Consider the following 60,948-nt stretch of genomic DNA (forward strand, 5'->3'; position numbering starts at 1 on the left):
TGCAAATACGAACAAAAATCAAATTGAACAAAAATATAGAATAGTTGTTGGTTGTTGTTCTTTGTAATTCAAGTTTCTGTATCAATTCCTTTAACTAATTTTAATCCAAATAATTTAAGCACCCAAAATCGAAATATCCAGTAGCAAAAATAATTCCCCAGCAACTCAAATATTGAATAAATAAGCAAAAAATCAGCAGCTTCAACAAATTTCCAGCAAACAAATCAAACTCCACCAAACCGAAATATTTTTTTTTTTATATTCGGCTTTACCTCTTCTTTTTTTTTTTTTTTTTTGTTTCACTCACAGAACATAAACAACTGCAGTAGCAAGAATAATTACCAAAATTGCAATTCCAACTCCAAACAAACACCAAACCCGTGACCTCCAAATAAACATAAATGTGCAGTTTTTTTTTTTTTTTAACGTTGCCGCAAACTCTTTTTTTTTTTTTTTTTTTTTGAATGTATGATTGCAAATATCTAAGACTAAAACAGCAAAGAAAAATCAACAAAAACCAAATTAACAAGAACAATGATAAAAGACAACCAACAAACTAGGAAACAAAAATATGACAAAACTAGGAAATCCTAATTCAACTAGGAATGATTTTTTTTTTTTTTTTAAGATGCAGAACGTGTAGGGGATGGATGAAACCTTAACCTAATGCTAAAATTGCATAAGAACACAAAAACAAATAAAGCAAATAAAGATAGATCAAACCTGAACAAAACCAGGCTCTGATACCAAATGATACGAACCTAGGACGACCTGCTCCTAAACCCGTATTATATTAGCCCGGATCTTAATTAAGTTCAAGTTCTAATGGATTGGACCTCAACCCCTAACCAACCTATGGTTAGAAACCTTGGTATAATGTAGATACCACAATAGGGGATGGAAAACCTATTGATAAGTCAAGCTAAAATAACCAATTCTCTAATGGTGTTTTAGGTGTTCTCAAAGAACAAAGAGATAATTAATCTCACAAATATTTTCTTAATCAAATCAAAGTTGTATTATTATTGATAACTAAGCCTTTAAATAGGCTTTGAAAGAAACAAAATAAACCCTAAAAACCCTAGGAAAAACCGGCCACACACATAAAGAAGTCCTTTCCTAATCTAAGTTTGATTAATTAATTCCTTTATATTAAATTAGGAATTAATTAATTTACAATAAAATAAAAACCTTCCTAAAGTTATTTGTCCAGAAAACAAATAAATAAAAACCTAAAAAGAAATAAAGTCAATCGCAAATTAGATAACGAGTTGACTTTGACATCTAGGCTGAATTATGTCTTCAACCGAGCTAACTTATATCTGCCTGATGTCCGAGCTAACTTATGGCCTATCCGAGCTAACTGATGTCTGTCCGAGCTTACTTGTATCTAGCCGAGCTAACTGATGTCTATCCGAGCTAAGTTGTATCTGGTCGAGCTAAGTTACATCCGATGTCCGAAGTCCGAGGTGGAATGTTGTCCGAGGTATAAATGTGCTGTTGATGTCCCAAGGAATTGGTGTTGTCCGAGACATGGATGGATTGATGTTGTCCGAGGTAAAAATGCTCCCCGAGGTGTGGATGTGCTCCGACGTATGGATGCCCTCCGAGGTATCCGAGGTATGGTTGCCCTCCGAGGTATGGATATCCTCCGAGACATGGATGGATGTGTGGGCGCGGGCAGAATCACATCATGGCTCCTTTCATTTGTCAGCAAGTAGTAATCAATTCATCACTAACTGTCCTTCGGGTATTTTGTTCATTTGTCCACCATTGAAGTGCATAATTTTGAAACTCCAAAGCTGCCAATTTAACTTTCTTAGCCTTCGAATAGCTATGACAATCAAAAATCATCTCCATTCGCTTCTCCCATTCTAAATAGGCTTCCGGGTCACTTTTTCCCATGAACGGTGGTATGTTGACCTTAATATTTCCAAGGTCATCATCATCCTCTCTTCCTTACCTCCCATGGGTGGGCATTCCTTGGAGTCCAAAAATATCTTCAATCTCCTTTTCAAGGTTATTGCCAAAATTATCATCTTTGAATTCTTCTCTATGTCTTCCACGACCTCCTCGACCTCGACATCGGCCTCCATGAAATTCTTGCCTTGGATTCAGCCCACCTTGTAGTGTTTTTAACCTATCCATCCTTTGATTTAGATGATCAAAGCAAGCATTCATCCGCTGTAATTGTTCTAAGACCGCCATGATGTCAGTAAGGTCACCTCTACTTCCCATTGCCTTTGAATCCCATGGATTCCTCTTCAAGATTCCTTAATGAATCACCTTCTCTTATCATCCTTGAATATGTCGTGTTAGTATAAATAATGCAAAAATCCTCACCAAAACTACTCGCTCACGTGTTTCACTCCAACAAGATCTTGACATTCGTGTTTGCACACTAGTTTCGATTTTTAACCCTCTTTTAAGCTCACACGCTCTTGTCTTTTTCACTCAAAGAATTAACTCAAAGTTCTAATTAAGACACACTTAAACACCAACTAGATCACAAGTGTACCTTAATTCAAACTTATCAATAAAATAGCAAGCAAAAATAAGCAAATACCGAACAGATTGATAAAACCTAGTCTCGGCCTTTCTAAGCGAAAACAAGGTAAATTAACAAGAAAATTTTCAAAAAGAATTAAAATCTGACCAAAGTGTTAATAAACCAATAATTCAAGGATAAAATTTAGAAAAGAGATTCAAACAATGAAAAAAGAAAAAAAACAATTCAAACAAATATGGAATAGTTGTTGGTTGTTGTTCTTGTAATTTAAGTCTTTGTATCAAATATTTTAGCAAATTTTAGCACTCAAAATTCAGCAACCAAAATTGAATTTCCAGCAACTCCAAATACTACAAATTCAATTTTTTCAACTCAAACAAATTCAAATGCCAAACTTTCAACCAAAACCGGCATTTTTCATTTTTTTTTTTATATTCAACTTCTAGCTTTTTTTTTTTTTTTAATCACAAATAGAATAATCTAAAGATAAATCCCAACAGTACCATAAACAACACAAACCACAATTTAAAATTCAACAAAGATCAAACCCATGACTACAAATTACAAATTTGTAAATTTGTTGCATGCTGCCACAAATCCTTTTTTCCTCTTTTTTTTTTTTTTTTTTTTGAATGTATGAATGCAAATAATTACGATCAAATAGCAAAGAAAAATCAACAATAAACTAAATTACTAAGAACAAATATGAAAACAACCAACAAACCAGGAAGCAAATATTTGGCTAAAACAAAGAACCTAATTCAGTTATGAATGATATATATATATATATATATATATATATATATATATATATATTTTATATGCTGAACGTGTAGGATAGATGCAACCTTAACCTAATGTCAAAATTGTAGAATAGCACTAAAACAAATAGCACAAATAAAGATAGATAAAACCTAAACAAAAATCTTAGCTATGATACCAAATGATACGAACCTAGGTCGACTTGCTCCTATACCCGTATTATATTAGCCCGAATCACGATTAAGTTCAGATTCTTATGGAAACCTCAACCCCTAATGAACTTGTGACTAAAAAAATCTTGGTATAGAATGAAGACGCCACAATAGGTTATTGATGTCCTATTGATAAGTCAAAACTAAAACACTCACTCTCTAATGGTGTTTTATGTGTTCAAAGATAACAAAGAGAATTTTTTCTCATAAGTTATTTTCTAGTTAATATCAAAGGTGTATTCTCCTTGAAAAATAAGCTCCTAAATAGGCTAAAGTCAAAAAACAACAAACCCTAACTTGCTAGGTAAAATTCGGGCCAAAGGAATTAGGAAACAAGCTTGGTCGAATTTATAATGCTTTCCTAAACTAATTTAGATCAATTAATTCCCTTATTTTGATTTAGAAATTAATTAATTTACAATTGAAATAATAAAATAATAACTTTCGTAAGTTGATTTTTCTAACAAATAAATAAATAGAAACCAAATAAAAGACTAATTTCCTAAAACAAAAGTCAAATTACAAATTAGAAAACTAGTTGACAATCTTTCAAACTAAGCTGTTTTTGACCAATCAATGACTAATTTAAGTTTCAAATCAACTCTCATATGCCATGTGGGATGCCAAATAGGATTTATATTTATTCCTATATGTTTTCCTTGATTGGATTAAGTCATACTTGCTTGATCATCAAAGGTAGTCAAAGCCAGTGGCAATACATAGCATTTTCGGCCAAATATTGGTGTTGTGCACACAAGCTGGTTTTAGGTGCTTTTGCTCCTGCCTTAACATGATTCCATGGCCATTTGGTGATATCAATGAGTTCAAAAGTTTTGAACCCATTCCTTACTACTCGGAGTCCACAAATGCATTAAAACAGCTATCCAGGTCCAACTCTAACTCCAATACTTGGATGTATAAAACGGGTCTTAGATCTTCGGGTATGGATAAACCCTTTTAAGAATTGATAACTCTCTGTATGAATCCAAGCAGGTTGTTTTTAAATCTCTTGGCTTGTGTTCTTGTAATTGGCCTGGTCTTCATCTGTATTGGATCAGCACCTCAGCGGGTAATCGATTGTATGGGCACGGGTGGATTCTCATCAAGTTTTTTTAAGCATGTTTATAGTTTTGGTTCATTTTGTAAAGTTCTTATTGTTGTATTTGGATTTAGTAATCTTTTATGAGTTCTCCTAAGGTTAAGTGATTTGATTAAGCTTAATTTTAATATGTACTGTTAAGGTCGAGATTTTCTATATTTAAAATTACATGTTTTTTGAAATTATTAAGGTAATTGATTTCTTGGTGGTTTGGCAAAGTCCTCCTTAAGATGAAGGCTATGAATAATACTAAGTAAAAAAGGAGTTTTGGAGGGGTGCTAACTGCTTAACTGTATTAGGGTAGCTAATGTCATTGAGGCAAGACTTTAGGAAGAGTTAGGCCCTTATTGTAAGACCTTTGCATCTTAAAAGATGCAAGGCAAGAAAGAACAAGATTAGTGAATAATATACAAGGCCCCAACAGATGGATTGTGACAACCAAGGTGGGCGGGTGCAAGAGGCACTCACAAGCTATCTGATATCCAATTCCATATTATTCGGATATAGAACGATGATTGTTTAAATATAACAATAGTCACTCTCTTAACACCGAGGCCTTTTTAGAGTGACTAACTTAAATATTTGAAAGAACTCTGAAATTAAACATGCTCTAGTGGAAGCAATACCAGGATGAGTGATCTCCTCTGAAGATTGAACAAAAACCCTATACTATCTAGAGTGCAGTGGCTAAATTGGGGATGAAATTGAAATACATCCTAAAATATGCATTGGAAAAGAGTCTTGCTATTTGTATTGGCAAGCTACCTAGTGTTTAATCCTACAATGCCTGGGTGTGGAACAGTGATAATTCAAATATAAAAATAATCACTATTTTAACACCAAAGCCTTTTCAAAATGGTTGGCTTAAGCAAAAGAACTATGGGATTAAGCATGTGCTCTAGTAGAAGCAATTACTAGGATGAATGACCTCTTGAAAAGTTTGAATAAAAATTTCATATAGTCTGTAGTGCAGTGGCAAAATTGGGGATGAAATTGAAAGACATTCACAAATATGCATTAGAAAAGAATCTTGTTATTTGTATGGGCAAGCTACTTGATATCCAATCCCACATCATTTGGGTGTGGAACGGTGACGGTTCAAATAAAATAATAACTCTCTTAACTCTTTGGCCTTTTAAAAGTGGTTGGTTTAAAAGTTCGAAAGAACTTTTGGATTAAGTGTGTGCTCTACTGGAAGCTGAATCCGGATAGGCATCCTCTTAGGAACTTTAAACAAGAACTCCATACTGTCTGGAGTGCAATGATTAAAATAAGGACGGTATCGACACACATCCGAAAAGATGTTTTTGAAAGGAATCTTACTATTTATCATTATTAGTGACAAATCACCATCTTATATAGCAAATTTTAATTGGAGCATTTAATTCTATTAGTTCTTATACCAAAACCCTTAAAAAAATATTTTAATAGTAACCATTCAAATTGCCATATGGTATATAGGTCTCATAGTTATCATTTACCAGTAATGACAAAATAGCATTTTTCATTAGAAAATATACTTGATATATAAATATAGAGAGTAATAAACTATTGAAAACATGTACTCAACATTATGTACGAACATACTGATGTTTAATTGCCACATTAGTGGATACCTTACATAAAAAGGAACTATGTTTCTAACTTATCAAACCTGTATATATACATAAGTTTTAATATAACAAAAACTTTATAAGAAACTTATGAAGAAGAACATGTCATGTAGATGTCATGAAGGCAAAGAATTTTCAGTCAACTATAAAAAAAGTTGTATTAGTCACTAATAATAAGCAATATTAATCCTACAAATATTTTATCAGTTTTTTTTTTTATTTAGATTTCAGTTATATATATATATATATATAAACAAATAAATGTGGCATTATTTCCATGATGTACATCGATTCTACATATAGGAATCCCTATTTATAAATTCTTCATAAAATACTTATCATATTAAATCCCTATATATATAACTGAGGCAAGAAAACAATGCCCAAAAAAAAAAAAAACAAAAAAAAACAAAAGGGTGTGGTTGTTGTTTTCCCTGCTCTTAGCTTGGTCTTCTTCTCTCCGACAAAACTTAGTGGCAGTCCCTTATATTCAAAAACCTCTCACATTTTCTGCCACGCTTTTTGAGTTGGTCAAACCAGGCTACCGCAAAAGAAAGAAAATTTCAATCCCGTTTCTCTCTTTCTACAGTATATCACTTTAATTTGTGTGGTTCCTTTGAAAAAAATCGTTATGCAAATTTTCATTTTCCCACTTACAGTCAGCGTTATATATTGTCGTTTTTGAGGGTTTACATTAGTTCTTATTTTATATACATGGATGCCTTCAATGTAAGATTAAAAGCATGTTCCATTCTGATTTAGGTTGGTTAATACCCAATCATTGCTACAGCTAGCTATTTAGTGGTATAAATGCTATATGTATAGATAGATATATACGTAAGAGCGTCTCCAATAATTGTCATTAAACATGTTATTACTAAAATATTTTAGCAATGTTCATCAATTTATCTCTTTTAATGAAGAATCGTAAATTTAATGGTTCTGCTCATACTACAAATTAAAGTTATTAAACGCATTACATTTTAAACACATATATATATATATATATATATATATTAAATTTTATTTTTTTGCTTCCTTTACTAATAAAATATGATTTATTTTTAGAAGCAAGATATACATAAATTCTGTGATATCCGTTCATCCAACACGTGTAAACTTGATTGTATACTACATTTCTCTGTTTTATACTTATTCAGGATTATGGTTCCATCTATCATTGAGAGAGCGGCAAATATATCCGCAACGATATTGGCCACCCAATTTATGTATATTAAAAAGCATACATTCTTCCCATTTTTATAATCGGAGCTTGTATTTACATCTGTAATTAAAAGTGCAAAATATATAATTTAGACGATATGGGTCTACCCTGTCTATGCAACCTAAACTATATTTGTTAAAGTGTTTAAGAATATTTTTGATTTTTTAATGGTATTTTTGAAATATAAAATTAAAAAAATAACAAAAAAACAAAAAAACGAACAAATTATTAAAAATGTGACATGCTTGGTAATTTTTATAATATGAATAGAACCACTCTTGTAAAATTCTGCCAATGTCAATTGGTTACTGGCAAAATTCGATAATGGATTCCACTATCATAAAGTTTGTGACCCCTTGCCTTTTTTCAATTGATTATTGTTTTCGCTTGGTAAAAAGCAATTCAAAAGTGGATCGTATTACTATTTCTTTAGCATTTATCATTAGAGTATCATTATTAAAATTTAATATTTACATTGATATTTGCTATACTCATTCTAAATTTTAGAAATAGCAATGTCAAAATAGCATCTAATATTAGAGATGCTTTAAACAGATGATGATTCATGATTTCAAGATTTGGTGTGGCCTCCAGGTTGGATCCTTTCACTGCCATCGATCTTTACGTACGTTTCCTTTTGAGATCGACGAAATGCCACAATGTTGTGTATACAAAAAATATAAGTTTATTTTCTTAATTATATAAATGAATCACATCCCCGGCCAATCGTGTGAAATTATATAATTTTTATTTTTTTCAGTAGTGAAACAATATATACATATGAATATTTGTTTTTAGTAAATATTAATGCATATTAATATATACATTCACAAATATATATAATATATATAAAGTTTTAATATATTTAAGAATTTGTAAAAAGGGATTGTGAGGAACAATATCCATAACTGTTAAATTTGTCTAATCTAACGCCAATGAATGGCTGTCCCTCAAAGTCTCTCTACATAAGTACCTCACTATATCAAACTCATATAGTGCAGATGTCTACGCGGCTTTGATGTGCCAACACATATAAAAACGACAAATTATGATATTCAAAAATCATCTCCTTTACATGTGTTCGCATCTTAATATTGTGTTAACATACGCACCATAATTATATATATATATATATATATATATATATATATATAATAATGATTTAGTAGGCTACCTTACTCATTTTAATCATTGGCTACTTAAAATAAGATTGACAAATTATATATAGCAATATTAATTTAAAGTATTTTTTATTTTTGTTTTTCAATACTAAAAAACTAATAAGAAAAAGTAAATTTTTTAATGGAAATCAATTAAATTCATACATGGTGTTTAAATATTATTGGATATTTTTTTTAAAAAAATTGAATATTTTATGCATTACCTTTTTTACCCCTATTTAATTTTATATTATATCAATATATAACATGATAAGATAAACTAGATAGCTTACTATATCAAAAATATTTATATATATATATATATATATATATATTTGTTTCCCCTTATTATTATTACTAATTTTTTTACATTTGTATTTTGAATATTCTAGTTTTGGTTTGCCACAAGTCATCATTAATATTATATCAATATATAACATGATAAGATAAACTAGATAGCTTACTATGTCAAAAATATTTATATATATATATATATATATATATATATATTTCCCCTTATTATTATTACTAATTTTTTTACATTTGTATTTTGAATATTCTAGTTTTGGTTTGCCACAAGTCATCATTAATTTTTGAAACTTTTTAAAGGTGTACAACCAAATATGCTGGCCTTTAATTTTTTTAATCATAGCATGCACAAAACTATCAATTCGCTCCGCAAGAGTTGTCAATAATTGAGATCTCAACTTTAGCCAAAAACTAAAAGCTACTGATATCTAAATGTCATATCTATTAATCTATATATGTATACGGATCTGGAGAGAATCATAAAAGGTATAACAAGAAGATTTAATACATATATATATATATATATATATAATATCCTCATCATCAGTACTTAGGGATTACCTGCATCTTGCATTTGGCAATGAAGCAGACAAATTTTCACCTCTGCAGCAATATTAATTGCTAACTATAGAAGAAGAAAATTAATGAGCTTCATCGCCTTTGGGTAATCATGAGCTTATTATTATCTAGGAAACATACACCATTACACAGACTGGGGGATAGCCTAGCTAGAATACGCAAAAAGTTGATCTAATAAATAATTAATTCTTCCAATTTTGGCAGCAAAGTGCTCCGAAGCAAACCGCTCCCTCTGTGCGCATGTTGAGAATTGTTTGTTGCCGAGCACAAGCTTAATTAATTGGAATAATTGGATAATAGATGTATATATATATATATGATGAAGATGATCATCATGATCATCATCATCATCATTATCATCTTAATCAATATATAAAGCTATGGGCGAGCAAATTCATCCTCATCTGAAGTACCGGTGGTTACGCATTCCTTTTCATCTTCAAAGCCATCAAGAGAAGGGTGCGGAGAATGGCCCTTTCCAAAGGACCTAATATGGTCCTTGAGAGATCTCTTGTGTTTGAAATCCGATCCACAAGTACAATACCAGAGCTTCCCACAATTCTTTTCATGTGTTCTCCAGTCTCCTTTCACCGCGAACGTCTTCCCACATTTTCTACACATAAAAGGCTTTACTCCATGCTTTCTTTTGTAGTGGGTTTGGAGAGTTCTGAAGTCTTTCAGTGGCTTGGCACGTGGATGATTTATGTTGTTCTTGCATCCTTGTGCACAGCAATAGCATGGTAGCCTCAGCATTGCTGCTGGTTGTGTTCCTCTCAGTGAATCTGGTCCCTTTCTATATTCAGATCCATGGCCCCACATATGCATCTGTATTTTTAGTCATTCATTCATTCATGGATTTTGAGTTCTCATATTTAACAAACTTATGTTCTATCTCTATATGCTCATATGGGCTATGTATCTATGTATCTCAAGCTCTATGCAATATTAGCTATACAATATTATTAATTAATAAAGCACAAAGATCAGGCAAATATATATAGTGGCCACTTCTAAATCTTAAAGACAGCTTCCTCATCTAATACATACATATTTATATCATAATGTGAAGGAAAGAATTTCTGTAAGGTAGATTTCAAGTTAATTAGACCTAGAAGAAATGATTTTTTTTTTTTTTTTTTAAACCAAAAAGCGCGCACACGTCCACAGCTATTTTGTTGGAACATATTCTTCATATAACATCAACACCTAGTGATTTAGTAAATATGGAAAATGTTACCTCAATTAATACAGGTGGGATAGATGAAAGCTATATATATATATATATATTTGCTAAAAAGCTATATATATATATATATATATATATATATATATATATTTAATCTGGTAATAATTGATCTCCTAAGACAGCTATCTAACTTATCTTTAGAGACATAATGATGTTTACATTAAATATGGGACCAACATTATATGTTAATAAAAGAATGATAAATATTTTCATTTTTCATCAACAAAGAGTGATCATTATTGAAACATTATTTTGATTACACACATGATGGAATTAAAATTAGGAAGAATATATACGAATCCACCTTCTTTCTTTTTTTTTTTTTGGCTACCTATCTCATCTTAACAATTAAAAAATTTAACAACAAAGGGATAAATAAATAAATAAATAAAAGAAGAAAAAAAAGGATAATGAGAAACCTTTTTTTTTTTTTTTTAATCAGATTATGTAGGATTCTATAAGTAGTCAGCAGAAATGAAGACAAGACAAGATCCCATTCAATGTACACGACATATTCTATATCATATATAATTTGGTAGCTAGGCAAGTTTTCTGCACCACATAAGAGAAAGGGAGAAAAAAGCATATATCTTCGAAATCATAATTCGCGGTAGCTCGGTGGTAGTAAAAATATATATCTTTTTGAAATCATAATGGCTTAATCACCAAAGAAAACGGGGAAACAGAAAAGCGAAAAAAAAAGATAAAAATTCTTAAATTAATTGGACTCTACTTTCAGAGCAATTCACATATGTATATATAATTTTTATATGATAATGGAATTATAAAAAAAAAAAAAAATTATGAAGAACAGCCATTCACAATAATCAGATTACAGAAATTATGCAAATCTGATAACTATAAATACTATTTTTTCCATAAATTCCATACCAATTATATATATATCAATTTTAATATGATAAAGAATTTATATAAAATAATTGTAAAAGACAGCAATTATATACATATACAGAAACTTTATTATAAAATTTAAAAAATTTATATATATATATATATAAATTATCTACCATTTGGTGGGCGACAACTCGTTGATCACCATATAATGAATACGACCATGTGCATATCAAAAGGTAGTCAATATGTTGTTGCCCATCAAACAGTGAGCAACATCAAACAGTGAGCAACTTCGCCACACACACACACACACATACATATATATATATATATATATATATATATATATATATATATATATATATATATATATATATATATATATATATATATATATAGTTATATGTTGTAGGGATCATCATATATATATATATATATAATTGCGGAAATTGTAGGTACGTTTAATGACAAAAAAATGTATCAAGTCTAAATACCAATTCCTTGTACCAAGCAAATTCTCCCGACCAAAAATTCTCACCTATATTCTATAAATATTATATTATATTATATATATATATATATATATATATATATATTACCTTCATTATTATTCGATCTTATTCGGGTCAACTTTTCTTTTCTCTTGCATAGCTACTAGTACTGTTCAACCTGGCCCTTAGAAAGAGTTAGTGGACATTGTTTTCCTAAAATCCATTTTTGTCTCTTTTATGAAAATTGGTGTTCTGAAAGCGTACGTGCTGAGTAAAATAGAGAATTTGAGTTTATCAAGCAATCTGAGTGACACTTTTCATTTTTTTTTTTTCCCTATTTCAATTAGTATATGTGTATATTTGACCGCTTTAGAGTTCTACTATACAGTACAAACTACGCGAGAAAAAGGAAAATTAATGGAGTCTTGGGGATTATATATGAAATAAATTAGGGGAAATATAGGTATATATCGAATTTAACTTCTGCCATAAAACGAAAACTTATCACAAACATCAGTTATTCAACAAAAAGTGCAAAAGTGAGCAAAGAACTTGCAGATAATTAAGAGATTAATTGGGCATATATATATATGTATGTATATTAATGATAGAGTAGGTAATATACATACATGTAATAAGTTATTTATTTGTATATATATAAATCTGAGAAGTAATAATAAATGAAATACTAACCTGCATGTTATTGTACCTATTGAATGTCTTACTGCATATGGAGCAAGCAAACTGCATTGGTCCAACAAGAATCTGTGCGGGCGTGGGGATCCAAAACCTGCTATCCATGTTAAAAGTAGAGGAAGAACCATATAATTGAAAGCTTTTCTTAGCGGCTTGTTGTTGTTGTTGTTCCTTGAGATCATCATGATCATCAACTTTCTTCTCATATTCCTGATCCACAGAACCACTTGTATTTGGCAATCCAATGTGCAAGGCCACTGTAACTTTCTCAGCTATGTGCTCTTCTTTTTTTATTCCAAAACCGCCCTCCTCCTCCCTTTGCGCTCCAGTATCTTCCACTTTCAAAGGCTTTGTCTCAGCACTAAACCTGCTTAAAAGAGGCAAGCATTGCATAGTCTCCCCAGCCAGATCTTCATCAGGAGTCAGATCAGACCACGACGAATACGAAGATGAAGAAAGCGATGACGAGGAAGGCGAAGATGATGGTTTCAGCCATTCAATAAAAGTAGGAGATTGGAAGCACAAATTCTTGTCTTCTACAAGCTGCTTCCATAAACCCATCTTCCTTGAATAGTTCAATTCTCTCTTCACACTTCAGAGGCCTTCCTTTTGTGAGAAAGCCTTGCACTTATATGGTTGATGTATGAACGCTGGTTTGGTTTGTCTTTGATTTGGAACTTTTTTTCTCCTTTTCCTTTTCTAATCTTTTATTTTCCCCTCTCTCTCTCTCTCTCTCTCTCTCTCTCTCTCTCTCTCTCTCTCTCTCTCTCTCTCTCTCTCTCTCTCTCTCTCTCTCTCTCTCTCTTTTTCCCTTGTGTCTTTTTTGGAATGGGACAGAGAGAGAGTAATGGTGGGGTTAAGGAAAACGAGAATCCTAGAATAGTCTAAAGTCTAAACTACTATCCATTTCTTGAGCTTCTATTTCAAATTCATTTTTCTTTTCTACAATATCATGGATCTTGACCCTTATGCACTCAGATTAACTAAAATATATAGGGTAAAGAAAAAGAGAGAGAGAGAGAGAGAGAGAGAGAGAGAGAGAGAGAGTGTTTGGTCAATACCTAAAAGAAGAGGATTACCATATAATATAAGAAAAAGAAATTTTTAATCATGCATATGGACCTGGACGGGATTAATGTCAATTAAAAAATAAATAAACTATGCCTCATGGAGTTCATCATTTACATAACCTTGATTATACGGCCAGATCATAGAGCTGGCCTATACTCATATCAAGTTAGAAAGGATTTACTGATTAAATTTCAATATAAACTGCGGAGCAACCCGCTTTTTCTTTTAGTTTGATGATATAAATACGAGACCAAAAGTAGTTCCTCATCCAAAATTTCAAACTTGACCAATATACATTTGCCATTTACAATATAAAGCACGGGATGGAAATCTTCTCTTCATTTTTTACTATCTCCATTTTTATTCAACCAGTGATAAAAGTTCACATCTTCTTAAAAAGAATTTATTATTTTTGTTTATTTTTATTTATTAACGTTTTTATATGAGATAATATCATATCAATAATAGACAAATTATCAAAAAAATGATGGGCATTATTAAGGATAGGACAAAAAAAAAAAATGGAAGATGAAACCAATGAGTAGAGATCTGAAATTAAGTAATATCGATTGATTTTTTTGTTATTATTTTTATTCACTTGGATGGAATATGGCGCATCTATAAAATTCAAATTATATAAAGGTTGTTTATATACTTAATCTTTTGTAATACTTTTATTATTAATTATTATTTGTTTTTGTTCATTATGGACATCTAGAATGTATCGATTTAGAAAGATTAATTTTTTATCTTTTTACTAACATGGTAAAATTGAAGCTCCATAATAAGTACATCCAAAACACTTATAAAAAAATATATTATGTATATATGTACTTATTAGCTAGTCTTTAATCAAGACATCCTAATGGAAAATTTATCAGAATTTTTTTTTATTAATTTTTAAATATCTTCAATAACTGAGATTTAAAAATAAATTTGGAGTTTTCAACCCTTGATAGACAGTGGAAACTACCAAGCTGGAGTACGATAGGAACAGAGAAAACTTTAGGTGAAGTGGTGAAATGCATAGAGAACGACAAGAACACCAACGCCAAAATTACTTTGCTAAGCCAACACTAACACTAAGAGACGAAAGCTATGAAAGCAAATGTAATTACATTACCCAATAGTTTTAGTCGTAAACGATGAACACTAAGCACTGTGCATATCAACCGAGTTCTAACAAGGTTCACTTTGTTCTTTTAGAATTTTAGTATTTCATTAAATTTGTATTAAATTCTAATACATTTTAAATCTTAACACTTAAACAAATTTAAGAGTTGACAAATGAGATCAATGATATCCATTAGTATATTCTGATAAGTAATTGACTATATAAACTTATTATGATAACTGTTTACTTTCACATTGGGAGCTTTTAGTGGCATCCAAGTGCATAAATAAACTTAGGAGTGTTTGGATGGAATAGCCAACTCTAACATGGATGTGCAAGCCCATAAAATTTGATACACTAATGATATTGTAAACATTTTATATTAAAATATTCTATTTGATACAGTAATGACATTGTAAACATTTTATATTAAAATATTCTATGTGTCAAATTCATATCTAAATATTAATGATAAATATCATTTTAATATCTATTCATTTTTTAAAATAAAACCTATATGTGAAAGTGGTTAGTTCAATTGATATACATTTAAACTGACACTCATGTTGCCATAAGCTCAAGACATGCTCCATTTTTCTTTAGATTATAAATTATTGTAATGGTAAAAAATAAAAATGTAAAAGTAAAATTCCATAAATTTTGTTTGGGACCATCCATAATTGTTATAAAGATTGGGAAATGTTTTTTTAAACGTAATTGACAATCAAAAATTATTATATAGATTGATTTGAATATATTTTTTAAAACTTTAACTTATAATTTTATTTTTCTTATATAGATGGAATGTGATAACATATATATAATCAGATTCCTATTAAGTTTACCTAATAGTTTTACTATCAAATTTTTTTTTTTTTAATCTTCAAATTGTTTGAAGATTGAAATATAAACTTTTTTCATTTAAATTTTAATTTTTAAAAATCAAAAAACTATTAAAATAATAAGTCATCATTTAGATAATTAATATGGATTGACAAATAGAAACCACATAAATATCTTTCTCCATAAATTTTTCACGAGATCCTTTTCAAGTCCATATACATACATACATACATATATATATATATATATATATATATATATATATATATATATATTTATATATGCATATAACATCTCAACTCAAAAATAATAATAATAATAATAAATCATAATAATAATAATAAATCACCAAGCGGAGTGGCCTACCAAGCAAAGCGAGTTAGAAAGAAAATGCAAAGTGTTTTTGGGGAAGTTGGAGCTGAGCTTAACTTATCTCTCACAAAGTTTAAGAGCTTGCCGACAATAAGATATTTCAAGCGGATTTTCAGGAGAGGAAGCAAAATCAGCTCCTTTCTCTATTTTCTTTTTAACTCTTTCCTCTTGTATTTTTATGTTAAGACCACTTGATTTCTTTGATTCTCTACCAACACACCTCCTTTTATTTTGATTATTTCCCTTTCTCCTTTTACTTTTCTTTTTTTAATATTGCAATTTTTGGATTATCCTGTCAAATACCTATTTCATTCTTTTACCTATCAAATACCTTTACTTTTTTTGGTTTTATCCATTGTGAACTACTTTACATACTAATTAAGAAGCAATTAATGTAAATGTGCAACATGCTGATCACCGATATCTCTTTTTTGAGAAGTAATCGATGGATAACGCCAACTAGCTAGTACTACTATGAACAGCATTAGCCTTGAGATATTTAATCTTCGGATCAATTAACGTAACACCTGTCAGCACTTTATATGACTTGAATGCTTCCAGATCTGTGTAATTTGAAAGGAATCTTATTTACAATAGCTAAATTAATACATCAATTTTGCTATACTACCAAATTCTTTACCAAATTCAATTTTGGATTAATTACATTTTACTACCCTTTAATTTCAAAATTCTATAATTTAGATTTTTTTTGTTTTAAAATCCAGCAATTTCGACTGTCTTGCTCATTGGTCTAATTTTGAAAACATCCATAATTGAGGGCTTAATGTGATAGATTTTAAAATTGACTTTGAAATTGTAAAACCTGAAACTAGAAGATAATAAATAAATTAATACTTTATTTTACCAAATGATATACATTGTATTAATATATGATTGGTTGAAAAATTAATATAATCTAAATATTAATAAGTGAATAGTTAAATGAATAAATAAATCTTAATATACAATTCAATAAAATATTATTATATAACTTGGTAACTAATTTTATTATTCTAATATTATTATTAATGTGTAAATGTATATGTACACCAATTTCATGTTGGCATAATTGCCCAACAATATAATCCGTAAAATATTTAACTTGACTTTATGAAATCAAGCATCCGCATCCAGTGAAATAAAAAATAATATTAAAAATATCAACTAATTTACTAACATGTTTACTAAATGAATATTATTATATTATTAGCTTATATTTAAAGCCGTTTGGAATTGCTTTTCAAGCTCCAAGATGGAATCTCAAAAAATCAAAATTTAGTTTAGGTATTTGATAAAATTTAAAAGTTCTAATTATACAAAAATCTATTTCCTCGAAAGGGGAGTCCTTATGATGCTACAAACAGTTGTCTAAAGTGTAAGGGGTAAATTTGAACACGGATAGGATAGGATTGTGCGCACCATGCCTTTTGCGTGTCATGTCATATCCTGGCCAAGTTTACCGTACCTCTGACCCTATGTTACGCGACTGTAGTATTTTGTTACATTTCAACACTGTTATGCCATATTTAAAAGGTTTCACATGAGCTCCTGTTCTACGGCATGGCGGCAAAAACAATGTGGGAAGCTTTTTTTTTTTTTTTTTTTTTTTTTTTCCTTGAATGTGGGAAGCTAATTTTGGGAAGTAGCAAACGATTTTTTAGATTCTAATTTTAGCTTTTTTACTTATAGTTAAAATATTAATTTTAACTTTTATTAATAAAGTTAACGTCATTTTTGCCCTAATTCTATTTGTGTTCTATATGTTAATTTCATTTTCACCCTATTTGTGTTCTATATACACATATGTATTTTGCACGGACCATTTTTTTAAAATTTGCAATTTTATAAATATTGAATTTGCAAACATTAAATACCTTTCTCCTTTTTCTATAGTTTTGATAAATAAAATAATATTGCATTAAATATTTACTAATATATAGTCAGAAAAACAATAATACTACTACTAAATAAGTGATAATAATAAATATCCTTTTTGGTCATTGTATACACTTACAGCATTTAAATTTTATTATTACCAAATACTCATTTTAAAATTAGAGTAATTATAAAATAATAATTTACCAAATATTAAATTGATTTTTTATGGAATTGATTCTTTAAAAGTTTTAGTTACACTTATCCTTTAAAGAATTTACTTATCCATATCTAGGGTATATTAAAATGTCCACCAATAAAATAAAGACATGCAACTTTGTTACATCATCTTGGTAGATTAATTTATATCTCTAGTATTACTCTAAAATAATATTATATCTATATATATATATAGATATGTATATATGTATAATTTTTCTAAAGTGAGGACATTTAACTTGCAAACATCTACATAAAGATGAAAATGTTTAAAAAAACCCACCACCTATGAGGAATATCAAAATCTAATATCTAAAAATGCATTTGTCTATTAAAAACGTATGGATATTCGCACCATAAAAAGATTTTAGATATATATATATACACACACAAATAAGTCACTAATCACTATTCCTTAAATTAATGTTAAAATCCTTTGTTCTCTCTTTTGCATAGCTTATATTTTTTCCATACAAAATTAATCGACCATAAAAATTACAAAAAAGAAAAGAATAGTTTTTCTTTTTTAATCTTACACGTATATATTTATATATTCAAGTTTTTAATATTAAAGATAAAAAGACTTCTAGAGAGTTTATTTTTTCTAAATACGATTTTTCGTATGTTACTAAAATCATATTTTACTATTTTTAAAATTTTAAATAATAACCCTTCATGTAAACTAATAGCCAATAAAAGACAATTTAATATTAACACCATCATATCACCTTAATATGAGCATATAATCATATCATCCTGACGTGAGCATATATACACTCACATTAAGGTGATATGATGGGTTTAATATTGTCTTTTCTTTTTTTCCCCTTGAAGATGAATATTTTTAATTATTATCATCTATTAAAAGTGTTTGAAATATTAGAAACAATAAATACTTTGAAAATAAATATATTTTTTATAAACATTTTTTTGAAAATATATTATTATAAACATTTTTTTGACAATTTTTATTATTATTATTACTAATAAAAATAAAATAAATAAATAAAAATAAAAACCTTGAACAATAGATCATTAAGGATCCAAGCCCACTTAACGCCTAAAGGTTTCTTTGAGATATGGTACATAGGTTTAGGTTTATGAACCAAATTAAAACTAAAAAATATTCTTCTAAGTTATTTTTCTAAATTAATATCATTTATATACTTACACATTTTTAAACATATTTTAGTTTTTGAAAAAAACAATTAGGTTCTTTTAGCACTTGTATAGATTTTTAAATATTTTTATTTGTTTTCAATTTTTTTTCAGATTTTTAATGTTTATATTATTTTTTAATTTTTAATTCCTTTGTAAAAAAAAATCCCAAAATCTTTTACTAATTGTACAGTTTTTAAAATTAAATTTTTATTTTTAATAATTGGAAGAATTTTTTTTTTCAATTTTTTTCTAAGTTTTAAATATTTGAAAAAAAAAATATCCTTCCAATTATTTATTCATACTTTAAAGTTCTTCTTCTTATGGGTTCTAAAGTTCTTTTGAAATTATATTTTTAAATTCCAACATAGAAGAGGAAAGGATTCATACCTTAAATTATGGATGTGAATCTTATTACTTAAATACAAATTTCTTATATATATATATATATATATATATATATGGTCTTGGTTTTTCTTTTGCAATCTAAAAAATTATAAACGTCATAAACTTCGAAGATTTTATTCAAACTATAAACTAATGAATTTTTAAAATATTCATTTATTTCAAGGTTAACTTCATCCATCTCTCTTTAGGTTTGAGTTAACATATATTTAATTATTTTAGTTTTAAAAATATCATCGACCTCCCATTAGGTTTCAAAATATTTTCATCTATTTCCTTTTATTGTTTTATTTACACCATTGTTTATAATATCCAAAATTTCTTTGAAATTTCCTCAAAATTCTTATTTTTTTAAGGGGTTGAAATAAAATTTAAGTTCTAAATGAAAATGAATAAAATTTCCATAATATTCATTGAAATTTTTGAAAATTTTCGTAAAAATATCCACATCAAATCCTTAACAATTTGGTTAAAAAATCTTTAATTTCCATGGAAATTTATGAAATTTATATAAAATGTCCACTGAAATTTCAAAAATATTTATGAAATTTTTTAATTTTTTTGAATTTTTAAAAAAATTCATAAATATTATTAATATTTAGTGAAAAAATTTATCAAATTAACTTCATTGATAGGTTTTTTTACCATTTAATTGTCTTTTAAACATTTAGTAATATAAGAAAAATTGAATAAATTGAATTGAATAACATTAATAAGTTCTATTTACTGAATTTTGATAAAGCACAAAATACAAAAATTGTGGTCAAAGAGAACTTCAATAAATTTTTTGAATTAAAAGTTAGAAGATGTAGTAGCCAAAGGGAATTACCAAGTCAAGAAGTCGGATTAAGCTCATTTACTAGTAAACAATATTACACACATGCAATACAAGATGAAGATCATGGAAGCAAAGATGCAGGTCAAGGAATCGGTGCTGTTGGGAAAAATTATATACATAAAGAAAAATCTATAATGGAGATGTCACAATAAGAAAATGATTCGATTTCTATGAATTTTGGATTAATGAGGGTTGGAAGTTATTTTCATAATCCTTATTTATTGGATATTTATGGAATATCATCAAATAGCAACTCATGGGTACCATCTCAAACTCAACCATCAGAGAGTAGTAGTTATACACATAGTTAACCAATAATACAAGATCCATATAGTTAGCATATTAATAATTATATGCAAAATTATCAGGAAATACATCTTTCATAACTATTTTTCACATTTTATATCTTAAAATCAAAATGTGGAAGAGACCGATGATTTTCAACTATCCAGAAGTTTTATGTGGTGTTAAAATGATATTTATGAAATACAACGTAATTGTAATAATCTTTTTATATATTTTAGTTAATAAACAATTTTATCACATATATATTTTTGACATATTTTTATTAATAATAATTTATCTATAGTTATTAATGCTTATTATAAATCAATTAACTAAGAAAAATATAACATCCATTTAATATTTTGGCAAGTTTTATAGTCAATTTGATAATTGATGGATTAAATAAGCTAATTTTAAAATTTCAATAAAAAATTTTATTTTTAAAAATAAATTTTCATCATTTTTTATAATTTTTTATTGGTATTCGATACTTTCCGATATTTTCATAGAAATTTTCATATTTTAAACTTTTAATATTTCCATCGATAGCGATTTTTTGAACTTTGATTTACACCTCTTAAATTAAGATAATTCATAACCCCAATAAAAATACTAACTGTAATTTTTAAAATATAAGGTATTACATTATAATTAATACATATTTCAGGGTTAAGATGAAATATACCCTATGATTTACTTTACTTTTTTGACTAAATCATCGAAGGTGGAAGAGCATTGTAAAGTTAATAAACTTATATTAATATAATGTAGATGTGAGTGGAGAGCACTGCATTGGAATTGAGTTAAATATTATGTGTATTATATATCATTTAATGTTTTTTGTTCAGATTAGAAAAGAGAAGTGATATGAGTGCTGACTGCTGATATCAGTGATAATGCAAAAGAGCGTGACGATCAACATACGTCAGCAGAACTTAAAACTCCATTTGGTGATAATGATATAATTGAATATATTTATATGTATACATACATTGGTAAAAGAATTATACATATGGTCAGGTCAAGCACTGGAGCTCCTAGAAATTCCTTTTGAATATTGACATATTGGCTGCACAACAGATCACCTTGACCTCTTGAAATACATATTGGGAGAATACCAAACAGGGAGTATAATTTTCAAAGTAAGGGGCTTTGAAAGTTTATGAAAGTGTGGCACATGTCTTGGCCCTTTTGCTATTGGTTGTTTGAAATTCGTACCTAATAAATTAAATTAATTCAATACCCCCATCATTGCCTTATGGATTTTAATCCTTATTAACTACCATGTTGAAAAACTAGTTCTATATGACTGAAAATAATAAGACCTTGATGGAGGCTCAGTTCTGCAGGAATATTGACTTCAATTAATTTGCCAAATTTATTTGTTTATTATTATTATTATTTTTTTTCTTTTTTGTCCCTGTGGAAGTGTCTGCAGGAGTAGGGTCTAAATTTTGCATCTTGTGGAAATTAATGGAATATCAGGAAACTACGCAACAAAATGCTTCAACTTAAACACCAAGTCCAAGTCAACTTCATCATACATATATTAAATTCCACCCGCTTCAAAGATATTGCTTCTCCAAGAACCAACTTAACTATTCATTTAAACATAAGAATTAAATGATTAATACCATTCTTGCAAGATTAAGACTTATATTCAACAATGGGTACGAAATAGAAATTATATTGAATATTAGTGTAACTCTAGAACCAAAGAGAATTATTGAGAAGCAAACAAACCCATGTTTCTTAATTATTAATTTATTTAGGCGTACATATAACAGATATATATATATATATATACACACACACTTCATTTTCCATATAAGTATCTGCATAAATCATGCATATATAACGATTGTAAATGCTGTCCTTACAGTCTACATCCATGGACAGCATTTACAATCGTTATATATACATGATTTACGCAGATACTTATATGGAAAATGGAGTGTGTATATATATATATATATATATATATGTATGTATGTATGTATGTTTGCATGTATGTATTTCCTGCTCCCTTAATTTCGTGCAAATCTTTGAGCATGATTCTAACATACTCTTTTGAATGTCTACCGGTCAGATGGTTTTATCAATTTGATCTCTCTTAAGAATACATGAATCTAAAGAAACCAATTGAATGTTCAAATATATATATATATATAATGAATATTTATACATAATCTTTTATTTCTTTCACATATACGTACATCATATAGTAGAAAGTCGAATACTCCACAGGCTTATTACAAGCACCAACAAAAGGGTTCAAATGATCCTGATGCATGGCATGGTTGGATAAACAACAAATGCATTAATATATATGCATCAGACCCCAAGTGTTTACAAAAACAAGCTGCATCTTATCCAACCAAAAGTGCCCTTAAGAATGCTTCACAGTGATTGCTGTCAAAGAAAATAAAATGCCCACCATTAGGAACCTCATGATAATGAATCCACGGAAGCTTCTCCGAAATATAGCAGTTCAGCTTTCTAGGAACAATCTTATCGTCATAGCCTTGCCAAATGTGTACAGAGCCACCATTTTCAGGGAATGGATTGACTATGTCCAGCGGATCAAATTCCCATTTTCCATAACCGACTATCAAGTCTCGGTGCAAAGATTCATGAACGCCTTGCTGTGCTATCTTCTCCTGATCAAATTAGCAATTACAAGAAACAGAAAGAAGCAACATCTTCAAATGGTATATGAATAAATATATATATATATAATATACAATGAATCAGCTAAATTAAGTTTACGCCGAACAGCTAAAAAATTAAACAGAAGATTTTTGTGAAAGAGATTTTATAATTTTGTATGTGACCAAACCCAATAATATGTAATATGTGCCTCCAAAATTACAGAATATATCTTAATAAAATCATCCTTTTGATTTTGCTGGATGCATCTTAATGTGATAAGCATAAGCTGTTGCTACCTCACCAATAGTCGGTGTTTCTGATAACGTCTTCAAGATCTCTATATCTTTATCAGTGAAAATCGCCATACTTCCCGCTGTAATACTTAACGATGGGAACCATTTCTGAGTCATCCACCAATAAACCAACCAAGGGGTGCAATGTGAAACCCAGAATGTCCATTGATCTGGTTTGGGCAATCTCCCAAGGGCCTCCCTGGCTAGAGGAACAGGAAAACAAGACCACCAGTAATTCACAAAAGGAGCTACCAGGGCAGCTCCTGACAATCTGCAGAGTCCAAAACAATGGAATTCAATAGAGAAGAAAAGCAATAGTAATAGCTAAGATAGCACAAAAATAAAAAATAAAAAATGAATTTGGACCAAATATCATACCTGTGGGGTATGTATTTTAGACAACTCCAAACAGGATAAGCTCCCATTGACAATCCAATTAAGTAAAACTTAGATCCAATTTGCAACTTATCAGCTAGCTCTTGAATATCAAATGCTTCACTCTTCACTGACCGTGATGGGTATGGATCACTTTCTCCATAACCAGCTCTATCGAAAAACAATAAGTATATCCTTAGCTCATCTATTAGTTCCTGACAATCAAATCATACCAGTAAATTTTACAAATATTTAGCACCTTATGATAGAGAATTGTATAAACATTATTCAAATTCTATAAACAAGGTTGTAAGTAATCGAGACATTTACTAGATTATATTTAGGACCAAACAAAAACTAATTAGGACGATGATTGTATTTAGGACCAAACATATACTAAATTTTGAATTGCAAAATCTTAACCAACCAAACATATACTAAATTTTGAATTGCAACACCTTAACCTCTCTGTATCTCTCTCTAAACTGATGTTTATATATAGTTCTGTCAGTTTTTAAACTCTACTCAAAGAAATCAAATCAAAGACGTCAATTCTTCTTAAAATTTCCCTGGCCTGCTGAAATCTTACTTCTCTTACTATAAGGCAGTGTTGCAGACCATTGGTAAAGTATAATTACAGCAACAAATTAAAACACCAAAATTTAAAAAGAAATTAATTAGTAAAACCATCCATGAAATTTTAAAAGGCAGTGTGAGTTAGTTTTATACCTGCAGAATAGGTAAACTCAGATCTTTGGAGCTGTTAAAGCCATGAATAACAATGATCTTGTATTTAGCCTCATCTTTTGGAACTCCAGACTCCCTGTAGGCCAAATGCCTCCCATCACTGAGCTTTACTCTAGGAGAAGTTACAGGAGGTCCATTTGGTGACCCACATGTTTTTAGAGGGGGAGGCTTTAATAATGCCTGGTAAGCCCACCCAATGAAACCCACTGCAGAGGCCACTGCTATCGATACTAATATCATTGCTGCAAGATAACTAATAACATGATAGGACCAAGTCAGCTAGCAACATGATTATGTTATAAATTTAGAACAGAGTATACCATACAACGTCTCTATCTGAAGTTTAACCAAAAGTTAACTTTAGGTTTTTCATATGGTATCGGTGCTCCCCCTGATAACTTTAAAGTTAACTTTAAATTATGTTATAAATTTAGAACAGAGAATACCATACAACAGATGTTGTTTATGTTATTTAAAAATAAATAGATAAAGAACAATCGATATGTACTAATTCATAAGATTATCCTTCCATAGGATTTATGCTTTAGATCTTGGTTACAACAAACAATTTAAAATAGGTGCATTTTCTTCTATATTGATTATTAGTAGCTCTTAGCAGGAAACCTCAACACAAAAGTAGAAGAAAACTTAGCAAGATCTTAATCACACGATACTAGTTAAACTAATGCATTCACATTGTATTAGCAGAGTCAATATGAAACATAATTGAAAATGTAGCGAAACATAAAGCATCAGATCAGCACTAATTCCAAACAATTACCAGCTTAATTTATATTTTACAAACTCACATTTGAAAATTTGTCGACGAAACATGATGCAACAGCACTTATGAAAATAAATGAGTAAAATATATATGAGAAAATACATTTTGGTGGCAAGATTAATTTTATATAGTCAACTCTGTAAGCAAGCATTCAATGAGGAATCCAAATATCTACATTTTACCATGACACTGACACAAGAAATTGATTAAGAAAAATTTTACATTTTGAACAAATTGTGAATTTTGCTCTAGGTAGCTTCGTGGAAGTTAGTCATTTCATTACATAATGCCTCATAAACCATGAAAGAAAAATTTTGTGCTAACTTCATTTTTAGTTCTTCAATGCATGTCACAGTGTATCTTCACTATGAAAGTCATCCTTGAAAAATGATAACACTTTTAAGAACCTAAGATGATGTAAATTATAAATGGCTAAGCAAGTGCTTCAATACAAAAGCTTCCTGCTTCCCGTAGTCTAGGTCTTCCTTAATATATATATATATATATATATATAGAGAGAGAGAGAGAGAGAGAAAGCAATGTTATGTTGGGAACATGTACCCAATATATCAAAGCTGTATATGTGTATATATATATATATATATATATATATATATATATAATTTTGCATAAAGAAGAATCAGACATGATGTTTCTACAAGGTATGGATGAAATCAGATATATGCTTTTACATTATTTAATTATAATCTTGAAAAGTGGGCTCAAATAGAAAAGATATATAGCAGTAGCCTCAATTATACCTCCTTTCCAGATATCTTACTCTTGCCAATTAGTTCTTTCTTGTTTCGATGAACAGGTGCAGGATCGCAACCGAAATCGTTGCTATCGTGTATGATTTTTACCAAAGTCAGGAAATTCACTACTGATCATGTAGTAGAACACAAGTGCTGGACTTAAGATTGCTTTTGTTTGTACTTACGCTAAAACACTGGATCACGCAGACAACCACTGTTGATAATCTGTAATCAAGTCGCCGATCAAATTGTTAGGAAGAAAATATAACAATCTTAAAACAGATAACTTACTTTAACATGCATACATACATACATATATATATATAATAAAATTTCAAACCCAAATCTCCACGGATATAACAGCCCACCCGATTACCAGATTTGATCAGTAATAAATAGATAAAATATAAGATTTGCCAAGTAAGAGTTATGTATGAATGCAAACCAAAAATATCTCATTTCCTTTACAACTATATAATATTTCTACATTCACAAAATGAGAAATTCCTGCTTTTAAATCAGTACAAAAAAAAAAAAAAAAGCAAGAAGTTGGAATTGCCTGAAATATAAAATAAAGCAAACTTTCTTCAGCAAATTGAAAAAACATCATGATAAAGTAGTTTGGTAAAAGTATTATTTTGTAGCAAGAAAGAGAGAAGTAGCACCTGAATAAAGTGGGAAGTGAATTTCCTCTCGTCTGTGGTGTTAGCCTTTGCAAACAGAGCTGAAAGCTTCTTTCTCGTCTGCCCAGCAGCAGCGTTGGGTCCCATGGCTTAATTTCCACTACAAGACAAACTGTGAACAAAGACCCTCCAGGGAACAAAAACCGCAAATCTACGGGAAAGAGTAAGATGATATTTTAGTGGGGCAAAAGGAGCATGGAAGTGGGTAAAATGTAAATTATTAGAAAATAAAATAAAATAAAATAAAATAAAAAGGTGGGTGACAGGCAATATACAGTCTCGCATTCAAATTTAAAATTACATTAATGGTTTCTAAATTTTTATACGGTCACTTCACGATACGGCTAAGCATCTTAAATAGAATTGCATATTGTTAGAATAAAGGAGCATGGAAGCGGGTGAAACGTGAATATGAGTACTCATTTTCAAATTTAAAATTACATTAATGGTTTTCTTGAATTTCTGTATAATACATTTTCTCCAAATAAAATTTTAGAACGTCACAAATATGAGTAATGCCACAACATTGGTTTATATTCATCATTTCAAAAGTTCATTTATCATATCAATATGTTAACTAATTAAATAATAATATTTAAATATTTTATAGATAATTTGATAAATTATATATATGAATTAGTTAACTTTTTAAAAAGATAAATATAAATCAATTTAATAAGAACGTATATACATATGGTATACTAGATAGTGTTTATGATTCATGTCACAATACCAACAGGGCTAATAAAGGACATGTACCAAAAATAAAAAAATAAGGTTAATAAAGGATATTTAAAAATTAAAAAATATTATTTATTATTATTAATAATAGAGTACTAATGAAATGCATAGATCATTTAATAATTTAATTAGCTACTTTAAAAAAGTTTACTTATCTAAAATTTTAGTATAAAAAGTCAATGCATAATAAAGTCACCAGTTAATAACCTTTGTCATCTTAGGACGGATGACATTAGCATTAGTGCTTATCACCACTAATAATAAATAAACCAAAACTCTTAATAGAGATTTAATATCGCATAATAATAGAAGATATTTTTTGATTTTTTCAACAGTTAAAATTTAAAGATATATTTTAAATTTATATAAATCCTATAAAATTTACTTTGTCTTTATAGAAATTTAATATTTTAATAGACTTAAACAAATTATAAATATATTTTTAAAATTCAATATCTCTAGCAATTTAAGGATTGATAATAAAAGCATTAATAGGATATTGATGGTATACATATTTATAAACTAATAGCTATATGGATACCTTAATTTACATTGATTTAAATAAAACACAGAAATTTCTTATCTTATAAAATTAACACTAGTATTTTAAACAAATATTTTAAAAGAAATAGGCAATAGGGGTAAATTGAACAAAATCTTCCTAAACCATTAGATAATTAATAAAATAACATTTCTACGAGGACAATAAAATGATAATGGCTATTTTATCTTTAAGTAATATCCTATGTTCGAATATATATATATATATATATAATCTAATTAAAATAATAAATAAATCCTTGGACTATGATTATAAGTATGTATTATTAAAAAAAAAAAAAACATGATTATGTATAACATATTCCCCCATTTAAATCAAAATAAATACTTTTTTTTTTTTGGCAACACCCGTTGTATTTCAGGTAATATTATGCAAATTTTTTTATTATCTAAATATTAAAATAATATTTCCTACAAATTATTAATATTAATTAAATGAATTTACTCATTATGGGTATTTAAATAATTTTAAAATTTTATATATTTTTATAAGAACAATTCTATTCACACTACAAAACTTGCTAAATACATTACATTTTTCATGATTTTTAATATTCTAAAAATATTCATTGGAAAAAGATCAAAAATATTCTTAAACGAATATTGTTCAATCACCCCTATAGGTTAAACCAATATTATCTTAACAATATTAAAAACATAAAAAACCTTAGTTATATAACTTAAAAGAACATATACATTTCGATATTTGCATATTTAAAGAAAGAAGAAAATATAAGCTCAAATTATATAAACTGAAATAATATATACATTTCGATGTAAATATATCATACGAACCATCTCATGTTGTTCAGATATATTGCAATCTAAAGAGTAAAATTGAAATATTTTATTAGTTTAGAAAGCAAAAATGAAATTAGTGTGGTTATACTAGAATGTAATGTTTTGTACAGTGTAAATAGAATTGTCCTTTTTATAAGGGTAATTTTATATTTATATATCATTTTCTTTGACTTATAAGTTTTTAATAATTTAAAGGGGTATTCTATAATATCAATAACATTATTTGTAATTGTTAAATAGTTCACGAAGTTTTGTATAATTACCCTAAACAACGAAAATACAACAATATCTTAATTAAATAATATTGGGTTATATCATTAATATTATGTTGGGAATTATAGTTTGGGGCATTGGATCCCATTGATGATCTGTTTTTGTTGGACCTGTGGAATAAAGTGGATTCTGATGGTTGACAGCTGGCTTATATATCATTTTGGACTGGGGCCTGAGACTTGATATTTTTGGAGCTGAGCTAGCCTCATAATATGATATACTGATTTGTACAAAAACCAGCTTCCAATTCTAGAGCAGATTTTGTTTATGCTTAAAATCTGCGATTTTATTTATCAAAAAAAAAAAAAAAAAGTTGTGATTTTGGTTCTCAAATTTGATATTAAGGGAGTTGAGCTAGCCTTTTAATATGATCTATTTGATTTGTGCAAAAACCAGTTTCTAATTCTAGAGCAGATTTTTTGTATGCTCAAAAAAGCTGTGATCTAGAGCAGATTTTTTGTATGCTCAAAAGCTGTGATTTTATTTACAAAAAAAGAAAAAGCTATGTTTTGGTTCTCAAGTATTGTACTTATTATTATTTTTGTAGAAATCAAATTTGATACTTATAGAAATGAAGAAAATGAATTTCAAGATACATTAACAAGCAAGAGAATTCGGGGGTTAGAGAAGCTTCATGTAGATATGGCCGATTGGTTTGTTCAGCTTTATGGAGTAGGCATAATAAGGTTTTGCATGGTGGTTTAATGAAGGAATATCAAGCTTTAGCAGACGGAGCATATGATTTGCATGCAGAATTTATCGAGACCACTTTTTGTTCAAATTGAAGGTCAGGATTACTGTGTGAGAATTAGGTATATATCACTTCGGAATGGAGTTTAAAAGATCAAAGTTGATGGAGCAGTATCAGTGTTTGGGGCGTTGTGGGAGTGTTGTTTCTATGGACGAAGAAGATGACACTCTCTAAAATTAAGAAGTTGGACGATGTTCTCCAAATGTGGTCTAAAAGAAGGTGGACGATATATATTTAAGCTGAAAATGAATTGCTTCCTATGCCCTATACTTTTTCGTTTGCTTGGGAGAGCATTAGGAGCATGCATGTGCGTGTGGATTGATAATATCTAGCATATACATGTTCTATTAGTAATGCAGTAAAAAATGATTCAAGCTGAAATGCTTCCTATGGACTATACTTTTTACTTTGGGAAAGCATTAGGGGCCTGCATATGCATGTGGATTGATAAAATCTTGTATTTAAATGTTGTATTAGTGATGCAGTAAAAAAATGATCAATCATTTAATAATTGAACATTTGTAGTTTATTTTGTAAAATTTACATATTTCATGTGTGATAATTAGATTCCACAGTTAAAGAAGCTGTGTAATTGATAGATGTTAGAAATAAAAAATGGCTCGTCGCGTTACGTTGTATACACAACTGTTGTATATAAAGTTTTTTTTTTTTTTTTCAATGATATGACATTGCTTTTTCTATTACAGGAATTATTTATTCAGTACACAACATGTGGCATTTGAGCTGGTACACAACCAATTACATGATAATATGTGTATTATTAATTACATATCATATTAAAGGATCCAAATAGATAGTTACATAGTTTAACGCCTTTCGTTTTTTTTCTCTTTCTCTATGAAATAATTTAAATATATCTTCTCCGTTAGTAGTTTAATTCCAGATCTAATCTCTAATAAGTTTTATGGAATTTCTAATTTTTTATTCCCATTTTTCTTTGAAGAGACCAGTAAAGGAACTGAAATTTTTTTTATTTTTGTTTGGAAAATATGAGATATCTAACTTTAACAACCAAATATACACCTTCATAAACGACAGTCAAAAGCTCAACATCCCCACTGCAAATTCATAGAACACTTTCATCCTTCATTGATAGGAGTCCAAAATGTATTTTTCATGACTGCTTCCACACAAACAATTTTGTTTCCATTATTTCTCAATCAATATCATCTTGTTACCTTAATGACATAATTTATTAGATGAGTCTCACATATATTAGAGAACCATCCACAGAGTTGAGAAAAAGCTATTGGTGCTGGAGACGATGATCCATGTCCAAGAGGAAGTGCACAGCCTATTAAACAAAGAAGAAGACGCAAAACAGAAAGTGGCAACTGACGGAGTGAAAGCACAGTGAAAGATTAATGCTGATTTGGACTTTTTTTTTTTTTTTTTTCTGTGATGTACTAATAATACATGTGGCATTTTGTAAATGGTTATGTGTACCAAATCAGCAAATACACCATGTGTACTGAAAAACTCCTCTTTCTATTAGCTTCTGTTCTATTATTATCACAATGGTAGTTTAGCAATCAAAGCAAATCATCACATTTGCAAGTTTGGAATTGTTGTTCAAATTTTGATATGCCTCAAAGATTTATGATACTGTAGGAGATATAGTTGTTATTTATCCCCCAAAAAATAAAAAAAAATTATAATTACCAGTTTTGATAATTAATAAATAGTAGTAGTTTTTTTTTTTCCCCATTGTATATGTTTTTTGGCCTTTGATCTCCTCTTCATGTTCAATTGGATATGATTTAATTCTTATTCTAGAATTAGAGCATTAATAAATTTTTTATCTTCTAACAAAAAGTATTTTGATCTTTGATCAAGTAAAGTCTTTGAGATTGTAGTTTATCACCGGTTCAACATTTTTTACATTATATATTTAAATATAATTAATCACAAATCAAATAGTAAAATATCTTGTCCAGATTTATATATATATTTATATATATGTATTATTGCATATTTACATAGTCACACGGTAATGAGCAGCTTGGCATGGCTATTAATCAAAATAAAAGATTTTCATGTAAGTTCTACAGAACGTTGGATGACTCAAATTTCGGCCCCCTCTAAAGAAGGCGTAATTGCGTGAGAAGTTGTTAGGATCACATTTGGCGCAGCCTTTCCTCGGCACAAATGCATGCTCTTGTCCAAGGGAAGAAGCATTTTTTTATTTTTTTGGGTAAATTGAAGAAACTTCCCCGAGCGATATCAAATAAAACACATCATGAAGCCATTTAAAAAATTTTTTTTTTTTGGGGTTTTATTATAAAGCCAAAACTTGGCAAACGCGTCTTTAGACTAAAATATGAAAAATAGTATTAATAGACCCGGCTCTTGCTTTTGTATGTGGTCTTTCTCTTTGAACTTCCAATTTATCTCTTAACCAACCAAAACACGATTCCATAAATTTTCCCGAGAAAAATCTAAAATTTCTCCAAAGAAAAAAAAAAAAAAAAAAAAAAAAAAAAACAAAGAGAAGAATTGAAGTTGAGTCGAGCTCCGATCCCCTCGCCCCGCCTCTCTAAAGCCCTATCCCAGGTGATTTTACCACAATCCGCAACAGAATTATACAAATCCTAGGGTTTGCTACATCTCCTTGTGCGGTATTTGATCTTTTAATTGGATTGCGCAGCGCGAGTTAGGGTTTGGGATTGGAGTCGACGATGTATAGCAATTTCAGGGAGCAAGCGATTGAGTACGTGAAACAGGCCGTTCAGGAAGACAATGCTGGGAATTACGCAAAGGCCTTCCCTTTGTACATGAACGCCTTGGAGTATTTCAGAACCCACTTGAAGTACGAAAAGAATCCTAAGATCAAAGAGGCCATCACCCAGAAGTTCACCGGATATTTGCGCCGCGCCGAGGAGATCCGAGCCGTGCTCGATGATGGAGGTCCCGGAACCGGCTCCAATGGTGATGCGGCGGTGGCGACGCGGCCGAAGACCAAGCCCAAGGACGGGGATGGTGGAGATGGGGAGGATCCAGAGCAGGCCAAGTTGCGGGCGGGGCTCAATTCGGCCATTATTAGGGAAAAACCCAATGTGAAGTGGAACGATGTGGCCGGCTTGGAGAGCGCAAAGCAGGCATTACAGGAGGCTGTCATATTACCTGTGAAGTTTCCGCAATTCTTTACAGGTATTGATATTGCTTTTTGCAAGGAACTTCGGGTTTTAAAATTAATTATGGTAATGTATAGTTGTTGAAATTGGATAAAAGGGTCAAAATTTGAGTGATTGCAGAGCGTCTTAGATTATGCCGATGCTTTAATGAGAACTCAGATCAATTTATGTCTGCCTTAAGAGTAATGCAATTGGCTTTTTAAGCATATATTATTTGGAAGCAACAAGTTTTTCTTCCTTTTTTTTTTTTTTGGTTTTTTTGGTTTTATCTAAGGTTGTTGCATAAATTTGTTTTTCATTTTCGTTGTTCGTGGTACCATCTACTTGTTTCTTTGACCATGGTCGTGATGTTGCGGAAGTAATTTACGGTGTCAGAGCGAAGCTGTGTAGTAATGCTGCTTATTTCATTGGGTATAAATGATATTAAAGCCATGTATTTAAAGGAGGATATATTCAGAATATTACAATTGTTTCAAAATCCTTAGTCTTGCATTGACTCTGTATTTCAATCAAATAGTATTATTGATTACTCGTTCAATTCCATTCCATTATTTAGTTGATTTCATGCCATAGTCTATTACATTCCAAATGCACCCTTATCGATCTTAAGCTAGCTCAACTACTTACAAGTTTTTTGTGCGTTTGCTTACTTATATGCAAATGGTCATTGTCATGTGTCAACTATCTGATATGCAGTGAGTATATGTAATGAAGGGATATTTGCATCATGAAATGAAATTTAATTCTCGATGGGAATGGAGTGCTACTTTTTTATCTTCAACAGCATTTTTCTAAGTAACGGATTTTATGGGTGTGGACACTAATTAATTAATACCACTGTTAATTTTCTTTTAATAGTAATTGGCAGCTAAAATTCCTGCTACATTTAAGAATAACTACTTTGGCATAGCCTAAAAACATCTGGTTGCTACCACTTGCGTTTACTTACTTATATGCAAATAGTCATTGTCATTTGTTAACTATCAGATATGCAGTGAGTAAATGTAATGAAGGGATATTTGCATCATGAAATGAAATTCAACTCTTGATGGGAATGGAGTGCTAGTTTTTTAGCTTTAACAACATTTTTCTAAGTAACGGAATCTTGGATTTTCATGGGTGTGGATACTAATTAATTGATACCACTGTTCATTTCTTTTAATAGTAATTGGCGGCTGGAATTCCTGCTACATTTAAGAATAACTACTTTGCCCTAGCCTAAAACATCTTGTTGCTACCACTTGCGTTTGCTTACTTATATGCAAATAGTCATTGCCATGTGTCGACTATCTGATAGGCAGTGAGTAAATGTAATGAAGGGATATTTGCATCATGAAATGAAATTCAATTCTCGATGGGAATGGAGTGCTAGTTTTTTTAGCTTTAACAATGTTTTTCTAAGTAATGGAATCTTGGATTGGGTTTCATGGGCTTGTACACTAATTGATTAATACCATTGTTGATTTTCTTTCGATAGTAATTGGCAGCCGGCATTCCTGCTTCATTTAAGAGTAACTACTTTGGCGTAGCCTAAAAACATTTGGTCACTTGCATTTGCTTACTTATATGCAAATAGTCATTGTCATGTGTCAACTATCTGATATGCAGTGAGTAATTGTAATGGAGGGATATTTGCATCATGAAATGAAATTCAATTCTTGATGGGAATGGAGTGCTACTCTTTTAGCTTTAACAACATTTTTCTAATTAACAGTCTTGGATTGGGTTTCATGGGTGTGGATGCTAATTAATTGATTAGAGAAGAATCGTGAAGCAGCAGTCCATTCAAGGAATATGGAGACTAGTTTAAGTGGTAGTAACCAGATGTTTTTAGGCTAGGTCGAAGTAGCTATTCTTAAATGTAGCTGGAATTCCAGGTCCCAATTACTAGTAAAAGTAAAAGAAAATGAACAGTGGTATTTTTAGAATTTTAGAATTTTATTTGTTCATTATTATTATTATTATTTTGACTTTGAATGAATTCCATTTTCATTGCGATATATATTGGTTGCCTACAGGAAAAGAAACTCAATGATCTTTGTCTATCTATGTCACTGTCATATATGCTACTTCATTTTGCTTTATGTTAATGTAGCATCATATTTTAACCAATCCCATCAAGATAACTGGCCAATGAACTTGATTTGATTTACCCTGCCAAACTTGCTTTCTGTTTTAGGGAAAAGACGACCATGGAGAGCTTTTCTTTTGTATGGGCCACCTGGAACTGGGAAGTCATACTTGGCCAAAGCCGTTGCAACTGAAGCAGATTCCACATTTTTCAGGTAATATACCCAACAATTGTATCTATTTTGTATGTTGATAATATTAATATTACATTGCATGGATATCTTTTAAACTGCCATCTTAGCTACCCACTTGTCACAATATATATCCTGATGCTGGTGCTAGACTGAATATTTTTTTTATTATTCAATGTATTGTCAGTGTACACACATGCATGCTAATGTTTGTTTGAGAAACACTAGTTACCGCTACTAATTAAATATTGAACCTATTGATAACTAAAAGTAAACAGCGTTTTTCCCTTTTGTTATGTTTGTGTGTGGTTAGATCAGATAACAATGCTTATCTATGGTTTTATCTTTAAGTACCCTGCATTTCCTATCTTGATTTCAATGTAAAATTCAGCCAGTCTTGTAAACGACATGTAGCACATGCTACATGAGGCTTGCTCTGGCAAAAGGTGGGGAGTGAAGAGTAAAAGACAGTAGGCACTTGTATTTTGCTTCTTATACGTATCAATCAGTATTTTAAAATATTGATGAATGCTTGATAAAATAATTTATGAAATAGACATCTATTATAATATTTATATAAATATTACAAATATTTTTAATACTCTTTTTTTAAAATGCATTGAATAAAATTTTACAATGCAAAAGAAAATGTCTAAAATGCTTTCTTTCATTCATTCTTCCTTTTTCCCCCCCCTACTTTTTTAACACCTTTTTCATTATTTTTGCTAGTTAAAGAGTATGTTAAAACTAATTATTTTTGGTTCTAATAATTGAAACTTTTTGAGTGATCTTCTTTAAGTAATCTTGCACTAATAAGAGATTAGGGTTAATCTAAGGTTCGTTGTTGTCATGTAAATTTTGATTTAATAGTAGTTAAATTAATTTAATCCTGTTGAAAAACTTTGTGCTTCATTTTGTTTTATTGGGTGTAATTTGTTTCTTTAACCCCAAACAAACGAGGAAAAAAAGGAAAAAACGAAGGAAGAAGGGCTGTTGATTTTTGTTGGCATTTCGATTCTCTGGATATTTCATCTTTATCACATATAAATGAAGCAAATTTTATTATGTATATAAATGCCAATAAATTTGCATATGCTTCATTACGTTCTGGATAATGTATTCTTTTCTTCTGGTAGTGTTTCATCTTCAGACCTGGTTTCGAAGTGGATGGGTGAAAGTGAAAAGCTAGTTTCTAATCTTTTTCAAATGGCACGCGAAAGTGCTCCATCCATAATCTTTGTTGATGAAATAGATTCCTTATGTGGTCATCGTGGAGAGGGCAATGAGAGTGAAGCTTCTAGACGTATTAAGACTGAACTGCTTGTGCAGATGCAGGTATACCCTTCACATGGAGTGAATGGAGTATATTCATAAAATAACATTTTCTAACTTTTAGCATGATTAATTCACCTTTCAGTATATTTATTTTAATCTCAATGTACTTGCATTTCATAATATATTTAAGGAGCTTTTGTGTATGCACATTAAACTGTGGAGAAATGAACATGATGGATATGTCTTATCAAAAGAAGAAAAATAGAAATAGGTTCTGGAGTCCAATGGAGGCTAGGTAGTGGTGTAGTTTGGTTTTAATCTGATATTGGTGTCATTTTGGCTTCTTTTTGTATAAACCTTTAACAATTTGTATTTGCAAAACTGAATCTTATTGAACAAAATTATGTTTGCACATTAGACTGTGGAGAAATGAACATAACGGATATGTCTTATCTAAAGAAGGAAAACAAAAATAGGTTTCGGAGCCCAATGTTGGCTAGGTAGCGATGTAGTATGGTTTTAAGCTTTCTGATATTGGTTTCATTTTGGCTCCTTTTTGTATAAACCTCGAACATTTTTTATATGCAAAACAGAAAATTGAACAAAATTATATAGCAACTGCAGCTCCCCCGTGCATAGCATAGCATTCCACCAAATTGACCCTGTTGAATGATATATATATATATATATATATATATATATATTTTCATGGGTAACCATGTTCTTCTCTCTCTCTCTCTCTCTCTTTTTCCTTCCCTATGTCCATGTCAACATGGGATTGTTTAAGTATGTTTTTTGCAATGGTGTTTGTCATTAAATAACATATGAAGTTAGCAAATTTATTGTATGGTTAAAAAGATCTTTCTTTCTTTCTTCTTCTTCTTCTTCTTCTCTCTCTCTGGCTTTATTGAGTATTCTCATTGTGTTTAGGTTTATCATTTGCAAAAAAGCTAGAGAGAACTGAGTTTCACAGCCAAGCTCAAGTTGTAGTCTTTTGAAAATAACTTAAAAAAATTTTCCTAAGCAACTGATTGGTGCAATATGGAATGTTGGTCTGAATGGTATTCCATTGTCGATGTTATGTAAACAAGCTGCTAAAGCTTACACAAGTTTATTTGCAATGTAAAAGTAAATAGGTTTTGGATTTGAAATGTAAAAGTAGATAGGTTTAGATACTTCATTTTAGAATTATACCTATGTTGCTTCATTATGTTCTCTTCCTACATCTTATTTTGTCTGCTATTCTATTCTTATGGCTCTTTTTTTTACCATAAAGTTGCATTAAGCCATTTGCATATACTCTCTTAAATTAAGAGGAGTATTTGCCTTTTTTCTTGGAAGAACTCTGTACTCTTAAGATGGAACTTGACTTGACTATTCAACTGTTTAGGGTGTTGGACATAATGATCAGAAAGTTCTTGTTCTTGCTGCAACAAATACTCCCTATGCTCTAGACCAGGTAAAGAGGAATTAGAGAAGATTTACTAATTTTATCTGATCTACTGGGACCATTATGTACCTTGCTAATAAAATGTAAATGCAGGCCATCCGGAGGCGTTTTGATAAGCGTATATATATTCCTCTTCCAGATTTGAAGGCTCGGCAGCATATGTTCAAAGTACTGATATCGTCCTTCATTTGAAAAGAAGTTTGGTTTTGCAATCTACCCCTTTTCATTGCATAATTTGCATAACTATAACTTCTTGTCACTTTAAAAATCCATGCAGGTGCATCTAGGAGATACTCCTCACAATTTGGCAGAAAGTGATTTTGAAATCTTAGCTCGCAAGACAGAAGGCTTTTCTGGATCTGATATTTCTGTTTGTGTAAGCACTCTTTTTCCTCACGACTCTTAACCTATACGGGAGGTTAGTCCGATATAGCTCAGGGAGTCCTTATTGTTTGTTTCAAATCTGACAGGTTAAAGATGTTCTATTTGAACCTGTTCGTAAAACCCAAGATGCCATGTTCTTTGTTAAGACTAATGATATGTGGGTGCCATGTGGACCAAAGCAACATAATGCTGTCCAAATCACCATGCAGGAGCTGGCAACACAAGGCCTTGCTTCAAAGGTATAGGTTGGTCTTTTTGGTTCAAATAACTATGATTTTTGAACTTTGTGATTTATGCAATTTGGACCCTGATGGCAGTGATTGAATGTTAATATTACATTATTTGAAGGGATGTGTTCCCTTGTGATGGATCAATGCATGATATGAAACGAAGCAAGCATAATAAAAATTATTTATGCAAAATGTTATGACAAACAAACTTCAATATGGCATTTAATGTGTGTCAGAAGCTCACACACTTTTTTGGAGTAATTAAACAGTTGATTAATGCCCATGTACTGCAGATCCTTCCACCTCCTATCTCGAGAACAGATTTTGATAAGGTGCTTGCCAGACAGAGGCCTACAGTGAGCAAAGCTGACTTAGACGTCCATGAGAGATTCACAAAGGAGTTTGGAGAGGAAGGCTGATGAGTTTCTCTGTGATTATATCACATGGATCCATGCTTGTAAGCAACGATCACCTGTGTTTATAAGTTGCTGCTGGATCTAATGAATTATTTACTCATTAGCTTCTTCAAATGGGGAAGGCGACATCACTTCCCTTTCCTGTATTGAAATGAAATACTGAGAATTTGATACTTGTTGGACTGCTTGTTTCAAAAATTGTGTAAAGTAGAGTTCACAAAAATATATTCCAAATTGTTGATGCATTGACGATATAGGTTGCCCCATAATGGTTGCCAAGTACTTTTGTCCAGTTCAACTAATCATCTGGATTATATTGATCATCTGGTTACTAGGGTGGACTGTTCCGGGAGTAATATAAACAGTAATCGGTTGTCTTTTCCCTTGCTACTGATCGTGTGTAATCTTGGTTTCAAGTTTTAGTTTTGGTGAGTAGCATTCATTGGTCCAGATAGGATTTGGTTAATCTCATTTCTCATCTAGAAGTCATGCAACTTAAGGGTGAGTCTGAAATCGGGTGGGGCACTCTCTTTGTACGTCTGAAAATAAAATTTTCATACTTACCAGAAATAAAATAGAATAAAATTTTCATTTCAGAATTTTCTTATTTTCAGGTAGAGAAGTGTTTCTGGCACCGATAACAGGCTTTCCTGTGATTTGTCTTATTTGCTTATTCATTAAAATTCCTACTGACAAAAATCATCAAAATATTCTTTTTTTTAATAATATAATAATATTCATGTACATGATCACATGCTAAGCAACTTTGTCGCATCCAGTTAGGACTCCTGGAATTTTGTTTTTTAATTTAATTTTTTTTTGGGGAACATTTTTCGTTGTAATTTATCCCTCAGTACAATTAGTAAGGAAGAAATTGAGTACAACTTGCAGGGTTGAAAATTACTTACTATCAAAATGCTTTGTCTAGCGAGTTTCTTCCATGCTAATGCTTATCAGTTTTGGTAAAATTATTAAATAACCATTTTTCAGCCAATAATTTCTTGTAATCTTTAAAAGTTAAAATTAGAATTTAAGGGGAAAAAGAAATAAGTTGGGGAACAGAAAAAAAAGAGGGGTAAAAGTGCCCCACCGAAGTTGTTTGGTATTTTACCCACTAAGCTTCAAAATCGCCGCATTATCCCATAGATTAGGGTTTGTGTGACATTTTGGTTTAATTGATAGCATCTGTGCAAAAATGGTGGTGGAAACCCATAATGTGCAACTCATGTGATCCTTTACCAGATGGACCACAAAGTGACATGAAAACTTTAAAGCCGAATTACACTTTGTTATTCTTAATTTATAGAAATTTGTGATTTAAGTCATCAATTTTAAAAGTAGTGATTTAGATTTTCAATTTTTAAATTTATTATATATCGATTTAATATTTAATTTTAGCCAAATAAATTGGTAAAAATATCATCTAGAGATTAGAGTGTTAAATAATGAAAAAAAAATTGTAGTCATTACGAATTTGTTTGGCTTAGAGTGTTAAATAATGAAAAAAAATTATAGTCATTACTAAATTATTTGGTCAAAATTGGATATTAGATCAATATGCAATAAATTTAAAATTTTAAAAATATCAAAATGCAATTATCCCAAACTTTAATAAAAGGATAATGTTTTTCAAATTTATTCATTTATTTTTTATATTAACAATTGTTTAAGTTGAGAGGGTAAAGTGCCAAACAGCAAAGTTAGGGGGCAAATGTATTTTCCCCGAGGGGAAAAAAAAAGGGCTCTGTTTTGTGGCTGTGCTTATGAGTTCATTATTGAAAAGCAACAGTCATGGCTTATTATGAGTAGCAGTTAATTGATATATTTCTTGTCTCGTGATTTATATCAGGAATATTATTATCTGCTCTGATACCATACAACTATATAAATCCATGAACAGGGGAAGATGTGATTTCACTGAGGACAAAACGCTCTTTTTAACTATTTGAATGTTCTCCTAAAAACAACAAAAGCCGGCTTTAAAACTTACATAATGAGGAAGCATTCTTTAACGGGACGGACCTCAAAATGGAATGAATGTAAATTCTTATGAGTATCTAGTTATGCTAATTAAGGCAAAAGAATATCGTGCCGGCATTCCAACTCTGATGATACCTAAGCTTAGAATTTGTTTGGGCTATAAAAAGACCATGCAAAACGTAGTCTCTATTTAGAGCCTCCACCTAATAATAATTGCAGATGCACATATTTACCATGAAACTTGCTACGCTTCTCACTCTTTTTTTGTTCATCTTACCAATTTCTTTGGTTACTGGAGGGCCACTTCTCAGACAAAGGTACAAACCACCCACCATGCCTACTTTTTTTTCACCTTTAAATGTTGAAGAAAATATTGTTATTTCTACTATCAAATGTCATGAATTCACTGCCATTTACATAACAAATTTGATGTTTACCTAAATTATCAAGTTTATCCCGCACCAAATATATATGTATTACATATTTTTTTTTCATTGATCTTGAAATATACAGCATTACCAAATTCAAAATTTCGTTAATTCCTTTTGCTCAAATTACAGCATAACATAATCTACATGGGACATCATTCGCACCCCAACTCAGAATCTGTTATTAGAGCTAACCATGAGATTCTTGCTTCAGTCGTTGGAAGGAAATACATGAACCTACTATATCTACTAACAATTGCAATTGCAGTTTACATATTTCCCATATATTCATAATATAGTGTTGATAGCGGTGATATATTATCGAAACTTATGTTTTAAATCATTCTTCCTGTGCCGATGGAGCAAACAGCAACTCTTCACCATTACAGTAAAAGTCTCCAAGGTTTCTCAGCCAAGCTTACACAAGAGCAAGCTCAACAACTTGCAGGTATTTGTATATTTGATTCCCAACTTTATCCTTTTAATTAATAATATAATCCACATTCTTGGGTTTGTATTAATGCAGAAAGTGATTTGGTTATTTCTGTGTTCGAGAGCAAGATAAACCAACTGCACACGACACATTCCTGGGGATTTCCGAGCAATAGACTCCCTTGACCAATATAACCAAATGCCAGTGAACTCAAAATCCAATATCATTGTCGGTGTCATTGACACCGGTATCCTTCTATCATTATCATGGTTTGATTTTGAATGGTCGTGCATACTCGTATATGCAGTATTTCCTCTTATTTTGCAGGAATTTGGCCAGAATCAGAGAGTTTCAGCGACAAAGGATTTGGTCCAGTACCCAAGAAATTCAAAGGAGAGTGTACCACTGCTGATAATTTTACACTAGCCAACTGCAACGGGTAGTGAACAAATCCATTTGTAGATTGATGGCTTAACTTCACATGCAAGCACAAGCACAAACAATATTGCTGTATGATATATTGCAGGAAAATAGTAGGTGTCAAATTATACCTGAAAGGATTTTGAAGCAGAATTTGGGCGTCTGGAATCTTTTGACCTCCCTTTCTTCAGATCAGCCCGAGGCAGTGATGGCCATGGAACCCATACTGCCTCCGCGGTAGCTGAAACCATGGTGGCAAATGTGAGCTTTTTTGGGATGGCCAATGGCATTGCAAGAGGTGGGGCACCAACTGTCAGACTTGCTATCTACAAGGCATGCTGGTTCAACCTGTGTAGCGATGCAGACTTTCTTCCTGCCATGGATGATGCAATTGATGATGGTGTTGATATCCTCTCCCTTTCCCTTGGCCCGGACTTTCCCTAGTCAGTTTATTTTGAAGATTCCATTTCCATTAGAAGTTTTCATGCATTCCACAGAGGAATCTTTGTTTCTGCTTCAGCAGGGAACTCCTTTTTCCCTCGAACTGCAAGCAACGTTGCTCCTTGGATCCTCACTGTAGCTGCAAGCATTGTGGACAGGGACTTCAAGACATACATATATCTTGGAAATTCTAAAATTCTAAAGGTACCTACCTGGATTTGGATTGGAATTCCCCAAAACTAACAACTGTTTGTTGTTTCTTTCTTCATTTCTAAAGATGTAGATATCCTTGGCTCTCAGGGCTCCTCTTTAAACCCACTGAAGATGGAAACATTTCAATGTTTGATAGCTGGGAGTGACACAGCTGTAACAGGAGCCACTACAAATAATGCCAGGTTTTCTTCTTCTTCTTCTTCTTCTTCTGCTTTCCTAATCAGATAATCATCCATTGCCTCTGTCTCCAAGCTTACTTTGTTGTTTTCTTCCTTTCTCTGTCAGCTTTTGCAAGAACAACAGCCAAGGCAACAGCTTAATCGAGGGGGAAATTGTAGTCCGCACACTGTAGACCTTTTCTGATGACCGAAGAGAAAAAAGCATTATTGCAGGACAAGGTGGTGGAGTTGGGATGATTCTTGTGGATCCTTTCGCCAAAGATGTTGGCTTTCAGTTTGCAATTTCCGGCGTTCTTATTGATCAGTGAGAAGCAGAGGAGCTTCAAGACTATATGAGAAAAACAAAGTGAGTCTTGCAAGCTTACTTGCTCCGATATCTGTCAAGATAATAAGAAAATAGTTTCTTCTCAAGAACTGCAAGTAAAATTAAAATTCAAAACTCGTTGATTCTCTGTCAGCAATTGAATAGTTCCAACATTATAACACTTAAGATTGCTTCTGGTGTTGCAGGAATCCAATGCTAGAATCTGCCCAACAACAACAGTTCTAAACACTGACCCAGCACCAAAAAAGGCAATGTTTTCTCCTATGGGGCCCAAATATAATAACTCCGGACATTATCAAAGTAAGTTTTATCAATCCTACTACTTTGTTTCACATGCATGCATCCGTAAAACCTCAAAATTCAACATTAGAAATGCTGACCCCCCATCTTTGTAACTTTGCATGAATTCTTTGCCAACCAGATATTACAGCTCCCGAAGTGAATATCCTAGCAGCATGGTCTCAGGTTGCAGCTGCGTCCACAGCTGAAAGGTCTCTTCATTATAACATAATCTCTGGCACCTCCATGTCCTGCCCTCATGCATCTGCAGTTGCCGCAATTTTAAAGGCCTCTCACCCTTCCTGGAGTCCAGCAGCCTTTAAATCTGTGATGATGACAACAGGTTAAAATTATCCATTTAAAAGAAAACATGTTGGCATAAATGAAATCAAATACAAGTCTCATCACTCATTAGTCTGTCTCATCAACGCAACTTATTTGTTATGGCAATTGTCTTAGATAACCCACAACAGTCCATTAGAAGAGATCCAAATGGCACGCAGACCTCGCCTTTTGACTATGGATTTGGAAACCTAAGACCAGCTGCAGCATTGGATCCAGGACTGGTATACGAATTTGATTCTCTTGATGTTATCAATTTCCTCTGCAGCATTGGAGCAAGCCGTTTGCAACTGAAAAACCTTACAGGGAATTTGGTCCATTGCCAGAATCCTCCTGTACCTTCCTATAATTTCAACTATCCTTCCACTGGTTTGTCCAATCTCAGTGGAAGTTTATGTGTCTACAGAAGAGTTACTTATTATGGAAACCAACCGACAACATATGTTGCAATTATACATTCTCCACCTCAAGTGAACATTACAGTTGAACCAGAGAAATTGAAGTTTGCAAGACTGGGGAAAATATGTCTTTCAGGATCGATTTCACCCCATCAACAACATCAATGGAAGCTTTGTATTTGGGGCTTTGAGATGGACTAACGGTATCCAGCGTGTTAGAAGTCCTATTGCTATCAATGTCATTTCAACATGACAAAAATGTTTTAATTCAGATGTCAAACATGGAAGATTGGATTTTGTAGGTGTACACTTAGTTAGGAAGTCCAGGGATGTGATAATACTATTCATGGTATTTTATGACTTGTTCCTAGTTTAGGTCTTTCCATGTCAAGTGAGGATTTGTTCCCTTATCTATTGAGATTGAGTCTATATTTCTTGGTGGCAGATTTCACCATCTAATTGTATATAAACTGTATTGTACCTAATATGTGAATAGAGAAAAAATCTCTCTCAGAAAATTTCATGGTATCAGAGCCTCCCTTTTGAAGGAAAAAAAAAAAAAAAAAACTTAGTTCCCTATATCACAAAATTCACCATGACTACCGAGAGACAAAGCTCATTCTCTGAAGTGACCTCCAATTTAGAGATGACACCAGCGAAGCATAGCCAAGGGGGATCCAAGAACCTGTCTCTGCACATCATAGGTCACAAACTCAATGGGCACAATTTTCTCTAGTGGTCTCAGTCAGTGATGATGTACATCTGTGGTAAGGGTAAGGATGAATACCTCACAGGTGAAGATGCCATTTCCAAGAAGACTGACCCTAAATACAGAGCATGGAGGACCAAGAATCCCTTGGTGATGTTTTGGTTGATCACTTCAATGACCAACGACATAGGAGAGAATTTTCTTCTCTATGGCACTGCCAAAGAAATATGGGATGCAAGGGAGATGTATTAAAATTCTGAAAATACTTCAGATTTATTTGAAATTGAGGCCATCTTGCATGATCTTCGACAGGGAGAACTTTCTGTCACCCAATATTTCAATACTCTCTCTCATCATTGGCAGCAGCTTGATATGTTTGAAGTCCACACTTGGAAGTGTCCTGAAGATACTGCACTGTACCAGAAAATTGTAGAACAAAAGCGGACTTTTAAGTTTCTTCCTGGCCTCAACAAAAATCTGGATGAAGTTAGGGGGAGAGTCATGGGAACTAAACCTCTTCCAAGTATTTGAAAGGCATTCTCAGAAGTTCGTCGTGAGGAAAGCACGAAAAAGGTTATGATGGGATTCCAAAATTCTATCCCATCTCTCGAAAGATCTGCTCTTGCAGTACATGGACCTCCATTAAACGTCAATAATGAAAATAGCCAGAAAAAGAGGAGACCTTGATGTGACCGCTGTTGAAAACCAGTGCATACCAGAGAAAATTGCTGAAAGATTCATTGCAAACCAACTGATTGGAAGCCGTCTAGACCATTCAATGATAGAGAAGGTTGTGCCCATAATGCTGTTGCAACCAAGCCCAATCAAACCGAGACCAGTCCTTTTAGCAAAGAGCAGATTGAGATGCTTCATAAACTTATGAGTCAAACCTCTCTACCTCAGACCAGTAACTCTATTTTGAGTACAAGCATGTTGACACAAAAAGGTAAAACAACACTCAAACCCGTGGATCATTGACTCTAGAACATCTGATCACATGATGGGAGATGGAACCATATTCCATGAGTACAGCCTTTGTAATAAGAAACATACAGTTTGGATTGCTAATGAATCACTATCCAAAGTTGTTGGAATAGGGTCAATCAAGATTACAAAAGACTTGAATCTAAAGTATATTCTTCATGTTCCTAATTTGGACTGTAATTTACTCTCAATTAGCAAATTAACCCATGATCTTCATTGTGAAGCTAAATTTTTCTCAAACTTGTGTGAATTTCAGGAATTGGATTAGGGGTGGATGATTGGCAATGTTGAGATGTGCTTTGGACTCTATCTTCTCAAAGGTGATAATTCTCTAAGAAGACAAGCTCAAAATGCAAGTTGTGTGTCATTGAAGAGTCAATCAAGTTTAATTCCTTGTGTCAATAAAGATAAAGAGGTTGTGTTATGCCATTATTGTCTTGGTCATCCAAACTTCATGTATCTTGAAAAACTGTTACCATCCTTATTCAAAAATAATACTCCAACGGATTCAACAAAAAGGTTAGGAACTGTGAAGAACAGTGCACCAATTGACAGGGGGAGATATCAGACTTGTTGGACGCCTCATCTACCTATCACACATTTGACCTGACATTGGATGTTCTGTTAGCGTTGTGAGTCAATTTATGAACAACCCAATAGAAGAACACATGGAAGCTGTGAATAGAATTTTGAGATATCTGAAGATAACCTTAGGAAGAGGACTCTTGTACAAAAACACTCATACAAGAGATGTTGAAGTTTTTTCAAATGCAGACTAAGCCAGTGATGTATTAGATATGCGATCAATATAACGATATTGTTCCTATGTATGGGGGAATCTCGTGACTTGGAGGAGCAAGAAACAATCCGTAGTCTCAAGAAGCAGTGCGGAAGCTGAGTTTGGAGATCTGGCTCTTGGTATTTGTGAAGGAATCTGGATACGGAGATTATTGAAAGAGTTAGGAATAACTACTGAAAAGCCTATCAAGATGTTCTGTGACAACCAAACTGTTATAAGCATTGCAAAGAACTATGTGGATCATGATAGGACGAAACATATGGAGATAGATTGACATTTCATTTCAGAAAAAAATTGAGAAGGCAGTGATACAGTTGATCTATACTCCTACAACATCCCAAACAGCTGATATACTTACTAAAGCTAAGTTTGAAGAACTGAGTCACAAGCTATGCATATACAATATTTATGCCCTAGCATGAGGGGGAGTGCAGGTGTAAACATAGTTAGGAAATCTAGGGATATGTTAATAGTATTCATGGTATTTTATGATTTGTTCCTAGTTTAGTATTTTATCATTTGCTCCTAGTTTAGGTCTTTTCTTGTTTAGTGGGGATTTGTTCTCTAATCTATTGAGATTGAATCTATATTTCTTGGTGGCAGATGTCACCATCTAATTGTATCTAAACTGTACTGTACCTAATATGTGAATAGAGAAAAAATCTCTCTCAGAAAATTTCAAATTTATCTTGCATGTTTCTATCCACAAATATCACTACAACATTGGTAACGGAATTCATTACCAGATATATTCTAAAACTTAGAAATTATAAGAATACAGCCTTGTTCTAATTTATATTTTTTACCTTTTTGAGAAGGGAATGAGGAAGGGGACATCATCTTCATAGACTTTTTTCATTGATAATCTCTTTGTGTTTTTAGAATATAGTTTCCATTCATGCAACTTATTTTTAAAAATTTTGGGCATCTTTCTTCACTAGTCCAAGGCCTAAAATGTCTTTTTCATCACTTGTGAATAAGTTTATGCTAATTGGCGATACAATTCCAATTCCTTGTATCTACCCTTTGAGTAGTAGAATTGGGGGATGTTTTGTTTCTTTTGCAGCGAAAGAATAAACTGCTGATGAAGCAAAATACAGTTTGATAAGTTAGTGATCATTCAAATTCTAATTTAGGTCATCTATCTTTAGTTGCTTTTGAACAAATGCATTTCCTATAGTTCATTGGCCCTTGAAACTTCGTTACCATCCTTAATCAATAAGACATATCAATTTGCTTTAGAAGTCAATAATCCATTTCCCAACTGGAGCATTACCAATAGTCCCCACAAGAGCATAAACCACCCTTAAAGTGGTGAAATCGGTTTGAGTCCCTCACAACAATCTCTCTCCCTTCAATCATTGATATTATCTTAATGACACTGTGACAGTCTCCACAGACTCTGAGATTTTTGACTATCTGTATAGGAGTTCCTGGAGATGTGGCGATTAATCCAAAAGCAATGGCCAGCCTTTCACTGTGTTGAGAAAGAATGGCTGCTTTGTGTTCCTCTTCAACATCATGAAGCACATAATTTGTATCCGCCTGATAACCCATATCCCTCAATCGAATATTTAGCCCTTCAAGTTTTGAATAGATTTTCTCTGACAATGGATGTGAAAGATCACCAGCCAAGAATGAGTGGGTTTTGTTCTTCACCTCAATCCAGCTATATCCAGCTTCTTTCTTCACTTTCCTCTCATCCATCAACTCCCTCACCTTAGCTCTCTCTTGCCAGTTTCCTGCTGCAGCATAAATGTTGGACAGAAGGACATATGCAGCTGAGTCTTGTGGCTGAAGTGATATTAGTTTTTGTGCAGCAAGTTTTCCAAGCCCTAAATTGCGATGAACACGGCAAGAAGCCAAGAGTGTTCGCCACACAGTTGCACTTGCAGGAAACGGCATTCCATTTATGATATCCATGGCCTTTTCAAGCATTCCTGCTCGGCTGTATAGATCAACCATGCAAGAATAGAGTTCCATTGTTGGACAAATGTTGTGATCTTGAACCATCATATTAAAGTATCTTTCACCTTCATCAACTAAGCCCGCATGAGTACAAGCAGAGATCACACCAATGAATGTTATGCCATCCACTTTTAACTGTTGCCTTTGCATATCCATGAATACCTCAAGAGCCTTCTTACCTTGACCATGTTGCGCAAATCCAGATATCATTGAGTTCCAGGAGACCAAGTCTCTCTCATCTTGCCTCTTGAAAACTTCATTTGCACTCTTAATATTTCCTCTCTTTGCATACATGGTGATAAGGGCACTACTTACACATAACGCGTTATGCAATCTTGATTTGATTGATAAAGCATGAAATTGTTTCCCCTGCTCAAATGCAGCTGTAGGAGCAGCACAGGCATGGATTACACTGGAAAAAGTAAACTCGTTAGGTATGAATCCCTCCTTTGCCAATTGTGCGAAAAGTTTAACGCATCCTTCAGTTTCTCCTATTTGAGCATATCCAGCAAGCATTGCTGACCATGCTACAATGTCCTTCTCATCAATCAATTCAAAAACTTTAGCAGCTTCTTCAACATTTCCTATTTTAACATAAGCGTCTAACAGTGCAGTTCCTACTGTAGGTGACTTCTCATAATTCGTCTTAATAACATGTGCATGTAGTTGGACTATAGATATAGAAGGTTGAGCCATAAGGATCGTAGAATAAGTGTAATGGTTTGGCCTAACACCTTCTGCAATCATTTGACAGAACAAATACACTGCTTGCTCTGTTACACCATTCTGCAAGTATCCATTGATCATTGCAGTCCATGTTACCACATTTCGAACACCTTGCACCATAGAAAACATTTTAAAGGCATCATCCATTTCACTGCACTTATTATAAGCCACCATAAGAGCTGTTTTGATATTGTGATCAAATGCAAACCCACATTTCAGAACCCGGCAATGAAGCTGTCTTGCGAAACCCAATTCTTTAATATTAGCACATAACTTAATTAAAGTAGCAAATATCATTTGTGTGAGCTTTTCACCTGCAAGCCTCATCCAATAAAACAACTTGAAGGCTTCCAAATCCATCCCATTTGTCACATAACCTGCAATCATACCATTCCATGTGACTGCATTCCTGTTCTCCATACTATCGAACACCACTCTAGCCTCTCTGACTATCCCCGATTTAGAATACATATTAATCAAAGAGTTGCATACAAAAAGATTTGACTCAAAACCACTCTTGGCTATGATGGCATGAACTTGAACTCCCTTCCCAACCATACCATAATCTGCCAAAGCTCCAAGAATAGCCGCAAGTGTAAAAGGGTTAGGCTTAACTCCTTCGACGTGCATCTGGGAAAAGATACTCAGTGCTTTATCATTCAACCCATTTTGCGCATAACCTGTAAGCAATGAAGTCCAAGACACAACATTTCTTTCACACATTTCATCAAAAACCTTCCTGGCATCTCCAGAGGCCTCAATTTTCATATACATATCAACAAGAGAAGTGGCAACACTAACATCTTCAACAAAACCAGACTTTATACATTGACTATGCAACTGTCTACCGGCAACTTGATCAAACATGCATCCACATACCTTCAAAACACAAGACATAGTCGAGCCATCAACCAGTAGATCCGACCGCCAAATGCCCAGAAATAGATCTAGAGCTTCTTGGTGGCGTTCGTTGTGGGAGTAGTCGAAAAGCATGTGATTGTAATGTAAAAGGTCTCTACGGGGACTTGTCTCGAACAGGTTATATGCAGTTGGAACAGTGATGGGTTGGACGCCACAAGAAAAGGCTTTGGAAGACAGAGATTTGAGAAAACATAGTTTGAAAGTTTGGTTTATGTGTAATCTTGTTACGGTACTCACGAAGGAACCCAGTGTCATGCTCTCTTCTACACTGAAATGTTAAAGGTTGGAACTTTGGAAGAGAGCTTTGAACATCACGAGGTACAATATGGGCTTTTGCTTTGCAGGCTAGGAAGGAAATTTATGTCAATTACTTTGGGATATTCTTTTTAAATTCATGTAATTAGTTTTCATATTCTTACATAGCATATACTAGTTATTTTAGTTGATGGAATTAGAGTGTTAATATGGGATAAGCATTAAGAATAACTTTTCAATATTAGACTAACTTTTAGATATTTACCCCCAAAAAAAAAAAAAAGAATAACTTTTAAATAAAAAAATGTCATCGCAAAAACACCACAGTGGCAATGTCCACTCTTTTCGTATGTGATGTCTATAATTCAATTCACCTGATAATAATAATAATAATAAACAAAAAAAAAAATTTAATCAAAAATTAAAACAATTAAATTGAAAATATTTTTGTTATTTATTTAACATTGATTACACTTTGGAACGCTCTAATTTAGAAATTTTAAATCATCAGCTTTTCTTTCGTTAAAAAAAATAATAATAATAAATAATGAAATGGTGCCACCTTGAACTCCTTTAATTTTGATTTGGTGCAATTGATCCAATTGGATCTGTTCTTAACCCACCAATTTAGTAATTTCCTTCAGTTTTTTCATGAGGTCACTTTTTACTTCTTGCATTGCCATTTGCACGGATTTTCAAAAATATATCATTTTCCATTAAATGTTTGTTAGACTCTAACTAAACAGTTGTTCAGCAGAAACCAACTGTACAATATGTAAAGGAAATAATTTGATAATTATTTCCAGTGTCATTCGTATATAGTATATCCGTAAATATTGTATCATTTCTTTCTTATTTTGTATCATTTAATTGTATTTGATCAGATCATCATTATCTCCCACAGCTTGATATATTGTGACTTACAGTAATGAAAACCTCGAGATTTCATTCCACTCATTCCATCACTCATGATGGATCCATTGCCATTCACACACCCGATACTTATTTTACACTAGATAACGTTTAGCATATACCATCAACCATTAAAAATCTTTTATCTATTAGAAAAATCTAATCTCCATTGAATTTTTTCCTTACTATTTTCTTGTGATACGGGGACATCCTTGGTTCGCGGCCTAAATAAAAGGAATGTGTATGAGTGGCTTGTCTCATTAACCTATGAGCATCTATCTTCACCACTATTGCCATCTCACTCTATTTTTGGCACTGCTGTCTTGGTCATTCCTCACGTCCTATTCTCAAGAAACTCGTCTCTCACCACTCTTTGTCACACTTCGGATCCTTCTCCAAGTTCTTATATTGTGATTCCTGCTTGTGTTATAAAAACCATGAACTACTTTTTGGTTCCACTAGTGTGTTTAGTTCAAAACCGCTAGACCTAATATACACGGATGTTTGGCCACTTGCTCCAATTAGGTTCTATGATAATTCTCATTATTATATTATTTTTGTGGATTATACTCAATACACTTGGTTTTATCCTATTAAGCATTAATCAGATGTTGAACTTCTCTTTGATCAATTTAAATCTGTTGTAAAAAATTACTTTCATACTAAAATAAAGACTCTCTATTCTGATGGTAATGGGAATATCAAGGCTTAAGTCACGTGTTGGCTAAGCATGGTATTCAACATTTTAAATCACCACTCCACAATTAGTCGATACAACTAATCAGAAATATCGACATTGTCGTTGAAACTGGGCTAGCTTTACCCTATCATAGTTTTGTTCTCATGAGTTACTAGCCTCTTGTTTTTCATGCGGCTATCTTTCTAATTAATATAATGATTTCTCCAGCTACTAACAATCATTGCCCATATGAAAACCTCTTTCTTGCCTTACCCAACTATCAAAAGCCTTTGGCTGTTTATGCTACCCTCACCTTCATCCATACAACGCTTACAAACTAGAACGGAGATCATGTCCATACATGCTTTGATGTAGGAGCTTTCAATTAGACAAGAAAAATGAATTTACCATTCACAAATAACCAGCAAAAGAAGCTGCTGAAAACTCAGCTTGGTCACCAAGCTATTTTATATGTTGAAGAAGATAAAATTGTCTACTCGAAAGGTGGCAAACTATTACATATATAAACCTAAACTGAAAACGGTACGTTTTAAACTATTATTCTAGAAAGATCAAAATAGTGTGTTTTTTATTTGGGTCACGTGAACCTTGGCACATGCAAGCTAACGACCACAAGATTTAAATCGGGTTTCATTTGTATGGTACTGTAGCACTATGTTCTCCCCTGTTTTAGCATCTGTTACTGTTCATGATGAAGCTGCTACTATTCTGAGCTTGCTATTGCTGCTGTGTTGCTGCTAGTGCTGCATTGTTGCTACTGCCGAGCTTGCTATGTTGCTGCCGAGCTATATGGCTGCTGAGCTGCTGTTGCCAAGCTACTATGTTGCTGCCGAGCTAGGTTGCTGCAGAGTTGTCGAGCTATGCCGAGCTGCCGAGCTATGTTGCTGCACCTCCATCAACTCCTTCCCGGTGTCAGGAAACTCGTCCTCGAGTTGTGAAGAAAGAGTAGGAGAAGCATCTTGAGGAAGATATGGATGGAGATCGGCAACATTGAACACAGGAGAAATGTGGAGATCTTCAGGTAAATCAAGGTGATAAGCGTTTGGCCCAACATATTTGGAGATGACAAAAGGACCAAGTTTGTGAGGGTTTAGCTTGTTGTATGTATCGGCAGGGAAATGTTCCTTTCGCAGATAAACCATGACTAAATCACCTTCAGCATAAGTTTTGTGGCGACGATGGGCATCCGCAACTGCCTTATATTTGAGGTTGGCTTTCTCAATTTTATGTTGAATCTCCTTATGAAACTGGGCATAATTTTCAACAAAGGTGGCAACTCCTTGATGAGTTGACAGAGGAAGTGAAATGAGATCAATGATATTGTAGGGTATCTTTGTATACACAATGGCAAAAGGTTGAAGACCGGTGGAACGATTGACCATGCTGTAATAGGCAAATTCAACCTGTGGAAGGAGAGAGTCCCATTGTTTTAGTTTGTGTAAAGCTAGACTTCGAAGCATGGTACCAAGTGTGCGGTTGACAACTTTGGTCTGGCCATCGGTTTGGGGTTGGTAAAGATTGCTATACTGCAACTTGGTATTAAATTTCTTCCATAAAACTATCCAAAAGTGGTTGACAAATTTAACTTCTCTATCGGAAGTGATGGTTTTTGGAATACCATGTAAATGAACCACCTCCCGGAAGAATAAGTGAGCTAAAAAGCTTGCATCTGAGGCTTTCTTATAGGGAAGAAAGTGATCCATTTTGGAGAAGCAATCAACGACTAAAAAATGGAATCAACTCGTTTGACTGTCATTGGAAGGCCAAGGATGAAGTCCATGAAAAGATCCTCCCAAATTATAACAGGAGTTGGCAGAGGAGTATACAAACCAGTGTTTTGGGTATGCCCTTTGGCAATTTGGTAGGTGGGACAATGGGCAACAAAAGAGGCCATTTGGGCAGTCATTTTAGGCCAAAAGAAATGTTGGGTGATAGCCAATGTAGTCTTATCACGTCCAGCATGTGCAGCCAAGCCACCCAAATGAAGATCATTCATTATGAACTCTCGTAGTGATGTCTTAGGAATACACAATTGGTTACCTTTGAAGAGATAGTCATCTAGAATGTGATAATCATCCATGTTGTGGTGGAGTTGGCATTGCTCCCATATGAAAGAAAAATCTTCCTCTTCAGCATACAATTCCTTGAGGTGGCTGAAATCTTGGAGGTTGAATTGTAAAATGGTGAGGAATGAATACCTTCAGCTCAATGCATCAGCTACAGTATTACGATGTCCAGCTTTGTGGTTGAAGGTGTAGTGGAATTTTTGAAGGAGGAACTCAAGCCAACGAGCATGCAGGTCATTGAGTTTTTTTTTTTTTTTTTTTTTTTTTTTTTTTTTTTTTTTCTGTAAATTGAGATATTTAAGAGGGTGATGATCACTATGGAGAATGAAATTGTTTTGAATGAGGTATTGTTGCCAATGATCAAAAGCACGAATTACAGCATAGAGCTCTTGTTCATAGGTGGACCATTTCTGCTTTGCTGGACAAAGTTTTTTCACTAAAGTACTCAATTGGTTGGCCTTCTTGAGTGAGGACAGCTCTAATTCCCACCTTGGATGCATTGGTGTCAACTTCAAACACTTTGTCAAAATTTGGCAACGCTAGGACTGGTGCATTGGTGAGTTTATTCTTCAAAAGTAAAAAATGTCTTGTTGTGGTTGTCCCCATTTGAAATCATCCTTCTTAAGACTTGCTGTTAATGGTGCAGCTATTTCACTAAAATTCTTAATAAACCTCCGATAGAAAGTGGCAAGGCCATGAAAACTTCTTAATTCGGTGACATTCTTGGGTGGAGGCCAATCAATTATGGCTTGCATCTTCTTGGGATCGGTATGGATTCCTTCTTTGCTGATAATGAAGCCAAGAAAAAAAAGTCAGTCAGTGGCAAACTCACACTTGTGAATGCTAAGGTCAGCATTTATAGAACATTTCTTAGATGAGCTAAGTGGTTTTCTTTGGATTTACTGAACACCAAAATGTCATCAAAGTATACCACCACAAATTGGCCAATAAAAGGTTTGAGAATCTGGTTCATGAGTCTCATGAATGTACTTAGAGCATTGCAAAGGCCAAACGACATCACTTGCTACTTAAACAAGCCTTCTCAGGTTTTGAATGCGATCTTCCACTCATCCCCTGGTCGGATTCTAATCTGGTGGTAGCAACTTTTGAGGTCCAATCTGGAGAAAATGTTAGAGCCTTCAAGTTTGTCCAACAGGTCTTCTAACTGTGGAATTGGGAACCTATATTTAATGGTGATTTTGTTAATGACTCGACTGTCCACACACATACACCATGTTTTATCTTTCTTTGGGACCAAGAGGGCTGGAATGGCACATGGACTAAGGCTTGGACGTACCAAGTTCTTTGACAAGAGGTCATCTACTATACCTTGCAAGATTGCATATTCTTTGGGGCTCATTCAATAATGGGGCAGATTTAGAAGACTTGCACTAGGAAGTAAGTCAATATTATGTTGTAGATCATGTAGAGGAGGTAATTCATTTGGAAGTTCAGTTAGTGAGAAGTCACTATATTCTTCAAGGAGTGGTTGAATGGTTGGTGGGATAGCAATGTTACTCTCTGTCATCTCTGCATCCTTGAGACTAAGGGCAATTAAAGCATGAGAGTGGTTGTACTATGAGGAATCTTGTGTAGCACTAGGAGTGTTAAGTTGGCCCAACAAGTTTTGATGTGGGTGTCTCAGCTTATCTCTAGAAGTTTTGTGTGGACCTGTTCCTGGTGGAGTTGGTGGTAAGAGGACAATTTTCTTATTATGCCAAATGAATGAGTATGTATTTTGCCTCCCATTATGCTGCACATTTCGATCAAAAAGCCATGGTCTCCTCAATAGTATGTGGCAAGCATCCATCCAAATTATATCACACTTAATAGTATCAATATAGTTGCTGCCAATAGAAAATGTGACATTGCTTATTTCGGTTACCTGAATTTCGAAGTCTTGCTTAACCCAACAAATCTTGTAAGGTTCAGGATGAGGCTTAGTGGGTAATTGTAAAGTATTAACTAATGCTTTTGAAATAACATTCTCGGTGCTGCCTCCATCTATGATTACTTCACACACTTTGCCATTGATGGTGCACTTGGTTTTGAAGAGTGCATTCCGTTGGGTAGATGTGAGCTTCTTGGCTGAATAAAGCATTTTCTGCAATATGCATATCACAGGCTCTCCCCCAATGTCATCCCCACTAACCTCATCAATTACTTTTACAAATTCAGCACCCATTTCATCCCCTTCGTCACCAATTTCTTCCAATTCCTCATGCATATGCATCAATTTCTGTTGAGGACACTCATTGGACCTATGTCCCAATTGATTGCACTTAAAACATTTGATTGGGTAGGGTCGTGCATAAGTATTGGCATTTGTGGGGTGATTGGGTGGTCTTGGAGGTTGGTTGTAATTGGGTTGGAATAATGGTGCTTTCCCTGCTATTTTGGTGTTCTGTTTGTGTGGTTGTTTGGAGTTGGTATGGGCAGGATATGAATTGGAATTGGTTGATTTATGGTGCCGTTGATATGCTATTGGTTTATCGGAGTAGAAGTCTGAGAGAGGTTTCCATTTGTGGGGAGGTTGGGTAGTTGAATCCGAGACTGACAGTTGCCTCTCTACTCTGTTTGCTAAATTCACAGCTGCATTAAGGTTAGCAATGGGGCTTAAATGGAGCTTCTCTCTAATTGGTTTTTGAAGCCCATGGATATATCGAGCCATTTTTTGATGTTCTGTCTCTTGCAAGTTATTACGGGAGCTCAAATGAAAGAATTCAGTAGTCTAGTCATTCATAGTTCTATTACCTTGGTGGCAACTATGGTACTGTTCATAGAGCAATTGGTCATAATCCTCTAGCAAGAACCGTGCCTTGAGCAATTGCTTCATTTGGTGCCAAGATCCAATAAGTTCCTTTCCTTCTTTCCTTCTTTGGCTTGCAATTACTCCCACCAAGTAGAAGCACCTCCCTTGAGCTTATAAGCCACCAATTTGACCTGTTGTGCTTTGGTGATATTCATGTAGTCTAAGAATGACTTAACATTTTGAATCCAATCTAGGAAGCTTTCTATATCAATTTGGCCATCAAACATAGGCAGATCAATTTTGATTTTATAATCTATGTCTTGGTGTTGATTGTACTTGGGTGGAGCTCCTGGCTATCCAAAATGGTGGTTAGGGAAGGCATCTCCAAGCCTACATCGTGGTTGGTCAAAGAGAGTTGCCTCAATGTCATCATCTGAGTTGGTGTTCGGCAATGGGAGCTGGTTGGGTAAAATTTTTGCAGAGAGTGAGGTGGTGGTGGTGGATCTATTGCCAAGGGAAAATCTGGTCGTGGCTGGGTGTTTTGGGTCCGAATTGGTGCCGGTGGGTGGCAAGTTAGCTCTCACTCTCTCAATCCAGCAACCGGTGGTGTTAAAGGTGGTGGTGATGTTTGTTGAAGCAAGGATTGTTGGATGACTAAGGCAAGATTCTCAATCTGCTGCTCCACACCTCGGGTGGCTGCCAAAATGGCCTTCGTACCCTGGTATTCTCCATTGGTACGGCTGCTCCCTTCATCGTAATTGGCCATAACGGGATTCCTGGCGATCTCCAAGTTCTGATACCAATTTGATGTAGGAGCTTTCAATTAAACAAGAAAAATGAATTTACCATTCACAAACAACCAGCAAAAGAAGCTGCTGGAAACTCAACTTAGTCACCAAGCTATTTCATATGTTGAAGAAGATAAAATTGTCTACCCAAAAGGTGGCAAACTATTACATATATAAACCTAAAATGAAAATGGTGCGTTTTAAACAATTATTCTAGAAAGATCAAAATGGTGAGTTTTTATTTGGATCACATGAACCTTGGCACATGCAAGCTAACGACCACGAGATTTGAATCAGGTTTCATTTGTATGGTACTGTAGCACTCTGTTCTCCCCTGTTTTAGCATCTGTTACTGTTCATGATGAAGCTGCTGCTGTTTTGAGCTTGCTGTTGTTGTTGATGGTGCTGCTGTGTTGCTGCTAGTACTGCATTGTTGTTGCTGGTGCTGTTACTGGTAATGCCAAGCTTGTTGTTACTGCTGCTGAGCTTGCTATGTTGCTGCCAAGCTGCTGAGCTAGGTTGTTGCTGAGTTGTCGAGCCATGCCGAGCTGCCGAGGTATGTTGCTGCACCTCCATCATGTTTGTTGGTTATTCTCTGGATCACAATACCTACCGGTGTTTTGACCCTTTTACACATTAGATATACACATCATGCCACGTAGTTTTTATGGAAGATCAGTTTCCATTAACAAGTCCTTAGTGTCCATAACTCATTTGAAACCCAATCTTCTTATTAAGTGGATATTATTTAATTCAGTTGAATTACTATTTTTTGCAAAAAATTAAACTATTAGAAGGTAGATCATCATTCTTTTATATATTTTCTTTAATACTTCCTCTTATATATAGGTATGCATTTTTTGAGCTCCTTTTGAATCCTTACACATGCTTTTATTTTTTTGGATGAAATTGTTGAGTTTTAAACTCAAAACCTTTTAAATCGTTGGCTCTGATACCAAGTTAAATTATCCATTCTCCCAAAAGCTTAAGCTATCAGGAGCTTAATCGTAATTATTTTTTTTTATACTTTTTCTCTAATAAATCTTAACTCAACAACCCTACATGATGAGTCTCATATTCATCTTAGCCATGTTTAATTGTTCCACCTATTCCCATGCACTCTCTTGTTGGTCATTAGGATATACCTCCCCATCATTGACAGAACCCACTCTCTCGAACTCTACCTCAGTGATGCATGCCAATGATGCTTCCCTATCATCAACTTCAAAGGTAAGTACTCTTCCTTCCTTTCCCCGGTTACATTCAGATAATACATTTGTCCTTCCCCAACTTGTACCCACCTCATGATCACATGATCCAAAAATAATACTTTTAAGCCTAAAATGATCTTTCTTGCCTCTCACCTACCCTCCCATGATCAAACAAAATCCACATGTGTCTCCAAAGCAGTAAATCAACATTTTGAATGTCAACTTGGGATCTTGTTTCGTAAAAACCCACACAAAACATTGTCGGGTGTAAATGGATTTGTCGTCTCTAACAGCATTCGGATGGTACAGCAGCCCATTACAAAGCAAGCCTACTTGCTAAAGTATTTCACAAACAACCTAGTGTTGATTTCACTGACACTTTAAGCCTTGTTGTCAAACTCGCTAATATGTGTTGTACTTACATTGGTAATCACTAACAGTTGGTCTTTACACCAACTTGACGACAATAATGCATTTTAATAGAGCACTTTAATACATGATGTGTTCATGCAACAACCTTCGACTCTTGTTGATCCCCAATTAATCATGTGGCAAGCTCAACGAAGCAATTTATGAACTTCGACAGACACCTTGGGCCTGGAACACAGAACTCCAAAACTTTCTTCTCATCAAAGGCTTCATAAGTGCTCACTCAGGTGCCTCTCTCTTCATTTATCACTATGGAGGGACTATACTTTTCCTGCTTGTATATGTCGAAGACATCATCATCACTGCTAATATGGTTTCTTAAGTCATCAATAATATTTTTGTAACTTAAGTTTATGTCACTTAAATATCAACATTTTGAATGTTTATATAATAAACAATAAATACAACAATCCACGTATATCATTGAATATCATAGAAAATGCTTTAACTTTTTCTTCTTCTTTTTTAATTTAAAAAAATATTTTAGGATACATAAATCTCTTATTTTATTTTTATTTTTAGTAAAGGCACAAAAGTCTCTTAACTGTTTGACATGGAGGTGAAGTATATAAAATGCTTAATTTGCTTAAGAGAGAACTAGTGTTTAATTAAGCACTAGCTTTTAAAATCAAGAGTAGAGACCACAGCTTATTTTTTGTAATTATTTTCTCTTCTGTAAGCTCATTCGTAATATGTCCCTTCTTTAGTAATACGTCTCTTCTTTAGGATAACTTAATTAGCAATAATTATTAATAATAATCTTCAGG

At 32.6% G+C, this 60,948-nt stretch overlaps 4 protein-coding genes and 1 pseudogene across 7 annotated transcripts; 2 read left to right on the forward strand and 3 right to left on the reverse strand.

The window, feature by feature from the left end:
* Nucleotides 1-9,376: 9,376 nt before the first annotated feature.
* LOC107409426 (zinc finger protein WIP3) lies at nucleotides 9,377-13,506 on the reverse strand. The gene is made up of 2 exons (XM_016016863.4): nucleotides 12,754-13,506; nucleotides 9,377-10,293 (listed from the first exon to the last, which is right to left on the reverse strand). Exons 1-2 carry the CDS (start codon nucleotides 13,315-13,317, stop codon nucleotides 9,847-9,849), a joined length of 1,011 nt encoding a protein of 336 aa, XP_015872349.1. The 5' UTR covers nucleotides 13,318-13,506; the 3' UTR covers nucleotides 9,377-9,846.
* Nucleotides 13,507-23,078: 9,572 nt separating this feature from the next.
* On the reverse strand, nucleotides 23,079-27,359 carry LOC107409402 (uncharacterized). 3 transcript variants are annotated; one of them, XM_016016852.3, is made up of 6 exons: nucleotides 27,208-27,359; nucleotides 26,728-26,767; nucleotides 24,986-25,256; nucleotides 24,260-24,471; nucleotides 23,885-24,152; nucleotides 23,079-23,596 (listed from the first exon to the last, which is right to left on the reverse strand). In XM_016016852.3, the coding sequence occupies exons 3-6, from the start codon at nucleotides 25,241-25,243 to the stop codon at nucleotides 23,306-23,308; spliced, it is 1,029 nt and encodes a 342-aa protein (XP_015872338.1). In that variant the 5' UTR covers nucleotides 25,244-25,256; nucleotides 26,728-26,767; nucleotides 27,208-27,359; the 3' UTR covers nucleotides 23,079-23,305. The 3 variants fall into 3 exon arrangements, with proteins under 3 accessions (XP_015872338.1, XP_015872332.1, XP_015872325.1); XM_016016846.4 differs by having other exon boundaries at nucleotides 26,569-26,767; XM_016016839.4 differs by having other exon boundaries at nucleotides 26,549-26,767; nucleotides 27,208-27,357.
* Nucleotides 27,360-32,676: 5,317 nt separating this feature from the next.
* On the forward strand, nucleotides 32,677-39,777 carry LOC107409436 (protein SUPPRESSOR OF K(+) TRANSPORT GROWTH DEFECT 1). 2 transcript variants are annotated; one of them, XM_016016880.4, is made up of 9 exons: nucleotides 32,687-32,926; nucleotides 33,021-33,523; nucleotides 35,687-35,792; nucleotides 36,905-37,103; nucleotides 38,434-38,502; nucleotides 38,587-38,661; nucleotides 38,771-38,869; nucleotides 38,964-39,116; nucleotides 39,401-39,777. In XM_016016880.4, the coding sequence occupies exons 2-9, from the start codon at nucleotides 33,052-33,054 to the stop codon at nucleotides 39,524-39,526; spliced, it is 1,299 nt and encodes a 432-aa protein (XP_015872366.1). In that variant the 5' UTR covers nucleotides 32,687-32,926; nucleotides 33,021-33,051; the 3' UTR covers nucleotides 39,527-39,777. The 2 variants fall into 2 exon arrangements, 1 of the variants encoding a protein (XP_015872366.1); XR_007239159.2 differs by lacking the exons at nucleotides 36,905-37,103; nucleotides 38,964-39,116; nucleotides 39,401-39,777 and having other exon boundaries at nucleotides 32,677-33,523; nucleotides 38,771-38,836.
* Nucleotides 39,778-44,664: 4,887 nt separating this feature from the next.
* Nucleotides 44,665-48,411, forward strand: LOC107409391 (subtilisin-like serine-protease S; annotated as a pseudogene).
* A 142-nt stretch (nucleotides 48,412-48,553) lies between these two features.
* LOC107409381 (pentatricopeptide repeat-containing protein At2g27610) lies at nucleotides 48,554-51,574 on the reverse strand. Its single transcript, XM_016016818.4, has one exon. The coding sequence runs from the start codon at nucleotides 51,321-51,323 to the stop codon at nucleotides 48,726-48,728; it is 2,598 nt and encodes an 865-aa protein (XP_015872304.2). The 5' UTR covers nucleotides 51,324-51,574; the 3' UTR covers nucleotides 48,554-48,725.
* Between the last annotated feature and the right edge of the window lie 9,374 nt (nucleotides 51,575-60,948).

This window comes from Ziziphus jujuba, chromosome 10 (assembly GCF_031755915.1).
Source record: "Ziziphus jujuba cultivar Dongzao chromosome 10, ASM3175591v1".
NCBI classification, from domain to species: Eukaryota; Viridiplantae; Streptophyta; class Magnoliopsida; order Rosales; family Rhamnaceae; genus Ziziphus; species Ziziphus jujuba.

Bases quoted from the DNA above. Each gene is read 5' to 3' on its own strand.
- LOC107409436 (XM_016016880.4), top strand. From the start codon at position 33,052: ATGTATAGCAATTTCAGGGAGCAAGCGATTGAGTACGTGAAACAGGCC. The intron at 33,524-35,686 runs GTATTGATATTG...TTTCTGTTTTAG, and splicing joins GTTTCCGCAATTCTTTACAG to GGAAAAGACGACCATGGAGA. The intron at 35,793-36,904 runs GTAATATACCCA...TTCTTCTGGTAG, and splicing joins GCAGATTCCACATTTTTCAG to TGTTTCATCTTCAGACCTGG.
- LOC107409381 (XM_016016818.4), bottom strand. From the start codon at position 51,323: ATGACACTGGGTTCCTTCGTGAGTACCGTAACAAGATTACACATAAAC.
- LOC107409426 (XM_016016863.4), bottom strand. From the start codon at position 13,317: ATGGGTTTATGGAAGCAGCTTGTAGAAGACAAGAATTTGTGCTTCCAA. The intron at 10,294-12,753 runs GTTAGTATTTCA...CTAAAAATACAG, and splicing joins ATAGGTACAATAACATGCAG to ATGCATATGTGGGGCCATGG.
- LOC107409402 (XM_016016852.3), bottom strand. From the start codon at position 25,243: ATGATATTAGTATCGATAGCAGTGGCCTCTGCAGTGGGTTTCATTGGG. The intron at 24,472-24,985 runs GTATAAAACTAA...TTTGATTGTCAG, and splicing joins TGAGTTTACCTATTCTGCAG to GAACTAATAGATGAGCTAAG. The intron at 24,153-24,259 runs GTATGATATTTG...TGGACTCTGCAG, and splicing joins CTAAAATACATACCCCACAG to ATTGTCAGGAGCTGCCCTGG.